This window comes from Pezoporus occidentalis, unplaced genomic scaffold (genome assembly GCF_034315485.1).
Source record: "Pezoporus occidentalis ecotype Australia unplaced genomic scaffold, CSIRO_AGI_Poc_V1 ctg385, whole genome shotgun sequence".
In the NCBI taxonomy this organism is placed as follows: Eukaryota; Metazoa; Chordata; class Aves; order Psittaciformes; family Psittacidae; genus Pezoporus; species Pezoporus occidentalis.
This window is the reverse complement of record NW_026915708.1, coordinates 38,229-104,768: the sequence shown is the minus strand read 5'-3', so window position 1 is coordinate 104,768 and position 66,540 is coordinate 38,229. Positions and strand designations below refer to the sequence as shown.

General features: G+C 60.5%; 5 protein-coding genes and 1 long non-coding RNA gene across 14 annotated transcripts in view; 4 read left to right on the top strand and 2 right to left on the bottom strand.

Moving 5' to 3' along the window:
- The window catches only part of MPP2 (MAGUK p55 scaffold protein 2), a 7,396-nt gene extending 7,316 nt beyond the window's left edge, over nt 1-80 (top strand). For all 6 annotated transcript variants that reach the window (XM_062632134.1, XM_062632135.1, XM_062632130.1 and 3 more), the window contains one exon: nt 1-80. This exon is cut by the window's left edge and continues 699 nt beyond it. The gene's annotated coding sequence lies outside the window, so the exon portion shown is untranslated.
- A 1,792-nt stretch (nt 81-1,872) lies between these two features.
- Nucleotides 1,873-7,241, top strand: LOC134170616 (all-trans-retinol 13,14-reductase-like). Of its 2 annotated transcripts, XM_062632153.1 has the most exons (11): nt 1,873-2,527; nt 2,642-2,824; nt 3,268-3,497; nt 3,909-4,104; nt 4,756-4,953; nt 5,028-5,156; nt 5,261-5,399; nt 5,953-6,062; nt 6,177-6,343; nt 6,752-6,911; nt 6,996-7,241. In XM_062632153.1, exons 1-11 carry the CDS (start codon nt 2,362-2,364, stop codon nt 7,139-7,141), a joined length of 1,824 nt encoding a protein of 607 aa, XP_062488137.1. In that variant the 5' UTR covers nt 1,873-2,361; the 3' UTR covers nt 7,142-7,241. The 2 variants fall into 2 exon arrangements, with proteins under 2 accessions (XP_062488137.1, XP_062488139.1); XM_062632155.1 differs by lacking the exon at nt 2,642-2,824 and having other exon boundaries at nt 1,875-2,527.
- A 13,569-nt stretch (nt 7,242-20,810) lies between these two features.
- On the top strand, nt 20,811-36,327 carry COL1A1 (collagen type I alpha 1 chain). 3 transcript variants are annotated; one of them, XM_062632127.1, is made up of 51 exons: nt 20,811-21,023; nt 23,101-23,295; nt 23,423-23,457; nt 23,548-23,583; nt 23,670-23,762; nt 23,845-23,913; nt 25,173-25,217; nt 25,494-25,547; nt 25,733-25,786; nt 25,896-25,949; nt 26,096-26,149; nt 26,257-26,310; nt 26,410-26,454; nt 26,679-26,732; nt 26,839-26,883; nt 27,044-27,097; nt 27,412-27,510; nt 27,603-27,647; nt 27,724-27,822; nt 28,036-28,089; nt 28,182-28,289; nt 28,526-28,579; nt 28,724-28,822; nt 28,953-29,006; nt 29,094-29,192; nt 29,403-29,456; nt 29,723-29,776; nt 29,859-29,912; nt 30,035-30,088; nt 30,343-30,387; nt 30,488-30,586; nt 30,718-30,825; nt 31,158-31,265; nt 31,362-31,415; nt 31,516-31,569; nt 31,668-31,775; nt 31,864-31,917; nt 32,312-32,365; nt 32,517-32,678; nt 32,817-32,924; nt 33,032-33,139; nt 33,316-33,369; nt 33,459-33,566; nt 33,810-33,863; nt 33,970-34,077; nt 34,182-34,235; nt 34,354-34,461; nt 34,542-34,824; nt 35,374-35,564; nt 35,644-35,886; nt 35,967-36,327. In XM_062632127.1, the coding sequence occupies exons 1-51, from the start codon at nt 20,942-20,944 to the stop codon at nt 36,111-36,113; spliced, it is 4,362 nt and encodes a 1,453-aa protein (XP_062488111.1). In that variant the 5' UTR covers nt 20,811-20,941; the 3' UTR covers nt 36,114-36,327. The 3 variants fall into 3 exon arrangements, with proteins under 3 accessions (XP_062488111.1, XP_062488113.1, XP_062488112.1); XM_062632129.1 differs by lacking the exons at nt 32,517-32,678; nt 32,817-32,924; XM_062632128.1 differs by lacking the exons at nt 25,173-25,217; nt 25,494-25,547 and having other exon boundaries at nt 23,845-23,914; nt 25,752-25,786.
- Nucleotides 36,328-39,079: 2,752 nt separating this feature from the next.
- SGCA (sarcoglycan alpha) lies at nt 39,080-46,654 on the bottom strand. Its single transcript, XM_062632151.1, has 10 exons — nt 46,436-46,654; nt 42,968-43,062; nt 42,372-42,574; nt 40,982-41,124; nt 40,833-40,905; nt 40,557-40,755; nt 40,312-40,474; nt 40,029-40,234; nt 39,886-39,912; nt 39,080-39,410 (listed from the first exon to the last, which is right to left on the bottom strand). The coding sequence occupies exons 1-10, from the start codon at nt 46,652-46,654 to the stop codon at nt 39,227-39,229; spliced, it is 1,512 nt and encodes a 503-aa protein (XP_062488135.1). The 3' UTR covers nt 39,080-39,226.
- On the top strand, nt 46,208-56,350 carry PPP1R9B (protein phosphatase 1 regulatory subunit 9B). Its single transcript, XM_062632126.1, has 10 exons — nt 46,208-47,921; nt 51,519-51,651; nt 51,774-51,894; nt 52,023-52,127; nt 52,547-52,682; nt 52,812-52,964; nt 53,290-53,343; nt 54,080-54,309; nt 54,878-54,974; nt 56,137-56,350. The coding sequence occupies exons 1-10, from the start codon at nt 46,653-46,655 to the stop codon at nt 56,188-56,190; spliced, it is 2,352 nt and encodes a 783-aa protein (XP_062488110.1). The 5' UTR covers nt 46,208-46,652; the 3' UTR covers nt 56,191-56,350.
- A 2,638-nt stretch (nt 56,351-58,988) lies between these two features.
- LOC134170603 (uncharacterized) lies at nt 58,989-61,712 on the bottom strand. Its single transcript, XR_009967326.1, has 2 exons — nt 60,941-61,712; nt 58,989-60,004 (listed from the first exon to the last, which is right to left on the bottom strand). It is a non-coding gene; the product is annotated as an uncharacterized LOC134170603 (long non-coding RNA).
- Nucleotides 61,713-66,540: the final 4,828 nt, after the last annotated feature.

The window sequence follows — 66,540 nt, the reverse complement described above, 5'->3', positions numbered from 1 at the left end:
GGATTAACCCTGGAGCTGCCATGGCGTGCCATGGGGAGCACAGGGCTCACACATGCAGGTGTGTGCACATATGTGTGCCCCCCCCCGGCCATCCCCATCCCTGTCCCATTCCCGGGGGCTCCTTTTGGGATTTGCTGTGACTTCTATTAAAGGAGGGTGAAGCTGCGGTTGTTCCCATCCGGCTGCATCCATGCGGGCCTTGGTCAGCGCAGGGAGCACACACAGTGTCACGCGTGTCACAGCTGTCACCTCTGCCCACCCTCACCCTCTCCCATGTCTGTACATGTCTCTACACATCTATACATGTCTGTACATGCGTGTACATGTGTCACTGCACACGTGGGCTCTTCCTTGGTGCTGCCGGAAGAGGTCAGCAGAGCTCAGACACCGCGCGGGGGGGTGGGAAGTGTCTATGGGTGTGCAGAGGGGGTATCTATGGGGGTGTGTGCACAATGGGTGTCTGTGGGGGTGTGTGCACAATGGGTGTCTATGGGGGTGTGTGCACAATGGGTGTCTGTGGGGGTGTGTGCACAATGGGTGTCTGTGGGGGTGTGTGCACAATGGGTGTCTGTGGGGGTGTGTGCACAATGGGTGCCTATGGGGGTGTGTGCACAATGGGTGCCTATGGGGGTGTGTGCACAATGGGTGTCTATGGGGGTGTGTGCACAATGGGTGTCTATGGGGGTGTGTGCACAATGGGTGCCTATGGGGGTGTGTGCACAATGGGTGTCTATGGGGGTGTGTGCACAATGGGTGTCTATGGGGGTGTGTGCACAATGGGTGTCTATGGGGGTGTGTGCACCATGGGTGTCTATGGGGGTGTGTGCACAATGGGTGTCTGTGGGGGTGTGTGCACAATGGGTGCCTGTGGGGGTGTGTGCACAATGGGTGTCTGTGGGGGTGTGTGCACAATGGGTGCCTGTGGGGGTGTGTGCACAATGGGTGTCTGTGGGCGTGTGTGCACAATGGGTGTCTGTGGGCGTGTGTGCACAATGGGTGCCTATAGGGGTGTGTGCACAATGGGTGCCTGTGGGGGTGTGTGCACAATGGGTGCCTATGGGGGTGTGTGCACAATGGGTGTCTATGGGGGTGTGTGCGCAATGGGTGCCTATGGGGGTGTGTGCACAATGGGTGTCTATGGGGGTGTGTGCGCAATGGGCGCCTATGGGGGTGTGTGCACAATGGGTGCCTACGGGGGTGTGTGCACAATGGGTGCCTACGGGGGTGTGTGCACAATGGGTGCCTATGGGGGTGTGTGCACAATGGGTGCCTGTGGGGGTGTGTGCGCAATGGGTGCCTATGGGGGTGTGTGCACCATGGGTGCCTATGGGGGTGTGTGCACCATGGGTGCCTATGGGGGTGTGTGCACAATGGGTGCCTATGGGGGTGTGTGCACCATGGGTGTCTATAGGGGTGTGTGCACAATGGATGCCTACGGGGGTGTGTGCACCATGGGTGCCTATGGGGGTGTGTGTGCAGTGGGTGCCTACAGGGGTGGGTGCACAATGGGTGCCTGTGGGGGTGTGTGTGCAGTGGGTGCCTACAGGGGTGGGTGCACAATGGGTGCATGTGGGGGTGTGTGTGCGGTGGGTGCCTACAGGGGTGGGTGCACAATGGCTGTCTATGGGCGTGTGTGCACAATGGGTGGCTATGGGTGTCTGTGCAGGGGGGGGCTATGGGGGTGTGTGCGCAGGGGATGTCTGTGGTTGTGTGTGCACAGGGGATGTCTATGTGTGTGTGTGCACAATGGCTGCCTATAGGTGTGTGTGTACGGATGTGTGTATGTCTGTGGGTGTGCATGTTTGCCTGCACAAGTGCCAGTGTACTCATGCTCCCTTGCACACGTGTGACTGTGCACAGGCGTGTCCACCACCACCACACGCCTCTCCACCTCTCACATGTGTGTGCAGCAGCACCACACACCCATGTGTGTGCATACATACATGTATGTGTATATACATACATGTGCCCACACTGTGCCCCCTTGGGGCCTGGCACCAACACCAAGGTATAAATGAGGGGCACGTGTCCATGGGACCCTGATCTGTGCATGAGAAATGCCGTAGCTGTAGACCACCATGGTGATAGGGTGTTGCACCCATGGGGTACCACAGCCGCAGGGTACCATGACCATAGGTGCAGTGGCCATAGACTGCACCGGCTGTAGGATGGTGTGGCTATAGGGTGCCATGACCATGGGTTCCCCTGCCCATAGGGAGCTACGTCCATAAGCTCCTGTGGCTTTAAGCCGCGGTGCTCTGAGGTCGCGTGTCGTAATCGTGTCTATAAACCTCCGTGCCCCCGCCACGCGCTGCCGGTGACTCGGTGTCACCTCGGGGCTGGTGCCGCGGTGGGTGCAGGATGTGGCTCACGCTGCTGCTGCTGCTGGCACTGGGTGCGCTGGGGCTGGTGCTGGTGGCCCATCGGCTGCTGGCCCCCTCTGGCAACCCCTTCTCACAGCCCCCCCTGGAACCCCCCCGGCCACTGGTGACGGACCAGGGCGCCCGGGACAAGGTGCTGAAGCAGGGTGAGTGCTGGGCACACGCTGCCTGTGTGTCCGTGTGTCCATCTGTCTGTGTGTTCATGTGTCCGTGTGTCTGTCCGTGTGTTCATGTGTGTTTCCGTGTGTCCATGTGTGCAGGGTTCAGCACCCAGCGGGTGCCACCGGTGCTGGATGCTGTGGTCATCGGCAGTGGCATCGGGGGCCTGGCAGCCGCGGGCACCTTGGCCAAGGTGGGCAAGAGGGTGCTGGTGCTGGAGCAGCATGACCAGGCCGGTGGGTGCTGCCACAGCTTCCAGGAGCGGGGCTGCGAGTTCGATGTAGGTGAGGATCCCCCCGGTGCCCCCAAACCCCATTATCAAAGACCCCAGTACCCCTGACCCCCGGGTGCCACCACCCAGCGCTCACTGCCAGCGTGTGCCCATCTGTGCAGTGTGTGTCGGTGCGTGCAGGCGGACTCAGTGTGCACAGGTAGCGTGTGTCTGCGTGCAGGCAGTGCGTGTCTGTGTGTAGATAGCGTGCGCGGGTGAGCAGGCAGTGTGTGCCCATGGCTTATTGGTGGCTTTGGCACTTTACCGGGGTAAAGGTTGGCCTTGATGATCTTAAAGGTCTTTTCCAGCCTGGTTGATGCTATCATTCTATGTGTTCAGGCAACATGTCTGTGTGTGCAGCATGTCTGCATGCAACACGCATGCACACACTCTGCATGCAGCACGGCGGCTCTGGCTGCATGTCCCCACATCCCCATGTCCCTGATGTCCCCACAGGCATCCACTATGTGGGGCAGATGCACGCAGGCAGCATGCTGCGCGTGGCGCTGGACCAGCTCACGGATGGGCAGCTCTGCTGGCAGCGCCTGCCCGACCCCTATGATGAGGTGACCCTGGGCCCACGGTGTTACCAGCTCCGTGCTGGCAAAACCGCCTTTGCCGCCGCGCTGGAGGAGCAGTTCCCAGAGGAGAAGGCGGCCATCAGGGAGTTCATGAGGCTCTCCAAGGTGGGGGGATCTGGGGTGTGGGGCTGGGAATGGTCAGCTTGGGATGTGGGTGTGGGGATGGTGATGGGGAGGATGTGGTAGAGAGGAGGGTGATGGGTGGGCATGGTGCGGAAGGGGCAGTGAGAGTGCTGGGGACAAGGATGATGGGCATGGAAGGGATGAAGTGATGGGGTGGTGGAGACATGGGTGATAGTGACGGTACGGGACAGAACCGACAGGAATGGTGGGGACACAGGTGTAGTCAAACTGGGGACAAAATGATGGTCGTGGTGGTGAAGCGGTATCAGCAACGCTGCGGACACTGGTGATGGTCACAGCGTGGAAGGGGCTTTGGGAGCGCTGCGGCCGCGGTGGCAGCACGGTGGTGACCCGGGTGGCGCTGGGTGCTGCGCGCGGGCTGTCCCGGTGCAGGTGGCCTCGCGGCACGTGGCGCTGCTGGCGGTGCTGAAGATGGTGCCGCGGTGCTTGGCCACGCTCCTGGTCCGCACTGGCCTCATCTACTGCATCTCACCCGTGTTCCGCATGGCGGCCACCAGCCACAGCGAGGCCGTGGCGCGGCTGACAGACAACCGTGACCTGCGCGCCCTGCTCTGCTACTTCTTCTATGGTCAGCGGCCATCACGATAGGGAGAGCATTGTCACGATAGGAGGGGCCATTGGGATAAGGGAGGGGCTGTTGCAATAGAGAGGAGGCCTCGTGATAGGGAGGAGGTTGTGATTGGGAGGAGGTCGTCAGGATAGGAAGGGCACTATGATGATGGAGCAGGGATGTATTGCAATAGGGGGTGTTGCATCGTTGATAGAGGAGGGCCAAGTCATAAGGGAGGGCCATGTCATGCCAGGGGATGGCACCAGCATGATGGGAAGGGCTCTGTTGCAATGGGGAGGGCTGTGTTGCAGTGGGGCAGGCTGTGTCATGATATGGGGAGGCCATATCATGATAGGGGAGGACTGTATCACGATAGGGAAGGGCTGTATCGCAGTAGGGAAGGGCTATGTCACTATAGGGGATGGCTGTATCACAATAGGGGAGGGCTGTATCATGATAAGGGATGGCTGTATTGTGACAGGGGAGGCCATGTCATGATAGGTGAGGACTGTATCATGATAGGGGAGAGCTATATCATGATAGGGGAGGGCTGTATCATGATAGGGGAGGGCTGTATCATGATGGGGGGCCTGCATCACAGTAGGTGGGGCTGTATCACAATGTAGGGGGCTGTATTGCAATGCGGGGGCTGTATCGTGATGTCTGCAGGCACGGCCCCGCAGGACTCCAGCTTCCTGATGAACGTGCTCATGGTTCACCACTACCAGCGCGGTGCCTGGTACCCACGGGGAGGGGCCAGCGAGGTCGCTTTTCACGCCGTGCCCCTCATCGAGCGTGCTGGGGGGGCCGTGCTCGTGCACGCCCCCGTCACCCGCATCCTCGTGTCCCCCGACGGCGCCGCCATGGGTGAGCCCCAACCCGCCCCCCCAACCATGAGGGCACGATGGGTCCTGCGCTCCCCTGACCCCTCCCGCCCCCAGGGGTGGCGGTGCAGAAGGGGCCCAGCGAGGAGGAGGAGGTGGAGATCTTCGCCCCCATCGTCATCTCTGACGCTGGCATCTTCAACACCTTCGGCAAGCTGCTGCCCCCCCTGCTCCGCAGCCACCCAGGTGCTGGATCCCCAGCATCCCCGTGTCCCTGCTCATCAACCCCCATGTCCCTGGCACTCCCGGCGTCCCCTCGCAGCCGGGGTGCCACCACTGTGTCCCCGCAGAGGTGAGCTCCCGCCTGGCCATGGTGCGGCACGGCATGGGCTCCTTCCTGGTGTTTGTGGGGCTGCGGGGCAGTGCGGCCGAGCTGCGCCTGCCCCCTACCAACTTCTGGATCTACCCCCACAATGAACTGGATACCATGTACGGGCCCCCCCAGCACCCTGGAGTGGGCATGGGGAGGGGGGGCAGCCAGGGGCTGGGTGGGATGTACAGTGGTTGGGTGCAGGGTGGTCGGGTATACAGTGGGTGGATCGGTTGTACAGTGATGGGGAGCATGGTGGACAGGTTGGAGGTACAGGGGTTGGGTGCGTGCTGGATGCACAGTAGTGGATTGGGTGCATGGTCATTGGGTGTATGTTGGTTGCGTTGGGTGCATGGTGGGTGCAGGGTGGTTGGGTTGGGTGCATTGTGGGTAGATTGGTTGTATGGTGGTGGGTGCACGGTGTTTGGGTTGGGTCTGCGGCAGGTTGGGTGCATACTGGGTGGATTGGTTGCACATTGGTGGGAGCAGCTGGGTTGGGTATATGGTGCGCTGGGTGCATGGTGGGTGGTTGGTTGTACGTTGGTGGGTGCAGGGTGGACAGGCCGGGTGTGTGGTGGTGTTTGGGTGGTTGGGTTGGGTGTATGGCAGGTTGGGTGCACGCTGGGTGCATGGGGGGCGGTGGGTGCACAGCGCTGCCCGCTCTGCCCACAGGATGACCCAGTACGCTGCTCTGAGTCGTGACGACGTCCCCGAGAACCTGGCCATGATGTTCATCACCTTCCCTGCTGCCAAGGACCCCACCTATGAACAGCGGCACCCAGGTACGGGGTGGGGGGGGTCCCTCAGCCAGGACTATGGGGCGGGCACCCCCACCAGTACCACATCCCAGGCTGACATGGGCACTGGTGGGGTTGTCACTGGTGTCCCCCCCTCAGGCCGGTCCTGCATGACCATCCTGACCATGGCACGGTACGAGTGGTTCGAGGAGTGGGCCGGAACCCGCACCAAGCACCGCGGCGCCCATTACCAGCAGTACAAGATGAGCATCGCCCAGCGGCTGCTGGAGCGGGCGCTGCAGCGCTTCCCTCACCTCCGCGACAAGGTGACAGCCCCGCTGCATCCCCTGGCACCCCCGTGGGGACCAAGGGGGGCTGCAGGGACGGGGCGTCCTGTAGGGCTGGGGTGCCTTGTGATGGGATGCCCCATGGGTGTGAGTGTAGAGTGGGGATTGTGTGCCGTATGGGATGCGGTGCCCTATGGTATGTGCTTGGTGGGGTTGGGGTACCCTTTGGGCTTGGGGTACCCAATGGGGATCCACCCAACAGAACGGGTGCCCAGTGGGGACCCCCCAGAGCCATGGTGCAGCCCAGCCCCCCCAGCAACTTTGCACCCACCAGGCAGGCTTGGAGCTGTTGTGGTGGGACCTGCTGTTTGGTGGGAAGGGTGGCCCTGCGTCCCCTGTGCCCTAAGCCCCCCGTTGTACCCTGAGCCCCACATTGTGCCCGTGCAGGTGGAGTTCGTGGAGGCAGCGTCCCCACTCACCAACCAGCACTACCTGGCGGCTCCCCGTGGGGAGATGTATGGGGCCGAGCATGACGTCGCCCGCTTCAGCCCGGCTGTGGTGGCCGCCATGAGAGCCAAGACACCCGTGAAGAACCTCTACCTGACGGGTAAGGGACCTGCATCCCCCCGTCCCCCCTGCATGGGGGGGGCCCTCCCGTGGTGGTGGCCGTGTCCTGTGACGCTGTCTCCAGGGCAGGACGTGTTCAGCTGTGGGCTGGCAGGGGCCCTGCACGGGGGGCTCATCTGTGCCTCTGCCGTCCTGGGCCGCCTGCTCTACGTGGACCTGCTGCTCCTCAAGAGGAGGATCAAGAGGCGCCAGGGCCGGCAAACGGCATGACAGGGACAGCGCCGGGCTCAGGGAGCCCCTGTGTCCTGCTGGGCTGGGCTTGGCTCCTGGGATGGGGACAGGGATGAGGTGGGATGGACGTGGAGATAGGGGTTGGGATGAGATGGGGTGGAGATGGATGTGGGGATGGGAATAGATACGGACATAGGAATAGGGGTGGGGATGAAGTAGAATGGGGATGGGGATGAGATGGGATGGAGGTAGAGATAGGGGTGAGGATGGGTTGGGATGGGGATGGGAATGGATAGGGACATAGGGATAGGGGTCAGGATGGGGGTGAAATAGATGGAATGGGGATGGGGATGAAGAAGGAGAAGGGAATGGGAACAGAGATAGGGACAGGGGCAGGGTGTCAGGGCCCCACTCGGCAATGTCCAGGCTGCACCCACAAGCACCACCCCCCCCAGAACCTTCTCCCTTGTACCCTGGTCCCCTCCGACCCTCCCATCCCAGGAACCAGCGCAGCAGAGAGTTTGGCACTTTAAACACAATAAATAGAGAACTCCATGGCCCCACATCCCCCCCTGGTCCTCAAGAACCCGGGGGGGGGGGGGGGGGATGGTGGTGTGGGCCCAGGAGTCTGGGGGGGCATTGACCTGAGCATCACAGGGGGGCATCCGAGTGATCAGGAGCCGGGGTCTGTGCCCCCCGGGAAGGGCAACGCTGTCCTCAGGGGGATGACCCCTAGAAGCGGGTCTGTGGGGGCTGAGCCCCAGGGCCACGGCCACACTCAGGGCACAGCCCCTGCAGTGGGGGGTACAGGAAGGGCTTCGCTGTCACCTGAGGGGGTCAGTGGGGGGGGGCATGTGGCATCCATAGTCCCTCATGCTCTGATGAGCCCCATCACCCCACACCCACAGCACCCATCACCCCATAGCTCCCAGCACCCATCACCCCACACCCACAGCACCCATCATCCCATAGCTCCCAGCACCCATCACCCCACACCCACAGCACCCATCACCCCATAGCTCCCAGCACCCATCACCCCGCACCCACAGCACCCATCATCCCATAGCTCCCAGCACCCGTCACCCCGCACCCATAGCACCCAGCACCCCATAGCCCCAGCACCCCATAGTCCCCAGCACCCATCACCCCACACCCACAGCACCCATCACCCCATAGCTCCCAGCACCCATCACCCCACACCCACAGCACCCATCACACCATAGCCCCCATCACCCCATAGTCCCCAGCACCCATCACACTGTGCCATCAGCACCCACCGCCCCATAACCCCATTGCCCCATAACCCTCAGTACCCGCTGCCCGCGGGCCCCACCTCGCTGTATGGGGGGGGGTCGATCCCCGCAGGCAGCGCGGGCAGCGCGGGCAGTGGAGCCAGCGGGGGGGGCGCGGGGCCGCGGCGGTCCCCGTGGGGCGGGGGGGGCGCGGGGGCTCGGCACAGCTTGCAGCAGACGTAGAAGAGCACGATGAGGAAGACGATGGCCATGAGGGTGATGACGATGATGATGAAGAACATGGTCCTGGGGACACCGAGAGGCATGTGCTGGGGAATGGAGGATCCCCCCCACCCAGGCACCATTATGGGGTGCCCCCGGCCCCCCCCTAAGGAACTCAGGCTGCCTGGCACCCTCATTACCAGAGCTGGACTCCGGACCCCGGTGCCCAGGGGCACCCCACTCCCTGTGCCCAGCACCCAACACCGGGTGCTCTTTGCACCCTTCATGCCCCGCTGTGCACTTTGCCCTGGGTGGGGGCTCGGGGGGGACCCTGTGCTGGAGCGCTCTGGAGCCATAGGGCTGGCACCCTGTGGTGGGAGGGGGACTCTGTCCTCCAGTGCTGCAAAGGTAGGGGGTGTCCCACACTGAGGGGGTGCAATGGGGTCCCCAGGGACTGGGTGCTTCTGGTGTCCTCCCCTGCGGATGGGGACCTGGCATCTGCCCCCAGGCCTGCTGCACCCATGGCCCTTCTCGGGGTGTCCTTCATCCCTCCCTCCTCCTTCCCCATCCCGGGAAGCTTGGGGGGGCCTGCTCAGCTCCGTGTCCCTGTGTGCCCCCCCCCTTCGCCCCGCCTGGGGACACCTTGGGTTCGCCCACACCTCTGTCTTTCCCCACCACATCTGGCTCCCAGCTGTGGGATGGGGCCCTTCCCCATGCTGCTGATGTGGCAGCCAGCATGACTTGTGTCCCTGTGTCCCCGTATCTCCAGTGTTCCCGTGTCCCCCTGTCCCCCCGACCCCATATCCCCCATGTCTGTGTATGTGCAGTATCCATGTGTGTGTGCACATGTATGTGCAGCACACACTCGGTGTGTGGGGAAGCAGCATAACAAGGGGTGCCTGGGGAGGTTCATGGGGTGCAGAGGCTGGCGCATGGGGTGCCCAGGCTGACACAAGGAGCCCATGGGGTTTATAGGGTGCAGGAGTGACATGGGGTGCTCAGGTGGCTCCCAGGCTGTAAAAGGTGGCACAGGGGCTGCCCGGCGCTGCGCATGGGGTGAGCATTGGGTGCGCATGGGGCATGTAAAGGATGCACAGGGGGTGCACAGGGGACACCCATCCTCACACAGGTTGTGCCAGAGCCGAGCCGGCGGCGAGACCGAAGGATCCGGCTCCTGCCGATCCCGCAGGTGTGAGGAGGAGCCGGCTCAGGACCATAAGCTCCCCAAAGCCGATCAGCGCCCTGAGCCCTGCGCAGGGGGGCGCCCGCACCGTGCCCCCAGTATCGCGGAGAGCACAGGAGCTGCACAGGGGCGGGCGGCAGTGGCAGAGGGGACCTTGGGTGGGGACACCCAAGGGGGCGGTTTGGGCGCAGGGTGCAGGGGGCTGCGGGTGCTTTGACCTGGGTCATCCCCCTGAGGGGTTCCTGCTTCCCGGGCACGGGCCACGAGAGGCTCCAGTGGCATAATTGGCTCAAGGGCTTAAGGAGGGATTTGCCTCCACACGACCTCCTGTGCCCCCGGCAGGTCCCGCATGGGGACACCCCCTCCTACATCCCATCCCTCCCTGCGCACTGAGTGTGCCGGGTGTCAGCCGCGGCTGTGGGCACAGAAGCCGCGGCCATGGGGCAGGACGGTGCCGGGGTTTTATTTTGGCTCCTAATTACAGGGTGGGATTAAATACGGGCTGGAGGCAGAAATAGCCCTGAAGGCAGGTGGGTGCCGCCGGCCAAACACGGCCGGACACGTGAGCACCCAACCCCAGGGTGCACATGCTGCACACACGTACACACACATGTACACACACATGTACACACACATGTACACACACGTACACACACATGTACACACACGTACACACACGTACACACACATATGTACACACACGCACACACACATGTACACACACGTACACACACGTACACCCACATGTACACACACACGTACACACACACGTACACACACGCACACACACACGTACACACACGTACACACACACGCACACACACATGTACACACACGTACACACACACGTACACACACGTACACACACACGCACACACACATGTACACACACGTACACACACACGTACACACACGCACACACACACGTACACACACGTACACACACACGTACACACACACGTACACACACACGTACACACATGCACATGCATCCCCCAGCACATGGAGCCTTCCCAGCCCCATGGCTGTCCCTGTGTGCTTGTATGGACAGGGCTACCACAGCGCCACCAGTTCCATCGGGCACTGTCCCCAAGTGACCCCATCCCATCACTGCCCGGTTCCCAGCCCAGGATGGCGCTGGGGGAGACACATGGGGCAGCCGGGCACTGGTGCCACCCCAGCACGGCCACGCCAGGGTGGGACACGCTCCTGTCCCCACCAAACCCCGGGGGTGGCACAAGCGGGGCACCTGCGGTGTGCCTCAGTTTCCCCGTCAGGGTGCGAGGCTGGGGGCTGAGATGCCTCTGTGCAGCCGGGTGTGCGCAGCCGGGTGTCCCTATCCCCTCCCGGCCGCTGCTCCCTGGGGACAGGGATGCCGCAGAGGGGACCGTGTGTGCCTACATCCCTTGCCCCGTGCCCTGCCCCACTCCTGCCCCTCTCTAGCCCCGCGCCTCCTGCCCCGCCGCGGCCCCTCTCCCTTCCCTCGGCCCGGCCGATCCCGCTCTGGCTCCCCTGCTTGGAGCCAGTTTTTCCACAGCTTCTTCCAAGAACCGCTAATGAGAAACAAACGGGATTCTCCGGCCGCTGCTGTCACCGCCCACACACCGCCGGCGGCGTTCCGGGGCATCCCCAACTTGCCCATCCTGCACCAACCCCAGGCATCCCCATCCTGATCATTCAGCACCATCCCCAGGCATCCCCATCCTGCCCATCCTGTACCATCCCCAGGCATCCCCATCCTGCCCATGCAGCACTATTCCTGGGCATCCCCATCCTGCCCTCCCAGCACCATCCTGGGCATCCCCATCCTGCACATCCAGCATCAAGCTGGGCATCCCCATCCTGCACATCCAGCATTATTCTTGGGCATCTCTATCCTGCCCACCCAGCACCATCCCTGGGCATCCCCATCCTGCTCATCCAGCACTATCCTGGGTACCCCCATTCTGCTTATGCACTGCTGCCCCTGGGCACCTCCATCCTTGCCACACGCCACAGTCCCCAGGCATATCCATCCTGTACATCCAGCCGTCATCCCTGGGAATCCTTGTCCTGTCCATCTAGCCACCATCTCAGGAAGTTCCATGCTGTCTTTGTTCCACTGCCCCAGGTCACCTTCATCCTGCTCACCCCAGGTCATCTTCATCCTTCCCATCCAGCACCATCCCAAGATGTCTTCATCCAGTTTATCCAGCACCAACCCTGGCCATTTCCATCCTGCCAATCCAGCACCATCCCCACATCTCCATCCTGCCCATGCACCACTGCTAATGAGAAACAAATGAATGGGCTTGTCCGGGCATCTTCACGCTGCCCATGGGCATCTCTCCTGGGCATCTCCATTCTTCTCATGCACCACCGCCCCAGGGCACCTCCATCCCATCACAGAGCAGGGCTAGGGCAGGGTCCCACCATTCCCTCAGCAGCCTCCTCCACTGTGTGTGTCCCAGCAGGGACGTGGCTGTGGCCAGGGCCAGGCACAGGAGGTGTGAGGGAGTCCCGAGCTGTCCCCCCGCCGCGTCCCCCCCGGCTGCCGTGGCTCAGCTGGGGCCGCAGCCAAGCCCAAGCTCTTCCAGTTGGCCTCAGTTATCTGCAGCTCCGGAGCCAGTCACATTTTCCACTGAGCCTGTTTGTGTTTGAAAGCAGCCGGGAGGAGGGGAGAGGAGGGAGTGCGGGAGAAGGGCAGAGACCCCCTGGGATCTGCGTTCACATCATGAAAAGTGGGACAGTGCCTTTGTGGAGGAAGGGATGGGAGCAGGATTGTCATCCAGCAGCAACTGAAGGTGGGAGTGGGATGAAGGAATGGGATCGGTAGCAGTGATGGGAGCAGTACCTGGGATGGGAGTGTGGCTCCAGATGGGAGCATCACCTCGAGATGGTATCCAAGAATGGAGCCATGACCCATGATGTGAGCATGGTCTGGGGGTGGGAGGGCAGTTTGGGTGTGGAAGCAGCACCCGTGGATGGAATAGCACCCAGGGAAGGCACAGTACCCATGGATGGAGCAGCACCCATGTGTGGATCAGCACCTGTGGACGGAGCAGCACCCAGGGATGGTGCAGTGCCGATGGATGGTGCAGTGCCCATGGATGGAGCAGTGCCCATGGAGGGAGTGGTGCACATAGACAGAGCAGCACCCATTGATGGAGCAGCACCCAAGGATGGAGCAGAGCCCACTGGTGGAGCAGCACCCAGGGATGAAGCAGCACCCAGGGATGGCACAGTGCCCATGGAGGCAGTGGTGCCCATAGATGGAGCAGCACCCATGGATGGAGCAGCACCCATGGATGGAGCAGCACCCAGGGATGGTGCAGTGCCCATGGACGGAGCAGTGCTTATGGAGGGGGTGGTGCTCATAGATGGAGCAGCACCCACGGATAGAGCAGCACCCGGAGATGGAGTGGTGCCCATGGCTGGCACAGTGCCCATGGAAGGAGCAGCGCAGAGCCGGCGCAGGTGGTGGATGAGCCGAACCCTTCTGCTCCCCATTGTCACAGGCTCGATGTTCGCAGCTCCCTCCTCATCCTCAGGCTGTGGGCCCTGGGCAGTGCAATCCCCGCCGGGGCTGCGGGGCCGGGCCGGTTCCTCGAGCGCAGGAGCAGGGGCCAGGAGCGGGCTCAGCCGGAGGGGACGTCACCGGGGCCGGATCCTCGCCTGCTTCCTCGAAGGAGCCGCCGCTGCGTGCCAGGGTGACGCTGGCGGCTCGGGCCTGACCTGGTTTCTTTTCTCCAGCCCTTCCCCGCTCCGGCTTCCCTCCGGCACGGCCTGGCCGCGGCCAGAGCGAGCGCCGAGCGCTCCGCCGGCTCCCTGTGGGCGGCAGGAGTTTGGCCCCGTCCGGCCGGGCTGGAGCCGGATGCGGTGCAGCTTGCACAGCCCCGGCACCAGCACCGGCACCGGCAGCACCAGCAGCGGCACCGGCAGCGGCACCAGCAGCGGCACCGGCACCGGCAGCACTGGTGTTCCATCGGGAGCCGGCCTGGCTGCGGGGACGTGGAAGAGTGGAGGGGGGTGGCAAAGGGGTGGCCCATGTGGGTCTTGTGTGTGTGCAGCCTTGAGCAGGCAATGCATGGCACAGGCATGGCACAGGCATGTGAACCCAGCTGGTGCTGCCCAGCACACACAAGAGCATGAACAGGGGTTGCACACGTGTTACACACCCATGGGTTATAGGTGCCTGCATTGCACTCACAGATGCACACATGCAGGGCTTGCATGCACAGGGTTGCATGTTGCACACACATGGGTTATAGGTGCATGTGTTGCACACACAAATGCATGTGTGCAGGGCTTGTACATGCAGCCTCACAGCCCACCTCCGTCCCACTCCTTTGGGGCGTGGCTCCAGCTGCTTGTCGCCTGTGCCTGGAAAAACACCGAGATTCCCAGTCTAACATGCTCTGTGGCCCACAGGAGACCAGGTTTAGGGTCATAGGGCTGGCGGCTGGCGGGTGCTCAAGCCTGTATTAGACATCAGAGAATCCCCAACGGCCTGGCTGTGCAGCCAGGGTAGGAATGCTCAGGGAGCTCAGACCAGCCAGCTCCTGGCAGCTCCCTGGGGCTGGGAGCTGGGAGCTGCTCCAGTGGGAAGCATCCCAGGGTGCTGCTGTGGGCACGGTGATGGGGTCCTGGGGGACCTGTGAGTGTGGGGGAGCTTGATGTGAGGAGGGGGGGTGGGCGGAGACGATGGAGGAGAGGGGATGAATGGAACAGGGAGAGGGAAGGAGGATTTGAGGGCATGGAAAAGGAGGGAGAGAGGAAGTGGTGGAGGCAATAAAGGAATGTAAAGTGGTAGAGTGGATGGGTGGATGGATGAGTGCATGGATGGATGGATGGATGGATAGATGGATGGACAGACGGATGGATGGATGGATGGATGGATGGATGGATGGATGGATGGGGGGGGCAGACAGGTGGCTGCAGTGAGGGGTAGCTGTGTCATGTCCAAGAGGGACACTTAGCGTGGCGTCATCACACCCTAAAGGCCAAAAGCCCCCCTTGGTGTCACCTCTTATTCCCTCTTTGCCTCAGGCCCTCTCCACCCCGTAGTGCAGCACCAACCCCCGGCTGCCCATGGTGTGTCCCCATTGCTGTTCACGGCACCGCATCCCACCCTTTCCCGTGCCCCCCCAGCGCTGCGCAGCTCCCGCAGCCCGCCCGGGCTGGGCAGGCTGGGGAAGACCACGCACATCGAGGGGGTCCTTCCCGCACCCCCACTCCCTCCGCGGCCCTGGCCCGGCACCGCTGCCGACGTGGAGGCTGCGCTGGGACGTGTCCGCGGCGCCGGGAGCCAAGGGCATCGCCTGGCCCGGGATGGGGGGGCCGCGCCCTCCCCCCGACGGGAGGCACCGCCCGCGGCCGCACCGGGCCCGGGCCCGCAGGGAGGGGGCTGCTCCCGGCAGGGGCGCATGGACGGGGCCGGGGGGACCCCGCTGCTGCCCCTCGCAGGGGGCTCTGTGAGCACAAGGGGGTGCCCATGGGGACCCCGTGCGTGCCTCAGTTTCCCCACGGCTCACGCTGTGCTGGGGCAGGGACCGGAATGGGGCTTTTCGCGGGGGGGGGGGGGGGGGGGGGGGGGGGGGGATGACTTTTTTTGGCTTTGCCCCAATTTCATCCCTTTTAAATCCTTTTGTTGAAGGGTCCCGCCCCCTCCGCACATGTCCCGCCCTTCCCCTCTCCCATCCCCCCCCCCCCCTTCTTTCCCAACCACCCCCCTCTATATTTCCACGATGGCTGGATCCTGCTGCCAAAGCGGCTGGGACGGGACGTGGCAGGGATGGATGGATGGATGGATGGATGGATGGATGGATGGATGGATGGGGGATGCCGTGGAGATGGGGGACATGGAAGGGATGGGGGAGACCCCCATGGGAATGGGGGACACCATGGTAATGCGGGGACACGGTGGGGATGTGGGACCCTATGGTAATGCAGATACACCATGGGGATGGGGAGGACATCCTCTGAGGATGGAGAACCCCATGGGTATGTAGGACATGGAAGAGATGGAGGGAACCCCATGGGGATGGGGGAGACCATGGGGGTGGTGGAGGAACATTGGGGAGATAGGGGACACGGAAGGGGTGATGAGTCCCCATGGGGTTGTGGGACACGGAAGGGATGAGGGGTCCCGGTGGAGAGCAGCAGGCTGCAAGGGAAGAGTTAACCCCCCCTTGTCCATGCTGATCCCCTGGGCAGGGAACTGGGATGAACTGGGGTGGGGGGAGCCGGGAGGAAGGTGCTGACGTGGGGCTGGGAAGTGGCTGGGGGAGGAGGAGGAGGAGGAAGAGCTGAGGCTGGGCTGGAGCATCGCTGCTGCTTGAGCCTGGTTCCAGCTGGAGGGACCCCTTATCGGGGGCGGTGGAGATGGAGGGGCCGGGCTGGGGGGGGCGGGGCTGGGGGGCACAGACCCAGCTCCCCTGCCCGGCCCCACCCAGCTCTGCCTTGTTTGGGGTGGATGAATCCTGCCCCACAAGTGAGCCACACCTCCTAGACCCACAGACCGTGGGACACCCAGCTTTGGGGATCCCCTTCCCCATGGACCCAGCAACTCTCTGGAGCAAGTGGTGGGCCTGGGTAGGCATGGAGGTTGGGGAACCCCCATGGACATGGGGCTTTGGAGCACTGGTGTCCCTGCACCTCCCAGGGGGCATCCACCTCATCCACACCTCATCTGCCCATCTGTCCATCCCACACCATCCACACCCCCACTGCTGCCTGTGTCTGGAGGACCCCAGCCCCCAAATCTGAACCAAATCATTCCCAATGTGATAAACTGCAGCCCAAGACCCCCCCAGCCCAACCATCCAACAACATCAACCCCAACACAACCACCACTAACCCAAACACCCCAACTACCCACCCAGCAGCCCCAACCCAAATACCCCAACCCAACATCAGCAAACCACCAACCTCAACCTGACAACACAGTGATGCCAACCACCCCCAACAACCCAACAACCCCAACCACCCCCAACAACCCAACAACCTCAATCACTACCCAACAACCCCAACCACCACCCAACAACCCAAGCCACCCCCAACAACCCAAGCCACCCCCAACAACCCAAGCCACCCCCAACAATCTCAACCTCCAACCTAACAACTCCAACCATCACCCAACAACCCCAACCCGACCGCCCCACCCAGCACCCAACTCCCTGACAGGGGAGACCTGGATCTCCAGGGTGCCCCCCACAGCCGGGGTCCCACTGGCCGGGGCAGTGGAGGGTGCGAGGCTGTGCTGGGAGCCCCATCCCTGGCCACGTGGCACCGGAGCCATGGTCCCCGCCAGGCCCTGGGCTCCCGGCCAGCCCGTGGCGGATGAGGTCACCCGGCGCTCTGCCGGGAGGAATCCCAGCCAGGCTGCAGCGCCGGCAACAGCCCGGGAGCCCCCATGTCCCCATCCCCATCACATCCCCATCCCCTTCCTCATTCTCATCCCACCCCCATCCCCTTTCTTATTCCCATCCCCATTCCAATCCCATCACATCCCCATCCTCATCCCCATCGTATCCTCATTCCCACTCTCATCCCCATCCAGTACCCCATCCCCATCCCCCAGAGATGCTTTTCCTGGGAGTGGAATGACGAGGGTGAGGGGATCCAAAGTCCTGGGGGCTGTGGAGAGACTGAGGGGAGCTCTGCATCCTTCCCCATCCCATGGTCCAACTGGGATGGCGCTGGGAGCATTGCCCCATCCCCAGGATGCCCCGGTGGACGGTGCTGGGGGGGAGCAGCAAATTCTTCAATGAAACTGAAAAGGAGGAAAAAAGGGAAGGGGGGGGGGGAGGAGGGAAAATAGGAGCGAGTCAGGAACTGCAACGGAAAATGTTCGGCGTGGACTCGGCCCTCAGAGTTTCCATCCCAGCTCCCTGAGCCCAGACAATGGGGCCTGGGCTGGGCTGGGGCTCCCGGCCCCCCCAAAAAAAACCCAGTGACGACCCCCGGGTTGCCCCTCAGCTCCCCTTCTTTGTGGGGTGCAGATGGGTGGGATGAGCCCCCCAGGAGGGACTCAGTCCCACGATGTGGGGTGCAGAGGGTTGGGATGAGGTTCCCAGCCCTGGGAAGGGGGCAAAGCCCAAACCCCTCCTCGCTGGTCCCATCGCAGCAGAGGGACCCCCTTGCTGCAGTTGTCACTTCCGTGTCCCCCGTTCAAGTCGGGGTCCCCGGCCACCCTGCTGGGGACAGGAGGTGGCCCCATTGCGCCCCCCCCGGCAGCGGTACCCGCGCCGGGCAGCGGCGTGGCGCTGGCAGCCCAATTGGAGCCGTTTGCCTGTCCCGGTTGGAGCGGCTGGAAATAGCCGGGAGTCGCGGCCCGTGATTACCGGGTTTTGCCCTGCCCGCCACAATTGAGGGTGCCGAGGGCAGGAATAGCCCGGGCGGAGCCGGGCTGCGGGCTGCGGGCGGGCTGGGACGGGGAAACTGAGGCACCGAGTCCCCCATCATGTCCCCATGGGGAGTGAGATGGGGATCAAGGCAGTGTGGGAGGAAATACCCCCCCCCCAAAGGGCTTCATAGGGCTGGTGCTGTGGGTCCTTTGGGAGCGTGTGTGGGTTCCTCAAGTGGGGACCTCAATGGTGTCAAATCTCCCTGATGGTGTCAAGCACCTGTGTGTCACCACCTCACTGTCACCCACTGCCATTGGGTGGGGACACGGTGGGGACCGATGGGATGGGTGCGGGACAAGGGGCGGGATGACGGGATGGGGGAGATGGACACGGTGCGGGGCCAGCTCCTGGGGCTGCCGAGTGGGGAAAGGAGGGGGGAGAAAAAAGTGAGTTAATGGGATCCATGTGTCTGCATTAACTCACACCAGATGCCGACGTCTGCTCCAGGCAAACCAACCCCAGACCCCCCCCCCCCCAACCCCGGCCCCATCGGCGCTGGGTGTCAGTACCCTACCCAAAGGGGGTGGGCAAACCCCCCCCACCCCACCGTCACCCCGCATCCATGGGGCAACTGCAGCCCTGCGTGCGCTCACCAGCTTTTTAGAGCATCCAAAACATTTTTGATGTGAGCACTGAATTTTTGCCATGGCAATGGACTTTTTGGGGTGACCACTGGCTTTTTGAGGTGTCCAACCCCACCAGCTGCAGGTCCAGTTTGCACCAGTAAAACCAGTTTGGGTTGTTTGGGAAAGAGTCTCGGATCCCTTCGAAGGCTGGGGGTGGCTGCGTGTGACAGCCCCTTGTCCCCGAGGTACCAGAGATGGCCCCAGAAGGTGGGTGCAGGTCCTAGCACCTCACAGCATCCCCATCCCACAACCCTGTGCACAGGAGCCGGAGCAGGCCTACGCTTGGCGTCTCCCATTCTGCTTCCTTGCATCCTAACGGCTTTTCCAGGCTCTTTGCATTTTATTATTACCCTCATTATTCTATTTTCCTTTTTTTTTGTTGAGCGGGATTTCTTCCCTTTTCCCTCCCAGCCCCCAAACCCTGCACAGAACCCTCCTGCATTCCTGGGGCGGGTGGCTGGGGGGCTGATGAGGTGGCATCGTCCCGTTCCATCCCATCCCATCCCGTCTCCCCCCCTTTTCCCTCTCTCCCTCCCTCTCCTTGCATATAAAAACTTAAAAAACATTATAAAAACCCCAATGACATTCTTTTCTTTTCTGTCATGCTGCAAAAATTAAAGACACATCTTCAGGCTGGAGCCCGGCCAAGGGCTTGCGAGTCGCCGAGGCAGGATTGGAGGAGGCTTCTCACTGCAACGTGTCTCGGATGCATGGATACAGGGCCAGCTGCTCCCGGCGCGCGCACGCGTGTCCCTGTCTGCATGCGTGTGCATGCGTGTCTGTGTGTGCTCACAGAACTGCTCCTTGGGTAGGTTTGCTGCTTCTCCTCTCTGCATTGAGTTGCAGCTGGAAGGAAAGAGCTGGGGAAGTCACTGGGGGTTGGGGGGGTTTGGAGCAAGTTTTGGGTGGATTTTTGCTATTTCAATGCAATTCCCCCCCCCCCCCCCCCCCGCCTTTATTTCATTGTTCAATTGCAGTGATTTATAACTATTAAAGATGATAAATAATAAATATATTAATGAAAAAACCCTGCTTGGGAGGGGTTTCCCCTCTGTGTTGAGCCCAGTGCTCCCAGTGCCCTGTGCACCACAGTGCTCGGGGGACAAACAGAGGTGCATGAGCCAGACCCAGCTCTTTGCTCCCTCTCGCATCAAGACCCCAGCCCCATTTCCCACTTTATTCCCCTAAAAATCACCCCTTATGTAGGTGTCCCCCCGTTGCCCAGGTGCCACATCCCCTTTGCAGGGCTCTTTCCTCTACCCCCATGCCCCAGCCCTGGTAAATACGTATATTTTTTGGCGTGTAATTACAGCCTCTCAAATTGCATGGTCGATTGTGGATTATTGTCAAGGAGCTTTTGCTTTTTCCAACCAACGTGGCTCCTTCAAATGTGGAAACGGCTGTGGAAGTGTGCCAGGAGGGGGGAGAGGGGAGCGGGATGGAGAGGAGGGAGAGGGCTGGGGACGAGAAAGGGGAAAAGATGGATAGAAAGAGAAAAGAGACTGAAAAAGAGTGTTCCTTTGGGGGTGTTTTGGGGTGTCTGAAGGTTGGGGGGTCCCACATGGGGATTGTGGCCCAAGAGGTACTCCAGGGTCCTGGTGCTCATGTCCTTGTCCTTTGCACTGTGCTAGGGTAGGAGGGTGAATGATGGGGAGCCCCGGGGGGGGGGAAGTGGGTGACGGATGGGGGGTGTTTGCAGTCCCCTGAGCCCCCAGTATCCCATGGCACTGAGGTGCCCCAGGTGCCACATGTCACATTGCCTGTCCCCTCCCTGCGTGGCCATATCCACCCCCCCAACACCTCAGGATGGGGATCCCCCCCCCAAACTCATCCTAGCACCCCCTTCCCACCCACCCCACAGCCACGCGTGTGCATAGTTGTGCATGCGTGTGCAAGGATGGACGGACGGACAGACAGACTGGGGGAGGGGGGGAAGGGCTGAGGGGTGCCCCCCGACTCGCTGGGTGCCGCTGATTGGCCGAGGGGCTGTCCAAAATTCCCTGGTTGCGATGGGTCCCACCTCTCCCCGCCGGCACATCGTATATAAGGGGAGACGAAGGAGTGGGCTAGGGCAGTAGGAAGTTTCTGCTGGGGTCTGGATTTGAAGCTCCAGAGTTGGATCGGCCCCGTATGACCCCAACCTAAGAACAAAAGAGACCCCAAAGAGTCTACATGTCTAATATTTAGACATGTTCAGCTTTGTGGATTCTCGGTTACTGCTGTTGATAGCAGCGACTGTACTACTCACCCGCGGGCAAGGAGAAGAAGACAGTAAGTAGTTCGGCATCAGCGACGGTCCTCAGCACTGTTGGGACGCGAGGTGGTGGTGGGATGAGGTTGGGTGGCATCGTCAACGCTTGGTCCGGCTGCCATGGCCTGGGGACGGGTCAAGGGGTGGTTGGCATCGAAGCAGAAAACGCACCCCAAACCAGGGAGGGGGAAAGACGAGAGGAAAAGGAGGATCGGGAGGACTCGGGGGTGAAGGGGTTCAGGGGGTGCCTGAGCTGACGCTGAGAGCCGGGGCGCCCTGCCAAGAGCGGGGCGGGAGGGAAGGGTGGAGAGGAGCCGGAGGGAAGGAGGGAGCTGGGGAAAAAGGGGAGGAGGAGGAGGAGGGAGGGAAAGGGGGGAAAGAGCGCGGGAGCTAGGGGGAAGAGGCGAGGGGGGGAGCAGGGGGGAGCGGGGGGTGGGCCCTGCCCCGGGAGCTGCAAAACCCATCAGGAAAGAATTAGACAAGTCCTGGATGATTCATACGTGAAACGTCCCGGGCTGGCCCGGCGGGACCGGACTGCCCCGCTGCGCCTCACCGCGGCTGCCCCCTGCACCATGGGCACGGGGCACAGGGACGAAGCCGGGCCGGGAGCACCCGCGGGTCCGACCCAGCTCGGCATCGCGGGGAGATTTTGTGCCTTTTTTGATTTTTTTTTTTTTTTTTTTTACTTTTTTGGGACATTTTGCACTTGAACATCTGCTGTCTGCAGTTTGCAGTGGCCACTCTGCAGTTTGCAGTTGCTATTCTGCAGTTTCCAGTTGCCATTTGCATTGGCCACTCTGCAGTTTGCAGTGGCCGTTTGCAGTTTGCAGTGGTCATTCTGCGGTTTCCAGTTGCCATTTACGGTTTCCAATGGCCATTCTGCAGTTTCCAATGGCCATTCTGCAGTTTCCACAGTCCTTTCTGCTGTTTGCAGAGGCCATTCTGCAGTTTGCAGTTACCATTTACAGTTTCCAGTGGCCATTCTGCAGGTTCCAGTGGCCGTTCTGCAGTTTGCAGTGGTCATTCTGCAGTTTGCAGTTACCATTTACAGTTTCCAGTGGCCATTCTGCAGGTTCCAGTGGCCGTTCTGCAGTGGTCATTCTGCAGTTTGCAGTTACCATTTACAGTTTCCAGTGGCCATTCTGCAGGTTCCAGTGGCCGTTCTGCAGTTTGCAGTTACCATTTACAGTTTCCAGTGGCCATTCTGCAGGTTCCAGTGGCCGTTCTGCAGTTTGCAGTTACCATTTACAGTTTCCAGTGGCCATTCTGCAGGTTCCAGAGGCCGTTCTGCAGTTTGCAGTTACCATTTACAGTTTCCAGTGGCCATTCTGCAGGTTCCAGTGGCCGTTCTGCAGTCTGCAGTGGTCATTCTGCAGTTTGCAGTTACCATTTACAGTTTCCAATGGCCGTTCTGCAGTTCCCCTCCTGCCTTTGGCCTCTTGCAGCGGGTGTTCAGCCTTTTCCCTTTCCCCTCTTTGCCAGAGCCGCTTTTCCCTTTGCCTTTTGCAACGGGTGTTTTGCAGTTCCCAGTTTGATTTTCGCCTCCTTTTGCTCTCACCAAGCCGGGGCCCACTGGCAGGGCCACCACCCCACCCCATCTCCAGGCCCCTTCTCCGCCATGGGGCAGCCCTATGGCTCTGGCTCGCTGCCCCAACGTCTGCTTCCAGTCTCTGCGCTCTTCTTCCCCAGCCCATCCGGCCTGAGCCAGCCCTATCCCGCAGCCGCCTGGATCTAATTTCAGCCCAGACATTGGGGCCAACCCACTCTATCCCTCTCATCCCGTCCCATTCCCATCCCATCCCTGTCCCCTGTGGACAAGGGGACCCCAGCGCTGACCCCCTGCCCGCCGTGGGGGTATTTGCCTTGGCGGGGTAAGGAAGCTGGAGCTGGCTGGAAGGGTTTGTTTAAATTCCAGCGTATGTGGGAAGAGTTTATTGTGGTGCTTTTCCTGTGTCACCGAGATGGGATGATGAGAACCAGATGAAGGGAGAGAAGCTGCAGGAGCGAGGCGAGGGGGATGGAGGGGAGGGTGAGGAAGAGCAGAGCTGTGTGTGGGGCCGTGCCCCCCTCCCTCACATCTCCCCCTGCTCTCTGCAGTCCAAACTGGAAACTGCATACAGGATGGTCTAACATACAACGACAAAGATGTGTGGAAACCAGAACCCTGCCAGATTTGCGTCTGCGACAGCGGCAACATCCTCTGCGACGAGGTGATCTGTGAGGACACCTCCGACTGCCCCAACGCTGAGATCCCCTTTGGAGAATGCTGCCCCATCTGTCCCGACACCGACGGTACCGCCCCGTTCCCCCCCGAACCCCCGGCGGCGTGGTCCCCTTGGCTCAGTGCCCATCCCCGTGGTGTCTGGGCTGCGGGGGGGTCACAGCGGGATCCTCCAAACCCCCCTCCTTTCTCCCACAGCCTCCCCTGTCTACCCAGAAAGCGCTGGAGTAGAGGTAAGGGCTCCTTGTCGCCCCCAAACCCCGCGACACCCCCGGTGGTTTGCGAGCCCCTTTGCTAACCAAGGCTTCATCTCTCCTCACCAGGGTCCTAAGGGAGACACCGGCCCCAAAGGAGACAGGGTGGGTACCACCCCACAGACCCCTCCGCGCTGCCAGGACCCCTGTCCTGCTGGGCTCACCCTTCTCTTCTCTTCTCCCCTGCACAGGGACTCCCCGGCCCCCCTGGCAGAGATGGCATCCCCGGACAGCCCGGCCTCCCGGGGCCCCCCGGCCCCCCCGGCCCTCCAGGCCTCGGCGGAGTGAGTATGGGGGGGGTCCCCCTGGGGTGAAGCCCCCGAGGGGGTGCCTGTGCCCTGCTCATCTCCCCCCTCCCGCCTGCAGAACTTCGCTCCTCAAATGTCTTATGGCTACGACGAGAAAGCCGGAGGCATGGCTGTGCCTGGCCCCATGGTGAGCACTCGGAGGTGCCTGGGGGGGCACAGGGGGGGCATAAGGGGGCTGTGAAAAGCGTGAGGTGCCTCAAGCGCTGCTTGTGCTGGTGGTGCTGAGGATACTGAGTGGTGGGAAGTGAGAGGCATGGGGAGGGATGTTGGTCCTGGAGGTGATGGGGACAGGGATAGGGACAGGGATGGGGACAGGGATGGGGTGGCAGTGGGAATAGTACACAGTTGGTGAAGGGGACAAGGATGGGGTGGTGATGGGTTGACAATAGGGATAGGGATGGGATGGCAATGAGAACAGGGAATGGTTGGTGATGGGGACAGGGGTGGGGTGGCAATGGGAACAGGAATGGGGTGGCAATGGGGTCAGGGATGGGGTTCACTGGGGACAGCAACGGGGTGGTGATGGGGACTGGGGATGGCTGATGATGGGTACAGGGCTGGCAACAGGGATGGATGGTAATGGGGTGTGTGGCAATGGGGACAGGAATGGGATGGCAATGGGGATACAGAATGGATAGTAAAGGGGAGAAGGAATGAGCGATGATGGAGACAAGGATAGGGCGGCAGTGAGGATAGGGATGGGATGACGATGGGAACAGGTATGGGGGTGGTGATGGGGACAGGGATGGGATGGTGGGGGGGATGATGGGGTTCAATGGGGACAGCAATAGAGTGGCAATGGGAACAGGGATGGGGGTGGTGATGGGGACAGGGGTGGGGTGGTGATGAGGTGGCAATAAGGATAGGGATGGGATGGCAATGGGAACAGGGATGGGGGTGGTGATGGGGACAGGGATGGGATGGGATGGTGGGGAGATGATGGGGTTCAATGGGGACAGCAATAGAGTGGCAATGGGAACAGGGATGGGGGTGGTGATGGGGACAGGGATGGGATGGAGGGGAGATGATGGGGTTCAATGGGGACAGCAATAGAGTGGCAATGGGAACAGGGATGGGGGTGGTGATGGGGACAGGGATGGGATGGAGGTGAGATGATGGGGTTCAATGGGGACAGCAATAGAGTGGCAATGGGAACAGGGATGGGGGTGGTGATGGGGACAGGGGTGGGGTGGTGATGAGGTGGCAATGAGGATAAGGATGGGATGGCAATGGAAACAGGGATGGGGGTGGTGACAGGGATGGGGATGGGATGGTGGTAGGGTGGTGGTGGGGTCAGTGGAGACACCAACAGAGTGGCAATGGGGACAGGAATGGGGCCAAGGTGACATGCAGCCACTTAGCACCACTTTCCATTCTCCTTCCCAGGGTCCTGCTGGCCCCCGCGGTCTCCCCGGCCCTCCTGGTGCTCCTGTGAGTATCTTCCTCTTCCTCCTCCTCCCCTCTTGTTTTGGGGATGAGTAGCCCCAGGGGCCCCTTTGGGTGGGATAGGATGGGACAAGGGTGGGACGGGGCATCTGACCATTCCCAATTGCTATGGAAACCTGTGGGGACATGCTGCAGGGACAACCACACATGCACACACACACACACAGTGCCATTGCCATTGGGGTCTTCAGGCCCAATCTTCTCATTTTCTAACCCATTTTTCCTTCCCCCCCCCCGCCTTTTTCTCCCACTGTCCCGCAGGGTCCTCAAGGTTTCCAAGGTCCCCCCGGTGAACCTGGAGAGCCCGGTGCTTCTGTGAGTCCTGCCACCTCCTCCTCCAACCTCATCCTGCAGGGATGGGGATGAGGCTTCCTATTCCCAGCCCTGGCCAAGGCCATGCTGTTCCTGCTCCAGGGCATCACAGCCTTGGGAATGGGACAGGGTGACAGGGGCCTGCCATCAAACTCAGCACCCTCACCCCTACCCCACGTCTCTCCTAGGGTCCCATGGGTCCCCGTGGTCCCGCTGGCCCTCCTGGCAAGAACGGAGATGATGTAAGTGGCCTGTGAATGGTGTCCCCCACCTCGTTTGGACCTGGTGGCCCTTCCAGCCCCCCTCAGGTGGGCAGGGGATGTGCCACCGACCCAGTGTCCTTGTGCTTAGGGTGAAGCTGGCAAGCCCGGGCGCCCCGGAGAGCGCGGTCCCCCCGGCCCACAGGTGAGATGCCCTCCCCATGGGGACACCCCACCATGGCGGGGTGCAAGGATGTGACACCAGCTGCCCGTTCCCCTTGGGGACACAGGTGGCAGGGTGCGGGACACCCCACCTTAGGTACCACCATCACAGTGTCCCCTTTCCTCTAGGGCGCACGTGGTCTCCCAGGAACTGCCGGTCTGCCGGGCATGAAGGGTCACAGAGTGAGTCCTTCCTCCCTCCCTTGTCTGCAGGGTTTGGGGGACGGGGAGCCCGACCTCACTGGGGTGCCCCTCCTGACCCCCCCACTCTTCTCTCTCCTGCTGCTCAGGGCTTCAGTGGTCTGGATGGTGCTAAGGGTGAGCCTGGTCCTGCTGGCCCCAAGGTAAGGAGCGGTGGCAGCATCACCCTTGTCATCCCGGTACAAAGCCATTGCTGCTCCCTCCCTCTGGAGCAGGTCCTTCAATGTTGTCCTTTCTCCTAGGGCGAGCCTGGCAGTCCAGGAGAGAACGGAGCCCCTGGGCAGATGGTGAGTGCTGCGGACCATGGGGGCTGTGGTGGGGAGGGGATTGAGGGCAAGATGTGATGGGGATCCAGCTCATCCACAGGGATGCTTCCCCAGGGATACCCAGAGAATGGGGTGGGAGGGGGTTTAACCCTGCAGGCAGGACCAGGAGATGCAGGGATGGGAGGAGGCCTGCAAAGGGGAAAGCATCTCCCCTGGTCACCAAATGTGTCCTCTCCCCTCCGCAGGGTCCTCGTGGTCTTCCCGGTGAGAGAGGCCGTCCTGGTCCCTCTGGCCCTGCTGTGAGTATCCTGGGGCAGGGCTGAGCTCCCCCCATGCATGGGGTGGGGGGGGCGTGGGCACTGCTCCTGCCACTGGGCATCACTAACAGGGCCTCCTCTGCCACAGGGTGCTCGTGGTAACGATGGTGCTCCCGGTGCTGCCGGTCCTCCCGTAAGTAACCCCCTGAGCCCAGCAGCGGAAGTGGCTCTGGCTGCTCCAGAGGGAGATCCCATTCCAGCTCTGCCGTGGCTAGAGCCAGACCTCTCCTGCCTGGAAAACCAGATGTGGAGGTGGAATCCCTGCTCTGACTCCTGCCTTCTCTTCTGTCTAGGGTCCAACTGGCCCTGCTGGTCCCCCTGGCTTCCCCGGTGCTGCTGGTGCTAAGGTAGGACCTGCCTGAGCATCTCCTCCCAAGTGGCATCTCCTGGGCTGGGAAGAACTGGTGGAAACTGGGAGTGAAGGGATGGGGAAAAGGATCAAGCACCACATGAGTTCCTCATGTGGCCCAAAACCAAGAAAGCCCAAAGTGCTGCGGGCTGCCTGGGCCACTGGATGGAGATGTCCCCAGCCAAGCCCCATGGACACCTCTCCTGGCTTTGCCTCTATTGGAAAGGAGACGATGAGGGGGAACTCAGCCATGTCAGGATCTCATGGTAGCCCTTGTGCTCATGCTTCTTCCTCCCTTCTCTTCCTCCCCAGGGTGAAACTGGTCCCCAGGGTGCTCGTGGCAGTGAAGGTCCCCAAGGTGTCCGTGGTGAGCCCGGTCCTCCCGGCCCTGCTGGCGCTGCTGGTCCTGCTGTGAGTCACATCCAACAGCTCCCTGTCCTTTGCCTCATGTCCTGCCAACCCCAGTGTAACCCTCCTTCTCCTCCTCCTCCTTCTCTCCACAGGGCAACCCTGGTGCTGATGGTCAACCTGGTGCCAAGGGCGCAATTGTGAGTGTCCATTGCCCCGATCCGGCTGCCAGCTGAGGGGCTGAGCTGCTCCCTCACCACCATCTGCCTCTTCCAGGGTGCTCCGGGCATTGCGGGCGCTCCCGGCTTCCCTGGTGCACGCGGCCCCTCTGGACCCCAGGGTCCCAGCGGTGCCCCCGGCCCCAAGGGTAACAGCGTGAGTATCCCCGGACACCTCCATCCGCTTCCTGCCGTGGGCTGATCCCTGCTCCACCGAGCTGCTGCCCAACCCGGAGGTGCCTGCTTTGGTGCAGGATGCTTGAGTGCAGGATGGCGCTGGGGCGGACAGATGCAGAGTAGAATGTGGCTCAGGGCTCCCTTTGCTCTTCAATCTGGGGTTAAATGGCTTTTCCCTCTTCTCCTCCTCCAGGGTGAACCAGGTGCTCCAGGCAGCAAGGGAGACACTGGTGCCAAAGGCGAACCCGTAAGTGACAGCCCCCCCCCCCCATCCCCTGGGGGTTTCAGCCCCTCCTGGCTCCCTGCACTGGGTGCTCATCCGTTCCCCTTCTTCCCCAGGGCCCTGCTGGTGTCCAAGGTCCCCCTGGCCCAGCTGGTGAGGAAGGCAAGAGAGGAGCTCGTGGTGAGCCCGGCCCCGCTGGGCTTCCCGGCCCCGCCGGTGAACGTGTGAGTAGGGACAGCCCTGTCCCATCGCCACCAGGTCCCTGTCCCCATCCCCATCCTCCTCCCATCTCCTGATGTCCAGCAGCTGAGCCTTGTCGGTGCTTTGGGACAGACACACACGTGGGGACATCCCCAGCCTCTTCCAGCACAGGACATCTGATCCCACATCCCTGCATCCCTCCCCTGCACCCCCGAGGTCACCCCCTGTCTCCACACTGACCCCTCTGTGTCCCTCGCAGGGTGCTCCTGGCAGCCGTGGTTTCCCTGGTGGTGATGGCATCGCTGGCCCCAAGGTAGGTGCCCACATCTCCCTCCTGTCTGGGTGAGAACATCCTCAGTGGGGACACTGGGTACCTCTCACCTGTCCCCATGCAGTGGCCTAATGCCGCTCCCACCCCTGATGGGGTAACCCTGTCCCCTCTCCCACCTGTCCCCAGGGTCCCCCCGGCGAGCGCGGCTCCCCCGGCCCCGTTGGCCCCAAAGGATCTCCCGGTGAAGCTGGACGCCCTGGGGAGCCCGGCCTGCCCGGTGCCAAGGTGAGTGCTGCCGGGCACCGCTGTCTGTGCTCTCCATGCCGGCAGAGAAGCCGATTTCCGGGATGCTCGCATCCGCTGAAGCATCCCTTGCAATTCCTGAGCTCCTCATGAAGCTCGCACTGTCCTGCAGGGTCTGACTGGAAGCCCTGGGAGCCCCGGTCCTGATGGCAAGACTGGACCCCCTGTAAGTTGTTCCCCTTGTGCCCTGCTCCTGCCTTGGCTCACCCTGGACTCTGCTAACAGGGGGCTCGCTCACTCCCCCCCATAACAGGGTCCCGCTGGTCAAGATGGGCGCCCTGGTCCCCCTGGCCCCCCTGGAGCCAGAGGTCAAGCTGGTGTGATGGGTTTCCCTGGTCCCAAAGGTGCTGCGGTGAGTGAATGGGAGCTGCTGGAGGTGATGCGTCCTCATGGATGCAGGAGCTCTGGTCCATGATGGATCCCACTGCCATCACCTGGTGGTGGGGTGGCTCTGGGGATGTGTCCCCCTCGGGGATGGCCTTCATCCTGCCCGAGCCCGCAGGCTCCTGTCCTTTGCCATGGTGGCTCCATCATGGATTTCCTCCTGCTCTTTTCCTTCCAGGGTGAGCCTGGCAAACCCGGTGAGAGGGGTGCTCCCGGCCCCCCCGGCGCTGTGGTACGTATGCACCAGAGCTCAGCCCAGTGAGAGCTTGCCTGGGCGCTTCCCCCTGATGTGTGGGGGGGGGGGGGGTCGGGATGGGTCTGGGAAGGCTCCAGGGATGAAGGAGGCCATGAGTCAGGGTGGGAGGTGATGTGGCTCAGCAGGGCTGTTCCTGGCCCTCAGGGGGTACAATGGCCACATCCAGCCCCATGCCCGGCTCCTGGGGGTGCAGAGTCCCATTGGGGTCATGCTCTGATCTCCCTCCTCTTCCTCTTCCACAGGGCGCTGCTGGCAAAGACGGTGAAGCTGGTGCCCAAGGTCCTCCTGGCCCTACCGTGAGTATCAATGAGCCCTTGGTCACCCTTGGCCACTGGAGCTGACCGAGCATCTCCCTTATGCTTGTCCTGTCCACCATAGGGTCCTGCTGGAGAAAGAGGTGAACAAGGTCCTGCTGGTGCTCCTGGCTTCCAGGTGAGAGGTGTTCCCATCCCTTGTGCAGGCACCAGCCATCCATGGTGGGAGTGATGCCCCTTTCCTTGTCCCCTGTGGTCACCACCTCTGTAGTACCTCATTGCTCCTCTTCTTCCCCCCAGGGTCTGCCGGGCCCCGCTGGTCCCCCTGGTGAGGCTGGCAAGCCTGGTGAGCAGGTGAGTGTGGCTGAGCATGGCCATGGCACGGGACCGCCCCTGTGCCCTCCCCACCACAGAGCTGGGGGCTGCTGAGGGGTGCCCCCAGGGCACCCTGAAGCCATGTGCTCCATGCAGCCTCTGGAGGTCCCTGGGAGCAGCGGGGACCTCAGCCCCATGCTATGCCCCCAGGACTGCAGGACCCTCCCCACCCCTGGGGGCATCCGGGGGTCCCCAGTTCCCATCCTGACCCTGACCCTGTCCCTCCCTCACAGGGTGTCCCCGGAGATGCTGGTGCCCCCGGTCCCGCCGGTGCCAGGGTAGGTTGAACCCCACTCACTGCCCAGCCGGGTCGTGGCACCCTCCAGCACCCACCACGCCCCTCATGGCCTTGGCCCCTCTCCTGCTTCCCCCCTCCAGGGCGAGAGAGGATTCCCTGGAGAACGTGGTGTCCAAGGCCCCCCTGGTCCCCAAGGTCCTCGTGGTGCTAACGGTGCTCCCGGTAACGATGGTGCTAAGGTAGGAGCGAGGTCCTGGCTCTCAGGGTGCAGATGTAAAGGGGGGGTGGGGGTTTGGCTTTGCCCCCTTTGCTGGGGCTGGTGTTGAGGCCAGGCTGTCGCTAACACCCATTTCCTATCTCTCAATCCCAGGGTGATGCTGGTGCTCCTGGTGCCCCCGGGAACCAAGGGCCCCCCGGTCTGCAGGGTATGCCCGGAGAGCGTGGTGCTGCTGGTCTGCCAGGCGCCAAGGGTGACAGAGTACGTTTTGCCCCCAAATCCTGCTGTCTCCCACTTCCATGCCTTGCTCCTGACCAGCTCTGCTTCCCCCTCATCGTGTGTGTGTGTGTGTGTGTGTGTGTGTGTGTGTGTTACACTCCCCAAAGCCAGGGCTCTTGGGATTAGCACCCTGCAGAGAGGATGCTCAGTGCTACCAATGTCCCCACCAAAGCGTGGTCCTTGGGGACAGCCCCCTGCTGATCCCAGCTCTTCCCTGGGAGGAGGGGGATGCTCCCAGCCTCCTGCAGGGAGGATGAAGGTCCAGGGTGCCACAGTGCTGCTGTGCTTAACCTGCCATCATCTTCCTCTACCAGGGTGACCCCGGTCCCAAAGGTGCTGATGGCGCTCCTGGTAAAGACGGTCTCCGAGGTCTGACCGGTCCCATCGGCCCTCCCGGCCCTGCTGGTGCTCCCGGTGACAAGGTAGGGCCACTGCACAGGGACGGACGTGTCCTGGTCCCTGCCACCTCCTTGACACAGCCCTGACATCCTTGTTCTGGTTTTCCTCCCCTTTTCCAGGGTGAAGCCGGTCCCCCGGGTCCTGCTGGTCCCACTGGTGCCCGTGGTGCTCCCGTAAGTGTCCCCCTGCCCCAGCCGTGGTGCCCACCCGTTGGTGGCCGTAGGTGCCTGTCTCTTTCTCGGTGTCACGCCTCTGACTCGCTGTCCCTTGCAGGGTGACCGTGGCGAGCCCGGCCCTCCCGGTCCTGCTGGATTTGCTGGCCCCCCTGTAAGTGATGTCCTCATTCCCCTCTTCCCCGGGGGCCTGATCCTGCCCCACCGGGGTGATGCTGAGCTCCCCTGGCTCACCCTTCTCTGCTCCCACAGGGTGCCGATGGCCAGCCTGGTGCTAAAGGTGAAACTGGTGATGCTGGAGCCAAGGGTGATGCCGGTCCCCCCGGCCCTGCTGGCCCCACTGGTGCTCCTGGCCCTGCCGTAAGTAACTCCCCCCACCCCAAACCCCATAGGGGTGCAGCCCCACAGCACATCTCACCCCTCTCCTCCTCTTCCTCCTCCTCCACAGGGTGCTGTTGGTGCTCCTGGTCCCAAAGGTGCTCGCGGTAGCGCTGGACCCCCTGTAAGTATCAGTCTTGGGGGATGGGCTGTTTTGGGGAGCTCCTCCAGGCACAAACACCCCTGAGGTGGTTTAACCCCCCCCCCCGTGCCTTGCTCCACACCCCCAACGTGTGAGGCAGAGGGGAACTTCAGCACTTCCCTGCACCCCAAACCCCTATGGGGGGACAGCATTGACCTAGGGTGGCTTCATCCCCGGAGGGATGGAGCAGAGGGGAAGGCGGGAGCTTCCCTTTATACCCCCCGCACCAAATCAGCCCAAGGCCCCCCTGGATGGATGCTTCCCTCCTGGCCACCAGCTCCAGGGCTTCCTGTGGTGTCCCCTGGCACTGCTCTCCTGGTGGGTCAGGCGATGCCTGGACCAGGACCCTCCTAACTCCATCTTTTCCCCCTTCCAGGGTGCTACTGGTTTTCCTGGTGCTGCTGGAAGAGTTGGTCCCCCCGGCCCCTCTGTGAGTACCCCGGTGGGGTGAGAAGTGGGTGCTGGGAGGGTGCTGGTGCTGGGCACCCATCGCTGCCATGTCACAGTTGGTGCTGGGACACCCCTGGCTGTGCTTCAGCTGGATCTGACGGCATCGCTTCTGTGTCCCTGCCTCTGCCCAGGGGAACATCGGCCTCCCCGGCCCCCCCGGCCCCAGCGGGAAGGAAGGTGGCAAAGGACCCCGCGGTGAAACCGGCCCCGCTGGCCGCCCCGGTGAGCCTGGCCCTGCCGGCCCCCCCGGCCCCCCTGGCGAGAAGGGCTCCCCCGGTGCTGATGGACCCATCGTAAGTCACCCCTGACGCAGAGCCAGGGATGCGGGCATCACCCATCCCATGAGGGCATCAACCCCTTGGCAATGGCCTTCCATCGGGAGGATGCCCCCTGCAGCTGCAGCACCCTGAGGTGCTGTTTGCCCTCCCCAGGGCGCTCCTGGCACCCCCGGACCCCAAGGTATCGCTGGTCAGCGTGGTGTCGTTGGTCTACCTGGACAGAGAGGCGAGAGAGGCTTCCCCGGGCTGCCTGGCCCCTCAGTGAGTAGCTGGGGTGCTCCCTGATGCTGGAAGCTCCCCAGGATCATACCAACCCATGGAAGATGCTTGACGGTGTCTGACCCTGGCCCCTCCTCTCCCCTCTGCAGGGTGAACCTGGCAAACAAGGTCCCTCTGGCTCTCCTGGTGAGCGCGGTCCTCCTGGCCCCATGGGCCCCCCCGGCCTGGCTGGGCCCCCCGGTGAAGCTGGACGTGAGGTGAGAGACTGTGGGCAACCATCGGTGTTGGGGGGGCATGGACACGCCCCCCCATCAGCATTGGGCTTGCTGCGCTCACTGAGGACTTGCCAGCTCATGGCACTCGTGAGCATAGTGACACTCAGGCCCCTGTTAGCCCTGTCCTGCCCTCATGAGGGATCTCTGCTCCTCTGTAGGGTGCTCCCGGTGCTGAAGGTGCCCCTGGTCGTGATGGTGCTGCTGGTCCCAAGGTGAGTGGGCAGCCATAGGAATGGGTGATGGGGCTGTGCTGGCTTACACTGACCTCTCTTCTTCTTCCTCCTCATCCTCCTCCTCACAGGGTGACCGTGGTGAGACTGGCCCTGCTGGCCCCCCTGGTGCTCCCGGTGCCCCCGGTGCCCCTGGCCCCGTCGGTCCTGCTGGGAAGAGCGGAGATCGCGGTGAGACCGTAAGTGATGCTCTGCCCTGCGCCCCCCTCGCCCGCTCCCAGCCCAGGGGTCACCCCAGGCTCGGGCTCTAGAGCAAGGGCTGACTCTGCAGACCCACTGCGGGCTCAGGTCTGGCCCTGGGATCTGCTCCCGGTGCTGGAGGGAACTTCCTGGGAATGCAGTGTAACACCACCCTGCCTGGGGTGGTGCTGGCAGCAGAAGGTGGAGGGTGCTCTAACCTGCCCCCTTCTCTCCTGTTCCAGGGTCCTCAAGGTCCTGCTGGGCCCCCTGGTCCTGCTGGTGCTCGTGGTCCTGCTGTAAGTTGGTGTTTGCCTCCATCCTCCTTGGTGCTTCTGTGTCCCTGTGTGCACAGGGGCAGTAGGTGTCCTGGACCTTGCTCAACACATCTTCCTCCTCCTCCAGGGTCCACAAGGTCCCCGTGGTGACAAAGGTGAAACTGGTGAACAGGGTGACAGAGGCATGAAAGGTCATAGAGGCTTCTCTGGTCTCCAGGGCCCACCTGGTCCTCCTGTAAGTGCTCTGGAGTGGGTGACGGTGGCACTGGGTGCTGCCACACATCCTGGAACCAAAGCAAGATTCTCACGACATCCCTTCTTGTTCCTTGCTTTGCACAGGGCTCTCCTGGTGAACAAGGTCCTTCTGGTGCTTCTGGTCCCGCTGGTCCAAGAGTAAGTCCTCAGCTGAGTCAGTCTCCAGTCTCTACTGGAGCATCCCAGGGAGAAGGTCCCCCCTGTTACCAGGATCCTGATGGGGATGATGGCCATGCTCACCCCTTTTCTCCCACAGGGTCCTCCTGGCTCTGCTGGTGCTGCAGGCAAAGACGGTCTCAACGGGCTGCCCGGTCCCATCGGTCCCCCTGGCCCCCGTGGTCGCACTGGCGACGTTGGCCCTGTCGTATGTATTGCCACCTGTGCTACTGCCTGCCCGAAGCTGCCAGCCTTCATCTCCTGCTCACCATTATCCTCCTCTTGTAGGGTCCCCCTGGCCCTCCTGGCCCCCCTGGTCCTCCCGGCCCCCCCAGCGGCGGCTTTGACTTCAGCTTCCTGCCCCAGCCGCCCCAGGAGAAGGCTCATGATGGTGGGCGCTACTACAGAGCTGATGATGCCAACGTGATGCGTGACCGGGACCTGGAGGTCGACACCACCCTCAAGAGCCTGAGCCAACAGATCGAGAACATCCGCAGCCCTGAGGGCACCCGCAAGAACCCTGCCCGTACCTGCCGCGATCTCAAGATGTGCCACGGTGACTGGAAGAGCGGTCAGTGTCCCTGCTGGTGCCCTCTGAGGTGCTCACACTTCCATCCCTCTGTCCTGTCTGCGTACTCCTCACTTCCATCCTTATTCCATCACCTCTGGTTGAGCCTCAGCTTCATTCCTCTATCCTATCTCTCATGGCTGCTCTCACCTCCATCCTCTACCTCTTGTGGCTGCTTCTCACCTCCATCCTCCATCCCTTCACTCTCCATTGCTTATGGCTGCTCCCCACCTCCTTCCTCTTCCTCATGGGTGTTGCTCAACCTCATGCTCCACCCCCAGATCCCTCCTACCTGCTCCTCACCTCCCTCCTCCGTCTCTCATGATTGCTCCTCACCTCCACCTGCCATCCCTTCATCCTCCATCTCTCACAACTACCCCTCACCTATCCCTCCATCCTCTGACCCTCCCCCTGCTCCTCACCTCTATCCTCCATGGCTACTCCTCATCTCTATCCTCCATCCCTTATGGCTGGCCTTCATCTCCATCCTCTATCCATCCTCGCCACCTGCCTCGCTTCCCACTCCTTCACCGTCCTCCCTCTACCCCACAGGCGAATACTGGATTGACCCCAACCAAGGTTGCAACCTGGATGCCATCAAGGTCTACTGTAACATGGAGACAGGCGAGACGTGCGTCTACCCAACCCAGGCCACCATTGCCCAGAAGAACTGGTATCTCAGCAAGAACCCCAAGGAGAAGAAGCACATCTGGTTTGGCGAGACAATGAGTGACGGCTTCCAGGTTAGCATGGGGATGATGAGGGGGGGACAACCGGGATGGACAACCAGCTCTGTGGTGCCTAATGCCTCTTCTCCGGCAGTTTGAGTATGGTGGTGAGGGCTCCAACCCCGCCGACGTCGCCATTCAGCTGACCTTCCTCCGCCTGATGGCCACCGAGGCCTCCCAGAACATCACCTACCACTGCAAAAACAGCGTTGCCTACATGGACCAGGACACCGGCAACCTGAAGAAGGCTCTTCTCCTCCAAGGCGCCAACGAGATTGAGATCAGGGCTGAAGGCAACAGCCGCTTCACCTATGGTGTCACTGAGGACGGCTGCACGGTGAGTGGGGCCGGGGATGGTCCCGGTGGTGGTGGTGGCGACGTGTGGTGGGCACAGGGCTGATCTTGAGCTCCCCACAGAGTCACACTGGCGCCTGGGGAAAGACAGTCATCGAATACAAGACAACAAAGACCTCTCGCCTGCCCATCATTGATTTGGCTCCCATGGACGTTGGCGCTCCAGACCAGGAATTCGGCATCGACATTGGCCCAGTCTGCTTCTTGTAAACCGGACGCCCCACATGTGACAGGAGAGAGTAATAATAATGATAATAATAATAAAAACAGACAAAAAAAAAAACAGCCAAAAAAAGGAGAAAATTTCACATGGACTCGAATTTGTGTCGGTTTCTATCCAGCGTCTCTAAAACTATACCAGAAAAACCTAAAAAAAAAAACCCCTAAAAAGCATTAAACCCCTCAAAAAAGAATAAAAAATAAATGACTTTTCAAACCAAATCACCAGGACGTGGGTTCGCTTTGCTTGCCCCCTCCCCGGAGTTGGGTTCAACTCACCCAGCCGAGCCTCACCTGGAGCACTGGGATCTCCGAACCCCTCATTCCCCCCCAAACCCTCTTTGCTTCTCGCATCTCATCAGCCTGTTCATGTTTTCGCTGCAACGAAGATGCTCAACCCTTGGTTCTGATTCGCTGCTTGGGTTTGGGGGTTGCCCCTCTCCCCCTTCCCTTTGGTTCGGTTCTTTTGTTTTTGGGTCCTTTTCTTTCTGTTTGCTTTCTTTTCTTCCCATTCAGGCAGCCACAACAGCCCATTCCCAAGCACTCCAGGGGAGCAGCCGCTGCCCCAGCGCCGCAGACCCGAAACCTCGCTCTGCACCCTCCTTTTCCGGAAGGCTACCTCACCGGGGTTAAAGATTTGTCGCATTTTGGGGGTATTTTTGTTTCATATTCATGTAGTTTTAGCTACGTTTGGTTTTTTTCTTTCAGCTGTGCCGGGACTTTCCTGCCAGGTTCAGAGCAAAGGTGCTAAATTTTCCGTCTAATGTTCCCACTTTTCCCCTTGTTTTGTTGCTCTATTGCTCATTGATGTTCATTTCCCCCCATTCAAGGTCTCTCAGGAGTCATTGAGGTTTCTTACCCCCAGGATTTTTAGCCTGGTTTTTGGTTAATTCTCTTTCATTCCAGTCCCGAGCCTGGGGCCGCCTGGTGCTACCGCCTCCAAAGACTCACCTTGATTTATCTTCATTTCCCTCTGTTTGATTCTTTCCCCCCTTTCTTTGCTGTCCAGCTCCACTGGTGAGTTTTCTAAAGGTGCTATTCAACCCCCATCCCATCCCATCCCACAAGCAAATCCCGGAGCAAACGCAAAGTAGAGCCAGCGCAGTTCAAAGCCTTGAAAGGGAATAAGGAAAACTGCACTTTCCAGGTTAAGCATCTGGACCTTCAGCTCTGCTCTCATCTTCCAGCAGCTTTTTCCCCATCCCTTCATCCATCCATCCATCCATCCCTGCATCCATCCACACACCCATCCATCTCTGCATCCCCTATGGGGCACGAACCCAACCCATTTGCCGGCTTATTTCCCGGCGGATGCTCGGGGATCTCCCGGCTCTGTACCGTGTTTGTATAATGTATAATAATTTGAAATTGTTCTCTTTTTTTTTTTTTTTAATTATCTATTATTTTTCTCTTTTTGACTGCTGAAATAAAGCAAGTGAAATGATCCGACCAACCTGCTCTGCTCTTCGCTCTCGGGGGTCGCCGTGGGGATCCTGGGGGGGGGTGCATGGGCTTGGGAGCCCCTTGTTCTCCGTCCCGGCTGCTCCCGCTCTGCTCCTGCGCTCCTGCGCTTCTGTGCTCCCGCCCCACCGTCCTCCCACCTCACCACGGCCCCCGGCCTCCTCCTCCTCCTCGCTCAGCCCCCGCTGCCCTGGGGCGGGGGAGAGGAAGGAAGGGGGAATCCACCCCCCCCCCCCATTCCCCCCCCGAAAGGACGGTTGGGCTGGATCTGGGGGGGAGGGAACTTTGGGGTTGTCCCCTCCCCGAATGGGGGGAGACATGGGGGAACAAAGGGGGACATGGAGGGTGGCTGGAGGTGCCACAGTGCATGAATGCCATAGTACATGGGTGCTACAGTGTATGGGTGCTACAGTGAATGGGTGCCATGGTGCATGGCTGCCATGGTATACGGGTACCATGGTGCATGGGTGCCATGGTGCATGGGTGCCATGGTATACGGGTGCCACGGTGCATGGGCACCATGGTGCATGGATGCCATGGTATACGGGTGCCATGGTGCATGGGTGCCATGGCATGGGTGCTACAGTGAATGGGTGCCATGGTGCACGGGTGCCACAGTGCAAGCCCCTTGCACCCACTGCAGGTCCCCCCCATGCCAGCACCATCCACCCCAGCTCACGCTGCGCACACTCCCTGGTGCAAGGGCAGCCGGGCAGCACCAGCAGCTCATTCTTGTGCCCCCAGGTGCCACCCTCGGCTCCCCCAGGTTACCCCCACGGGGGGCATGGGGCTGCGCAGGCAGCAGGACAAGACCTCAATGGCTCCTTTCTCCTCGCCTGCCCCAGCCCATCAATGGCTCCTCTTGTTCCTCCCTGGGCCCACCCCCTGTTTTCTTAACTCCCACCCTGGCGCCTGCCCCGTGTTGGGGGGGGGGGGCCTCTCTGAAAGATGCTCTTTCTTTGGAGGTGAGGGGCTGGGCTGGGGGGAACGCCGGGGGGCCGGGGAGGGGTTTGGAGGTGCTGAGTGGGATGTCTGGGTCTGCGCGGTGGAAGAGGGCAAGCTCCAGGCACTATCCTGCAGGGAACAAGGACCCAGGTGAGCCGGGAGACACTGGGGTGCTGTGGGTGCCATTGTGTGTCCCTGGGACTGCGTTCCCCCTCTTGTCCCTGTCCCTATCCCCATAACTACTTTCCACGAGCCCTTTTCCCTCCGCACGGCTTGGGGGGTCATGAATGAAGCAGGGTGGGAGGAGGGCACCCGGATAGAGTGAAGCAGCTGGAAACGGCGGCAGAGGAGTGCAGAACCTGCACCAACAGGGAGGGTAGACCAGGGCCCCAGCCCCACATCACCTGGGGCTGGCTGGGGTAAAGAACTGGCCAACTCAATGCTGGTTGCAACCAGCGGAGCCCAGCAGCAGGCTGCACCCCAAAACCTCCCTCTTCACCCTCCCCCCCCCCCCCAGCAAACAGCCAAAAATAAAGCAGAAAAGCCACATCCATCTCTCAATGGCCACTTTATCAGCTGAAACCCACCCCACAGCGGGGACACCCCCAGGGAGATGACAACTGCGAGGTCCCCACAAAAGTACCCTGACACCCCTTCATCCATCCCTGTCCCTGAGGTGGTGTCTCCTCACCCCAGCATCACTGCGGGAGGAGCGGGACACGGGCTCCATCCGCACCTCTAGGCAGGGGGTTGATGCGCTGTCCCGTGCGGACATTGAACATGGGAAGGGTGGAAAGGGGCCGTGGGACGTCCCTGCTGCCGGCCATGTGCCTCAGCTCCTGCGTGTCACCGTGGATTGTGGCGTGGTGGAAGAGCTGGACTCTGTGGGGGAAGGACAAGTGGTGCTGTGCCCCCTCCTTCCCACCCACAGCCTTCTGGGGAAGGGGCTTGGTGGGGTCGGTCACCCCATTACGAGCTGTTTGCTCCCCATCAGTGGCGTATGGCCACCCAGCCTTGGGGTCTGCACTCTATCACTGGGATTGATCCCTCATCATCAAGGTCTGCCCCTCCATCTGTGGGGTCCCCCTCAGTGCTGTTGAGTCCTGCAAGGCTACTGGAGAAGTAAAACAGCTCTTGTGCTCCAGCCCGTGTCTGTGGGGGGTTATTGGGGACACCGACATTGGGGAGGCGAGGAGGGGGCCTCGGGGGTACCCTTTGGAATGGGGACACCTTTATGCTCCACCAGAGAGATAACTGTTCCCATCCCTGTTCCTAGTCCTGCTGGCCTTCCTCATGCTTGGCCATGACAAAGCCCCCCAAGCTCCCCCAGCCCCTCATCTTGGGTGCAGGGACTTACTCAGATGTCTCCAAATCCCGTTTTTGCCTACAAAACAGAGGAAAATGTAACAGTGGTGAGAAGGGCTCTCAGCCCCCCAGGCTGTCCTGGTGCCACCATGGCCGAGGGGGGGGCACCTGGGTGTGGGGACCCCCCTGACTCACACTCCCTCCCTGCGGCAGCACATGAGGTGTCCCAGGAGCAGGCAGAGCAGCGCAGCCACTGCCAGTGGCACCAGCAGCGTCACCAGGAACCCGGGCAGCAAGTCCTGGGGGGGCACCTCGGTGGGGGGCTGGAAATCCCCACCCTCCTCCAGCACCCCGGAACCCCACATGGGCACTGGCTCTGTGGGGCTGGGCCAGACCTGCAGCTGCAGTGGGGTGATGGTTACTGGTGGGGTCAACATGGGTGCTGTCGTGAGGGGCGGGGGGGGCACATGGGTCTCACCAGGGTGAGGTTGCACCAGCAGATGGAGAAGTGGGGGACGAAGGTGTCATAGCAGGAGGCGAGGGGCTGCTGGCCCAGGCTGCAGAGGAAGTGGCTCTGTGCCGAGGCAGCCGATGTCAGGCACCCTGAGAAGGGTCCGTGGGACCCCACTGACACATAGACCCTGTGGGGCGGCTGCAGGTCACCCCCAGATCCACACATGGAGGCTGGGGTCTGCTGGGGAGCACCCTCAGTGCTGCTCATACCCCTCTTTGCGCCCCTCGATGGGCAGTGGGACGCGGCTGCCACGGTCCAGGGCCGAGGTGATGTTGATGATTTGGAGATCATCCTGCTCCCAGACGCCTGCCGTGGCCTGCAGGAACATGTCCCGCGCGGCCTTGGGCAGCAGCTCCTCCACGTTCCTGTTACCCACCAGGAACTCACCTTGGAACGGCAGCTCCCCACCTGCGGGGACAAGTGGCACCCATGGGGACACTGCATGCAGGGGCATCCCAGTGAGGTTTGGGGTGCGCAGCCCTTACGTGAAGCGCGGATGACGGTGATGAGGAGGCGCTGAGCCACCGTCTCGTAGGTGAGCCGGTTGTACGCCAGGACCTGCCAACACAGGGAACACCCCCAAAGATGCCAACCCCGCTCTCTCCAGCATAGGGCCAGGAGGGGGGACACCTACCTCAATGGTGTGGGTGCCGACCTCCGTGGCCGTGGGGCAACCATAGAGGTATCCTGGCTGGCGGGGGTTGCGCTGGATGTACCGCAGCCACCGCGGAAGGTCCGGGTGGTCCCGGAGGTGAGCATGGAAGGTGATGGGGATGGCTGTGGGTACCAGGACACAGACACTGGGATTCATGCGCCACACAAGGGCTGTGTGACAGCCCTACAAGCCCTTCCCCATCCAACTGGTCCCCACAAGGAAGCAGGAGTGGTCCCTGCACCAGCTGGGCCCTGGGGAGGTTCCGCTCCCTTTTTGGGGGTGAATGACTCCAATGGAGATGACCCTCAGAGCCTAAATGGGGGGATAAAGGTGTGCTTCTCCTGGTTGACTTCAACAGTGTGATGGGGCAATGCTTGGGAGGCCCCAAATGGGTGGAGGGGTGGGGTGGGATGAAGGGATGGACAGAGGATAGCATGGATGCAGGGTGAGATGGATGTGGGGTGGGATGGACGAAGGGTGGGGGTGGGATGAATGGGGGATGGGGTGCATGAGGGGTGGGATGGATGGGGGGTGGGATGGATGGAGGGTAGGATGGATGACGGGTGGGATGGTTGGGGGATGTGGTACATGGGGGATGGGATGGATATGGCTGGGGCGGATGGAGGGTAGGATGGATGGGGGGTGGGATGGATAGGGGATGGGATGGATAGAGGATAGCATGGACGCAGGGTGGGATGGATGGAGGGTAAGATGGATGGGGGTGGGATGGATGGAGTATAGGATGGATGGGGGATGGGATGGATAGGGGATGGGATGGATAGAGGATAGCATGGACGCAGGGTGGGATGGATGGAGGATAAGATGGATGGGGTGGGATGGATGGAGGATAGGATGGATGGGGGGTGGGATGGATGGGGGATGTGGTACATGGGGGATGGGATGGATATGGCTGGGGTGGATGGGGTAGGACGGATGAGGGGTGGGATGGATGGGGGGTGGGATGGATAGGGGATGGGATGGATAGAGGATAGCATGGGCGCAGGGTGGGATGGATAGGGGATGGGATGGATAGAGGATAGCATGGACGCAGGGTGGGACGGATGGAGGATAAGATGGATGGGGGTGGGATGGATGGAGTATAGGATGGATGGGGGGTGGAATGGATGGGGGTTGGGATGAATGAGGTGTGGTATGCATGGAGGATAGCATGGATGCAGGGTGGGATGGATGGGGTGTGGGATGGGTAGAGGTTTACAGGACTGTGTAGAAGGAGGGACAGATGGAGATGGCCCAGCTGGTGTCATGGCTGGTGGGGAGCAGGCTTAGCCAGGGCTCCCCATTAATGGTCCCAGCCCCACAGGCTCTGCAGGACCCCTCCTGATCCCCACTACACTCTCCTGGCCCTCACCACCATCATCCTCGCTCCTGGTGAGGAAGGCATCCAGGAACAGCTCCCGCTTCAGATCATGGACAAAGACAGCTCCGGTCTCGGCGGAGAGGCGGTGGTCAGAGAGGACGTGGTGGTCAGGGAGGGTGCCCTGCGACTCCCCTGGGACCACGGCTGTGCCCAGGGACAGGGCTAGAGTCAGGGCTGAGCACCGTGGCTCCTCCCTGCCTCAGTTTCCCCATTGCCCAGAGCCCCCCGGGAACACAGGACAGGGCCAGGAATGTTCCCTGCAGCCAAGTGCCTTGGGATGGCGGGTGGGCTATATTTAGGAAGGGGTGGGAATGGGGCCAGGGGCAGGGAAAGGGACAAGGACAAGGACAGGGATGGGGACAGCAGCCCCCACTTGCCCCGGACCCCCGGAGAAGTCCCACTCACCCCCCTCCCCCTGCCTTGTCCCAAAGCCATCTGGCAGCAGGGCCACGATGGCTCCACTGAGCTCTGTCCCATCTGAGCAGCACCCCCAGCCCCACCCCTCTTTGGGAGGCCCCCATCCGGTCCCCACTGGGGTCTCCCCAGCCCGGCCGTGTCCCCCCGTGGGTGACGGGGCCGCCACTTGCCTGCCAGCACCCAGACCAGGAGCAGCTCCGGGGCCTCCATGTTCCAGCGCTTGGGCATGGAGCCAGGGCTGACTGACAGAGGCAGCAGGGCTGGCCTGGAAGGGGGGAGCCCATGGGGGGATCCCACCGGAGAACGGAGGGGGACATCGCACCACGGCCACCAATGTCCCGCGGGGCTCCCGTGTTGCCTTGGTGGGGTGTCCTCTGGGGGGGGTGTCCTGGAACCCCCACTCGAGGGCAATGGGGTGGCAGCGGGGGCACAGGATGGGGCAGAGTGGGGTGTGGGACACCGGAAGCACGTGTGTGCCCCTGTGTGGCAGCAAGGCAGGAGCACGTGCGCACACACGTCTGTGAGCTCACATGTGTCTGTGCGCACATGTATATGTGTGTGCACATACATGTGTGTGCACGTGTATGTGTGACTGTGCACATGTATGTGTGTGTGCACATGAATGTGTATGTGCACATGTGTGTATGTGCACATGTATGTGTGTGCGCATGTATATGCATGTGCACATGTGTGTATGTGCACGTGTATGTGTGTGCGTGCACACGTATGTGTGTGCGCATGTATATGCATGTGCACATGTGTGTGCACATGTATGTGTATTTGCACATGTGTGTGTACATGTATGTGTGCGCATGCGTGTGTGTACATGTATGTGTGTGTGCACATGTATGTGCGTGTGCGCACCTGTATGTGTGTGTGAACGTGTATCTCTGTGTGCACATGTATGTGTGTGTGCACATGTATGTGTGTGTGCACATTCATGTGTGTGTGCACGTGTGTGTACATGTATGTGTGTGTGCACATGTATGTGTGTGTGCACATTCATGTGTGTGTGCACGTGTGTGTACATGTATGTGTGTGTGCACATGTATGTGTGTGTGCACATGCATGTGTGTGTGCACGTGTGTGTACATGTATGTGTGTGTGCACATGTATGTGTGTGTGCACATGCATGTGTGTGTGCACGTGTGTGCACATGTATGTGTGTGCACATGTATGTGTGTGTGCGTGTATGTGTGTGTACGTGTATGTGTGTGCACATGTATGTATGTGTGTGCACATGTGTGTGCACATGTATGTGTGCGTGCACATGTATGTGTGTGCACATGTATGTATGTGTGTGCACATGTATGTGTGTGTGCACATGTATGTGTGTGCACATGTATGTATGTGTGTGCACATGTATGTGTGTGCACATGTATGTGTTTGTGTGCACATGTATGTATGTGTGTGCACATGTATGTATGTGTGTGTACATTTATGTGTGTGCACATGTATGTATGTGTGTGCACATGTATGTGTGTGTGTACATGTATGTGTCTGTGCACATGTATGTATGTGTGTGTGCACATGTATGTGTGTGTGTGCACATGTATGTGTGTGTGTGCACATGTATGTGTGTGCACATGTATGTGTGTGTGTGCACATGTATGTGTGTGTGCACATGTATGTGTGTGTGTACATGTATGTGTCTGTGCACATGTATGTATGTGTCTGTGCACATGTATGTGTGTGCACATGTATGTGTGTGCACATGTATGTGTGTGTGTGCACATGTATGTGTGTGTGTGCACATGTATGTGTGTGTGCACATGTATGTGTGTGTGTACATGTATGTGTCTGTGCACATGTATGTATATGTGTGTGTACATGTATGTGTGTGCACATGTATGTGTGTGTGCACATGTATGTGTGTGTGTGCACATGTATGTGTGTGCACATGTATGTGTGTGTGTGCACATGTATGTGTGTGTGCACATGTATGTGTGTGTGTGCACATGTATGTGGGTGTGCACATGTATGTGTGTGTACATGTATGTGTCTGTGCACATGTATGTATGTGTGTGTGCACATGTATGTGTGTGTGCACATGTATGTGTGTGTGTGCACATGTGTGTGTGTGTGCACATGTATGTGTGTGTGTGCACATGTGTGTGTGTGTGCACATGTATGTGTGTGTGTGCACATGTATGTGTGTGTGCACGTGTGTGTGTGCACATGTATGTGTGTGTGTGCACATGTATGTGTGTGTATGCACATGTATGTGTGTGTGCACGTGTGTGTGTGCACATGTATGTGTGTGTGTGCACATGTATGTGTGTGTGTGCACATGTGTGTGTGTGTGCACATGTGTGTGTGTGTATGCACACGTGTGTGCGGGTGTAGCGCGGGCCCTGCGCGGGGGCCCAGGCTGGGGGGCGGTGGCAGGAGCAGCGGGTGGTCGAAGGGGGGGTGTGGCACTAGTGACGTCACGCCGCGTCACGTCAGAGGCTGTGAGGCTGCGCCGGGTGCCGTGGGGCGGGTGCAGGGTCCTGGTGCCTGGGCGTTCCCGTCTTGGGGGTGCCCCCCACATCTCCCCCGTACATCCTGGCCCCCAGCACGGCCCCACTCTGCCCCCTCCCCCCCGTGCCTGCTGGAAAGCAGCGAACAGCCCCGGACACCCCATCAAAGGTGCAGGGATGCTGGGGGGTCAGCACCGCGCCCCCCGGCCCAGAGCCCTCCCCTTCCCCGCTGCAGTTTCCCCTCCTGCCCCCCCTGCGTGGAGGTGCCTGGGGGGGACGTGTTGCACCCCAGGGATGGGTTTATGGGGCCAGGAAGTGAATGGGGGCCCTGTGGGGACACCACAAGGCACCCTTTGGGTGTGGGGTGGGAGCAAGCGGATGTGCCGAAAGATGGGGGGACACGGGAGGGGAACAGGGTGGGTGAACTGTGGGTACAGGGATAGAATGGGGGTGGAAGTAGTTACAAACATGGGGGGCATATAGGGACAGGACGGGGGGATATGGGGACAGATTGGGGGGATGTGGGTACAAACACGGGGCGAGACAGGGATAGGAGGGAGGGACACGGGGACAAAATGATGAGGATATGGGGGAGATGCGGGTACAAAAGTGAGTAGAGAGGTGCGACTGAGGGGACACAGGGACCAGCCTGGGGGCCACAGGGACAAAACTGGCAGGGTGCAAGGGCAGACAGGCATGGTGGGGGACAGAGATAGGGGGACTTGGGGACAGACCTGCGGGGAAGACATGAGGACAGAGACGGGGAGACATGGGGAAGACTTGGGAACAGAGATGGGAGAACGTGGGGACAGAGCGGGGGGGACGTGGGGACAGAGCTGGGGGTGTCAGCACCGGATGAGCAGGGCTGCTGGGGGTGTTGGGGACACGCCACGGGGCGGGCACCCCATTGCGGGAGCGGGAGGGGCCCGCAGGGCATGCGGAGACGAGGGGGGTGTTGCGGGGGGGGGGTCCCCGTGCCCGCGCCGAGGCGGCGGCGGTGAGGAAGAGGAAGAGCGAGCGCCGCTAAGACCCAGCGGGCTCTGCGGGCAGCGGGGCGGGCGGATCGCAGGCAGCGGCTCCATCACCAGCACAGAGAAAGGGGAAGAGGAGGCGGAGAAGGGAGGGAGGAAGGAAGCAGGGCCGGGCCCCCCCTCCCCGGAATGGACATGGCCTGACCGGGCCCCGCAGCCCCCCGCGGCCCGGTGCAGGTTTGCGGGCGGCGCCTGCCCCCCCCTCTCCCCGGGCCGCATCCCCCTCCCCATGGCGCTGTAACCGGCGAGGGGCCGCGGCGAGCGGCGGCGGTGCTGGTGCCGGTGGCGCCGGCGGTGCTGGTGGCAGCGGTGGTTCCCGTGGTGCCGCGGCGGGCGATGTGCGGCACAGCCCCGGTGCCGGCATGCTGAGGACAGAGGCAGGCGGCGGGGGGTCCCCGTCCGGGGCAGCGCCGGGCGGCGGGGGTCTCCGGAGCGCATCCCCGCACCGGAATGCCTACGAGGCCACCATCCAGGCCGTGGCGCCCACAAAGGAGGCCGATGGTGAAGATGGCAAGAAAAGCCGGGGTAAGAAGTACGGCTCCAACGTTCATCGCATCAAGAACATGTTCCTGCAGATGGGGACAGCGCCTGGCCCCGAGGGCGCCTGCGACCTGGCCAAGGCCAAGGAGAAGCCGGTCTGTCTGTCCTTGCCCCGGGCTGGCAGCCTCAGTGAGAGCATGGACCAGGGCAACCTCCTCAAGCTGGGCACCAGCGTCTCCGAGAGGGTCAGCCGCTTCGACTCCAAACCTGACAAACCCTTCTCCAAGCTGCAGGAGACCCGCAAGATCTTTGAGAGGAGCCCGCAGGAGAAAGCTACCACCACCAAGCTCTTGCTACGTAAGGAACGAGCTGGTTTCCAGGACCGTAAGCTGGACGTGGTGGTGCGGTTCAATGGCAGCACCGAGTCCCTGGACAAGCTGGACACCGAAGCCGTCTCGCCCACCGTCAGCCAGCTCAGTGCTGTCTTTGAGAAGGCCGACCTCCGGAACAACCTGCACAAGGCGCAGGGGCGAGTGATTGGACCACTCGGCACCAAGGTGATGGGCAAGCGGCCCCGGGTCTTTCCGCCGGGCGCCGAGGCTGCTCGGGTGGGTGATGGCCACGCTGCCCAGCCCCGCACCCGGCTGCAGGAGGAGGAGAAGGCAGTGGGGAAGAGTGCCCGGCCGGTGGAGAAGGAGCTGCCCACCCCGCGGGTGCAGGAGGTCTGCAAGATCAAGCCGGTGGAGGTGGAGGAGAGCGGTGAGGCCGAGGAGGAGGAGGCACCAACGGTGCTGGAGCCGGTGCCCGTGCCCCAGCTGGCCAAAGGGTCCGAGGACCTGGCGCCCACCCCATCCTGGCTGGACAGGGGCTCCGGTGTGGCCGTGGGTGAGGAGGGTGTCAAGGGAGAGCAGGCGGATGAAGGCGATGTCTACGAGGAGGCCAAGAAGGAGGACTTCTCCGAGGCGGACCTGGTGGACATAAGTGCCTACAGCGGGCTCGGGGAGGACTCGGGGGGCAGCGGGCTGGAGGAGGAGGAGGAGGCCGAAGGGCTCTATGAGCCCGAGTCGGGTTGTGTGGAGATCCCAGGGCTGTCTGAGGAAGAGGAGCCTGTCCCCAACCGCAAGATCCAGTTCAGCACGGCCCCCATCCAGGTGAGACCGCCTGGAGATGAGGGGGCAGCAGCTGGGGATAAGGGGGTACCCCATGGTCAGGGTACCCCAGGGTGAGGGGCACCCAAGGATAAGGAGCACCCAAGGTTGGGGGTACCCTAGGATGAGGGTACTCCAGACTGGGATGTATGACCCCCATCCCTTTGGGGGAGGTGGTGCTGGGGATAGGGAGGTGTGGGGATGTCTGTGTGCCCCAGCCCCCTGCCATGGGGCACAGCATCCTACTTGGTGCTGGGGGAAGGAAGGTCACCACCCAGGCCTGGCTAACAGGCCACCTAACCAAGAGCCCTGGTGTGACCTGAGGACCCCCGCCCAGCCATAGAGGGGCCACCCTGGGGCTGGTGTGACAGGGGTGGGGGTGGCCCTGGGCCCCCCGGGGTGGTCGATGCAGAGCACCCAGAGCCAGCCCACTGCTATGTCCAAGCCCCACCACGTGTTTTGGGTGGGATGCCTGATGTGTCTGGGTGCGGGTGCTGGCTCCTCTGCCGTTGGTCCCCAGTGGTCCCTTGGTGCTGGGGTTCCCCCCATACTGGGGGTCCCAGGGATGGGGCAAGGGGTTGGGGGTTCTTTTCCCCACCATAGGCCCAGCCAGCACCCAGCAGCGTTCCGGGAAGTGGAGGAAGGGGAAGTGGCAGCACGGCCGGGTGGGACGCAGCATTTCCCGTCCCCCCCATCCTTCCCTAGCTTGGTTTGGTCGCTCCATCAGGGATGCTCCCCCAGCAGCAGGGCTGTTGGGGAGGGGGGGAGAAGAGGCTGTGCCGCTATTTGGGGTGTTCTCTCCCACTGGAATCCCCCCAGGCCGGAGGAGCTGCGGTCGCTTTGTGCTGGAGCTGGGTTATTTTTAGAGCCCGGCCTATATTCTGGCTCTGAGTCAGAGCGGGTGGGTGGCCCCACTGGGGACAGGGGGGCAGGGACCACCATGCCCAGGGCAGGACACAGTGGTGTCCATGTGCTGTGTGGTTGCACACTGTGGGGCGGGGGGGTAATTGTTCCTGTGGGAACCAGCCAGGCAGGCCTTGAGAAGATGCCCCCTGCCATGGATGGGCAGGCAGGGTTTTTGGGGTGCTCTGCTCTCCCCAGCACAGCCTTTAACCTCTTGCTTTTACCCATCTCGGACCCCAGGGTGATGGTGGGGGTCCCATGTGTACTGATGGGGAGGAGACCCGCATGTCTGAGCTCCCGAGTGCACGGGTGATGCTGAGCCACCCAAACAGGAGGGGTTGGAGCCAGGAGCACTGGCTCCCCGCAGCACCAGCATGGGATGGGGGCAGTCACCGCCAGCCTCTTCCCCTGGGCATTTGCTGGCTCTGGCTGCTTCTCCCTTGGAACCCACTCCAGGCCCCTGGTGCATCCCAAGATCCCCAGGACCTGGTCACAAGGGTGGGGGCACTTCAGGGTGAGCCCTGCAGCACCATGTGTAGAGAGGGGGGATAGAGGCATGTCCCATGGCACCCCTGGGTGCCACCTGGGTGGGTCCTACCCACCGGTGGGTCTCAATACCTTTGTCCCTTGACACTTATTCCTAATGCCCTTGTTTCAAGCCTTTAGTCTGTGATGTGATCCCTAATCTGTTCCCCCCTCCGGGGACATCTGCCAGGCTCAGCTCCAGGAGAGGGGTGCTGGCCCTCCTGGGGTGCAGGGATATGGCATCCCACTGCCTCTGGCTCCTGGTGGCACGTCTGACCTCAGCCAGGAGCACCCCAGTGCCCAGCATGAGGGCACCCAGCGTGGGATGAACCAGGGCCTGGCCCCAGCCCCATGTGAGCTGCCAGGTGGAGACCCAGGGGATGAGGCAACCCCCAGCTTAGGGTGGGTTTCACCTCTTCGGGCAGGATGGTAGGTTTGGGTTTCTGGGCTCCGGGCTTGCATGGAGGTGCCCAGGAAGGCTGAGGGGCAGGGAAGACATGAAGCTGCCCCAATGGGTCCTTCCCTGTCCCATGGGGCAGTTGGAGCCATGAGAAGGTGGGGACAGGTGAGGGGAGAAGGGGGCAACAGGCCCAGTGTGCCTGCCCCAAACTGTGTGACTGAGAGCAGCCAGTCCTTGCACATCCCGTCCATCCATCCATCCATCCATCCATCCATCCATCCATCCATCCCTCTCTCCATCTGTCCCTCCCTCCCTCCCTCCCTCCCTCCCTCCCTCCCTCCCTCCCTCCCTCCCTCCCTCCCTCCCTCCCTCCCTTCCTCCCTCCCTCCATCCATCCATTTATCCATCCATCCCTCTCTCCATCTGTCCCTCCCTCCCTCCCTCCCTCCCTCCCTCCCTCCCTCCCTCCCTCCCTCCCTCCATTTATCCATCCATCCATCCATCCATCCATCCATCCATCCATCCATCCATCCATCCATCCACCCATCCCTCTGTCCATCCGTCCATCCATCCATCCATCCATCCATCCATCCAGCCAGCCAGCCATCCAGCCAGCCAGCCAGCCAGCCAGCCAGCCAGCCAGCCATCCATCCAGCCAGCCAGCCATCCCTCCCTCCCTCTCTCCATCTGTCCCTCCCTCCCTCCATCCCTCCATCCATCCATTTATCCATCCATTTATCCATCCATCCATCCATCCATCCATCCATCCATCCATCCATCCATCCATCCATCCACCCCTCTCTCCATCTGTCCCTCCCTCCCTCCCTCCCTCCCTCCCTCCCTCCCTCCCTCCCTCCCTCCCTCCCTCCCTCCCTCCATTTATCCATTTATCCATCCATCCATCCATTTATCCATCCATCCATCCATCCATCCATCCATCCATCCATCCATCCACCCATCCCTCTGTCTGTCCGTCCATCCATCCATCCATCCGTCCGTCCGTCCGTCCATCCGTCCGTCCGTCCACCCATCCATCCGTCCATCCGTCCATCCGTCCATCCGTCCATCCGTCCATCCGTCCACCCGTCCATCCATCCATCCATCCATCCATCCATCCATCCATCCATCCATCCATCCATCCATCCCTCCATCCCTCCATCTGTCCATCCATCTCTCCATCCATCCATCCATCCATCCATCCATCCATCCATCCATCCATCCATCCATCCGCCCATCCCTCCATCTGTCCATCCATCCATCCATCCATCCATCCATCCATCCATCCATCCATCCATCCATCCGCCCATCCCTCCATCCATCCATCCATCCATCCATCCATCCATCCATCCATCCATCCATCCATCCATCTCTCCATCCCTCCATCCGTCCATCTATCCATCCATCCACCTATCCCTCCATCTGTCCATCCATCCATCCATCCATCCATGCACCCATCCCTCCATCTGTCCATCCATGCACCCATCCCTCCATCTGTCCATCCATCCATGCATGCACCCATCCCTCCCTCCGTCCATCCATCCATCCATCCATCCATCCATCCATCCATCCATCCATCCATCCGTCCCCCCCAACTCCCCGACATGACTTGGGGAGGGGAGGGATTCTCCAGTGTCTCATAGGCTCAGTAACATCCCCATACCCCTGCCCTGGGCTCCCCTGCCCCAGGATGCCCTCTTGGCCATGAGTAGATGGCTGCCGTGTTGTCCCATCCCATTCTGCCTCCTCACTGAACAGCTCCGTGCACCCCTCAGGTCTTCAGCACTTACTCCAATGAAGACTACGACCGCCGCAATGAAGATGTTGACCCCATGGCTGCATCGGCTGAGTATGAGCTGGAGAAGAGGGTGGAGCGACTTGACCTCTTCCCTGTGGAGCTGGAGAAAGGTGGGTCCTCATCCCATCCTGCGCCCCAGGGCCCTGCGGCAGCTTGGGGATGGGCTGGGGGTGGCTCCACTGGCGTTGGGTGGCCGATGCCACCCTGCCAGGACACGGCTCTGTCTCTGCAGACTCAGAAGGGCTGGGGATCAGCATCATCGGCATGGGCGCAGGGGCCGACATGGGCCTGGAGAAGCTGGGCATCTTCGTCAAGACGGTGACGGAGGGGGGGGCTGCCCACCGGGACGGCAGGTAAAGGACTCCCCAGCCCAAAGCCACCCCAGGCCCTTATGGGCTTGGGTGGTGATGGAGGAGCTGGTGTGGGAGCAGGCAGAGGTGGCCAGGGGTTGGGCCTGCTGTGACAATCTCCATGTCCCCAGGATCCAGGTAAACGATCTCATCGTGGAGGTGGATGGCACCAGCCTGGTTGGGGTGACACAGAGCTTCGCTGCCTCTGTCCTTAGGAACACCAAGGGCCGTGTCCGGTAGGGCCTGGGACTGGGGACCTGGGCGGGGGGGGGCAGGAAACCCCCACAGCCCATGCTGGGCCCCCTGCAGCACCCTGCCCCATAGCCTGTACCCAGAGCACCTCAAAACCCAGGCTGGGTTGTTGCCCTGCCCCAAAATAACCTCCATCCCCTCCAGTCCCATGCCTACTACCTGCCCTGTGCCACCCTAGTGCCCCCCAAAATCTTCTCACATCAGTCTAGGATCTCCCCCAGGCCCCAACTCATCCACCCATAGCATCTCCGCAAGGAGCACTGCCTGTCCCTCAGGGACATTCCAGGCTGCGCCACTGGCATGTCCCCCACTACAGACCCCCATGGTGGCAGCCCCCCACCCTCACTGAACCCTCCATCCCCACTGAGCCCCCCATCTCCATTGAGCCCCACATTCTGCGCAGGTTCCTCATCGGACGGGAGAAGCCGGGGGAGCAGAGCGAGGTGGCGCAGCTGATCCAGCAGACGCTGGAGCAGGAGCGATGGCAGAGGGAGATGATTGAGCAGCGCTACACCCAGTACACTGAGGATGACGAGGAGGTGAGGGGGACAGCAGCCACCCAGGGGGGGACGGACCTGGTTCCCCACCCGGTGCCTCAGTTTCCCAGGCTGAGGGTGCCAGGCTAGGGACCACCACCATGAGCAAACACTGGCCCATGCCTTCCGCAGACGGGTGAGTACGCGACGGATGAGGAGGAGGAGATGAGCCCCATGTTCCCCAGCGGCGAGATGGCCATTGAGGTGTTCGAGCTGGCCGAGAATGAGGACACGCTCTCGCCTGTGGAGATGGACCCCGAAAAGTTGGTGCACAAGTTCAAGGAGGTGCAGAGGAGCTGCAGTGTGCCGGGGGGTGCTGGGGGGTACAGGGGTACCAGGGGGTGCCAGGGGGTGCTGGGGGTGCCCAGGGGTACAGAGGTACCAGGGGGTGCTGGAGCTACCGGGGGATGCTGGGAGTGCCAGGGGTACAGGGGTACCAGGGGGTGCCAGGGGGTGCTGGGGGTGCCCAGGGGTACAGGGGTACCAGTGGGTGCTGTTGGTACTGGGGGATGCTGGGAGTGCCAGGGGTACAGGGGTACCAGGGACTGCTGGGGGTGCCGGGGCATTGTGCCCACTGTGGGGACGTGTGAAGGGCCGGTTCCTTTCGCAGCTCCAGATCAAACACGCCGTCACTGAGGCTGAGATCCAGCAGCTGAAGAGGAAGGTGAGTGGGTGCCCTGGCTCTCCTTGGGCAGGAAGGATCCCCTCTCATTCTGCCCTGACCCCGCTCCTCCATCTCTATCTCCCCCATCCACTCCTAGCTCCCCCACATCTACCCCCAGACCCCTCACCATGCTGTGCCATGCTGTGCCTATTCCTGGCCATGCCATGCTGTGCTGTGCCGTGCCATGCTGTGTCATCTCATGTCATGTCATGTCACATGTCACATTTTAGACCTCATATCATCCTTCCAGTATCTGAAGGGGATCTGCAAAGATGCTGGAGAGGGGGATGCTTCATCAGGGACTGTAGTGATAGGGCAAGGGATGATGGGTTCAGACTGAAACAGGGGATATTTAGGTTGGATATAAGAAAGTTCTTCCCCGTGAGGGTGCTGAAGCACTGGCACAGGGTGCCCAGGGAAGCTGTGACTGCCCCATCCCTGGCAGTGTTCAAGCCCAGTTGGATGGGGCTTGGAGCAAGCTGCTCTAGTGGAGGGTGTCTCTGCTCATGGCAGGGTTTGGAACTGGATGAGCTTTATGGTTCCTTCCAACCCAAACCATTCTATGATTCTATGATTCTATGATTCTATGATTCTGTCGTGTCATGCCTGCTCCTCGCCTGTGTTGTACCATGCCATGGTGTGCGGTGTCATGCCCATTCCCTGACTCTGCAATGCTGTTCCATGCCACGTCATGCCTGTCCCTGGCTGTGCCATGTCCTGACCCTGCTGTCCTCAGCTGCAGAGCCTGGAGCAGGAGAAGGCACGCTGGAGGGCCGAGAAGGCCCAGCTGGAGCAGAGTGTGGAGGAGAACAAGGAGCGGATGGAGAAGCTGGAGGGGTACTGGATGGAAGCACAGAACCTCTGCCAGGCCGTGGACGAGCACCTCAAGGAGACTCAGGCGCAGTACCAGACCCTGGAGCGCAAGTACAGCAAGGCCAAGAGGCTCATCAAGGAGTACCAGCAAAAGTGAGGGCAGCGTCAGGCTCTGGGCACCCATTCGTCTCCCTGGGCACCCCTCCATCCCCATGGGCATGATCCATCCTGAGAGCAGACATCCATCCCCATGGGCACTGAGATCCCTGTGGCACCATCCTCTTCCCGGGTACCCCTTGCCCTTGGGCAGACCATTGGGTATGAGCCATCCCATGGGCATGGATCATGCTGTTGGCACGGACCCACCTGTGGGGCGCTGACCCCTTCATGGGCACCCATTGTCCTTGGGCATAGACCATCTGTTGGGCATGAAACTTTTGCCAGGGCACCAGCTTCTTCCTGGACATCGCCTGCCCCCTGGGCAGGGACCTCCCCCTCTGGCCAGAAACCCATCTATGTGGCACCAAATCCCTCCTGGGTACCCTTCAACCCCCCCGAGCAGGGACGTTCCCTTGGGCAGGGGCCTTCCCCTTGATGTGGAAGCATCTCTTGGGCACCAACTCCTTCCCGCTCCCTCCCAACCCTGCCCCCAGCTCCATGGGGTGTCCCCAGTGCTGGGAGGGGATGGGGGGACACATGCACCCACACACTGGTCCTGCAGGGAGATCGAGTTCCTCAAGAAGGAGACAGCGCAGCGGCGGGTGCTGGAGGAGTCAGAGCTGGCGCACAAGGAGGAGATGGAGAAACTGCAGGAGAAGGTGGGCACCGGGCGCCGGGACGCGGGCTGCCCCTGAGCCCTGCTGCCGTCACGCCGCTCCCGCCACGGCCCATGGCTTCCCATGGCTTCCCGTCGCCGCTGGATCCCAGGATGGGTTGCAGCAGATCTGCTCGGGCGCCGGCTCGCGCCAAGCTGCTGGATCCCGCCGCCGGGTGGTAGCGGAGCTGTGTGAGGCGCTGGCTCCCCTCCGGACTGAGCTCCGGCCGCGGGATCCCAACGCCGGATCGCAGTGGATCTGCTTTGGGCACCGGGATCCCACCGGATTTGTGCTCTGGATCACAGTGGATCTGCTCAGGCGCTGGCGCACGCCCGATTCTCCTCCTGGCACTGGATCCCACACTGGATTGCAGTGGATCTGCTGAGGGTTTGGGTCTCAGTGGATCCTGCCTCAGGGTCTGACATCCCATAATGGATCAAAAGGGATTTTCTTGGCACTGGATCCCAGGCTGCTTGCGTGGGATCCTGCAGTGGTTTCCTATTGATGGGCATGAGGCATGGGGCCACACTGGATCATCTGTTGCGAGCTGGATCCCATGCTGGTCATGCTGGATCCCACAACAGATTGCCCTGGATTCCGTGCCAGCTGCTCCCCTGCAGCAGGCAGGGATCACTGGATCCCCCGGGATCCTGCAGCGCTGCCGTGGGTTGCGGTGGGGGGCTCATGGGCACCAGGGTGCAGGGGAGCACGGGGAGGTCCCCCGGTTCCCACCAGAGCCCCCACATGTACCCCCCTCCTGTCACCTCCAAAATGTCCCCCTGACACCCCCCAGAGACTCACACCTTGCTGCCTGCAGCCCCCATGGCCCAGCCCTGTGTCCCCTATCCCTGTCCCCCACCACCTCAACCCTTGTCCCTGTGCCCCTATCCTGGTGCCCCCATCCCTGTGTCTCCCACCACCCCAGCACCCTCATGTTTTGCCCCCCTTGACCTGCCCTTCCCATCCCTGTATCCCCATCCCTATGTCCTCTCACCTTGTGCCCCACAGCCTTGTCCCCCCCACTACAGGTTTGCATCCCTGTCCCTGTGTCCCCGTGTCCCCTGTCCCTGTGTATCCCCGTTTGTCCCCGTGTCCCCTGTCCCTGTGTGCCCCTCCCGTGCTCCCCCCCCCCCCAGCTGAGACCTGTCCCTTTGCTGTTTTTCAGATCTCCGAACTGGAGGCCAAGCTGCAGACTTTGAAAAATTCCAACCCGACTTAAGTCACCCTCAAACCGCAGCGATACTGGGGGGGGTCCCTCCCCCCCCAAGGCCTGTCCCTCCCCCCAGCCCCAAAACCTCTTCCCCACCCGGGAGGAGGTGAGACCCTGCCAAAGCCTCCTGGTGCCCCTACCTCCCCCTGGGGGCACAGACATGAGGGGGGGGGGGGGGGAACTGGGGGGGGCACACCCCACCTTAGTGTCTGTGTCCAGTGTGAGTCTCGTGGTAACGTGATGGACCAACTGGGGGGGGGAACGGCCCCCCCCTCCGGCGCCCCCCCTCCCCTCGACGTGACTCCCCTCCCCCTCCCCCCAGACACAGAGCTGGCACCTGGTTGGACACTGGTGGGGGGGTGGAAGAAATGCGTCCCCCCCCAAATGTGAGCTATATTGGAGAGCAAAGGGGGGCTATGCTGGAAGCCCCCCATCCCCAGCTCCTCTTGAGACTCACCTGAAGCACTTGGGGGGAGCGGTTGCCTTTGGGTCCCTCTCGTGTCCTCGATCCCGGCCCCACAGTGGGATGCCCCCCCCCCATGTTTGGGTGCAGAGGGGGGGCTTCAAGCGCCCCCCCCCCCCCCCCCGACAGGAGGGACCCTCTCAGCCTTTGCCAACCCCTGCAGTGGGCATGGGGGGGGCCCAAACTCCCACTTGTAGGGGGGCATGGCTGGGGGGACTGCCCCCCAGCACCTGCTTCCCCCCCCCCCCCAAGCCCAGGGCTTTCGCCTTCCTTGGGCGGGGGGGGCACACACACGGGGGTCCCCCTCCAGGGTGGGGGCGATGCTCTCACCCCCCCCCAACTGTAAATACCCCCCTGTCCCCCAATAAATCACAGTATTTCTCGGGGCTGGGATGCCCTCGCCACCCGTCACCTCCAGCCGGGTCGGGGGATCCCGGACCCTCGGCCCGGGGGGGGGGAACTCCTTTATTTTTTATTTCTATTTTGACCCCCTCCCTGTTGTCCTCCCCCCCCCCCCCCCCCAAGTCTCCGACAGTAACTGGATGTGGGGGTAACTGGGAGCCAGAGCTGGTTATACTGGGAAGGGGAGGAGGGAGGCACGCGGGGGGTGAGGGGGGGTCCCACTGGATTGGAGCCGCTTGGAGGGGGGGGGGAAGTATTTAAGGAGGGAGAAGAGCCCCGGAGGGGTGCTGGGTTATTTAAGCTCACAGTGTACCGTGTATATACTATATATATATCTGTACAATGGAGGCACTGGCCCTCGTTTGGTACGGCCCCGGGCACCGGTCTGCGGGTACTGGGAGCACTGGGGAGGATGGGGGGCACTGCGGGGAATGGGAAGAACTCGAAGACCACAGGGGGAGCTGGGGAGACTGGGCAAGTGAAGGGATTGGGGGGCCTGGGGGCTGGGAGCGCTGGGAACACCGGAAAGGATGTGGGACACTGGGGAGGACTGGGTGCATGGGGAGCACTGGGAGGGGTGGGGAGAGCACGGTAAAAACTGGGAGGTCACTGGGAAGATCTGGGAGACCGCTGGAAGGACCGGCAGTACGGGGAAGGACGGGTTGAGTGGGAGCAGTGGGGGGGTCTGGGAACAATGGGAAGGATGAGGGTGACTCGGGGCGCTGGGGGCACTGGGAAGCATGGGGGGCACTGAGTGGACTGGGAAGGACTGGAGGGGCTGCGGACATTGGCAGTGACGGCGCGCCCCGCCCGCTCCCCCGTGCCGAGCTCAGGGCACCCGCAGGCGCTGTCCGTTCAGTACCGCCGGGCAGGGCCGGGAGCAGAGCTCATCCCGGCCCCTTCGGCGATCCTGCTCCAGGCGGCAGGAGGGGATCAGGACGCCCAAGGAGAGCAAATGAATAGGAGGCGGGGGGGCAGAACACGGATGCGCAAAGACCGGGATGGGACATCCACCAGGGAGCGGCAGGGCACAGCCCCAGCCCCAGCTCGTCCGCCCTAAATTCCCTCCTTCCTTCGCGAGCGTCCTGGAGCACAGTGAGTAGAGCACGAACGTCCGGCCCTGCTCCCACAGCCGAAGAGCCAGGAGGGAAAGCTGGTGCTGGGCCTATCCTGCACACGGTGAGCTCCGCAGCGGTGCCACCATCGCTCTCGCTCCTCGCTTTCCCACCTAAAACCCAATTCCGTGCAACCTCTCTGGCGCCCTCTCCCGGCCATTCTGCAGCACAGCGGCAAGGCAAGGGGGTCCGGTCCCTGCTCCCGCAGCCAAAGAGCCAGCACAGGACAGTAAAGCTGCTGCTGAGCCTTGCCTGCACTCGATGAGCTTCGCAACGCTGCCAGTGAACGCTGCCATACAGGACATGCTGGAACTTCAATGTGAACCGCAGACCAGGGCAGCCAAGTGGGATGGCACAATTGATACCGGCAATGCATTGTCTCAATCCCGGCTGGCAGCATGAACCAGAAGCTGGATCCCGCAGTGCCAGCATCCAGCTGGTGGCAGTCCCTGGACCCAACCCTGCCCAGGCCTGGGGGACCCTTCACTCTCCACTCTGCAGTGGCTGCCCGAGGCACACCTCGGCTGGCTCCAGCACAGAGCTCCTCTCCTGGGGAGCTCCCATGTCCTCCCAGGCCACCCTGGGACAGCTGTGGGGTCTCTCTGCCCCCCTGCCTCATCTGCCATGGCCCTCAGTGGGGAACGGGGGCACTTGCTGGATCTGCTGCTGCACACCTGAAGGGAAATGGACTGGGAGCTGTGACTCATTGTGCTTCACAGGGGAATGGTTCAGAGAAGTCATCCTTGTGCGGATAACTGAAAGGGCCTTATTAATGACCAATGGTAGTTAATCAGGGACTGAATTAAAATCAAATGGGAATGCAATAGTGATTTAGCAATAACTGAATTTTAATTCAACTGTTAATTCCCAATGATTTGAAGATGATGTAAATGATAATTTAGATGATGACTTAGACAATGAGTTTGCCTTCCAGTATCTGATTGATTTTTACAAGAAAGGTGGAGGCGAATTCTTTACAAAGGCATGTAGTGATCAGACAACTGGGAACGGCTTTAAGTTGACAGAGGGGGGTGAATGAGATGAGACCTTAGGAGGAAGTTCTTCCCTGTGAGGGTGGTGGGACACTGTCACAGGTTGCTCAGAATGATAGCCGTCTGGCAGCGGGTGTATTGCTGATTCAAGGCATGCAGAGAGGCAGCTCTCCCTGGATTTACCAGAGATTTAATATAGATTTGATAAGAAGGAGGGAAATTCTATTTAGTGAGTGTCAGGACTGAGTAAATGCTCCCTGCTCTTGGCAAGATTGGAGTAAAAAAAAAACAAACAATAAAACCCCAGTTTGCCATATTTGGGTGGGATTTGGGCTGCTTTGACCCCTAAAGCACCTCCAGTGCATCCTCAACACCCACAGAGCATCCCAGGGATACCCCTAGAGAATCCCAGAGAATGCCTGGAGCACCTCCAGAGCATCCCATGGACCCAACCATCACAGTGAACATGGGGACATGGGGACCAGAGGGGTGGCTGATTCTGGAACTCCCTGTGTTCACGTGTGTAAGGCCATGGAACTCCACGGAACCCATCACCAGAGTCACTGGTAGATGACAGCTGCCCCATGTAACACAAGCTACCGGTGGAGGAGGCAACAGCAGCTCCTCTGGTGGTTCCTGTCCTGGTGTCTTGGTGCCAGCGATGCCTGTGGACACAGGAGCATGGAACGAGATGGGTGGCAATGGTGATCTTGGGGTACTTTAGGAGTTGCCAAGAACACCTCAAGTGACTTCCCCAGAGTGGCTGCTTTGGACTTGGTGTGTGAGTTGTTCTGGCTGAGCTGGCAGCAGAGCGCTGTGGCTGCCTTAAATCCTGAGATCTCCCCTCACTTCTTGTGGGGAGAACAAGGGCGTGTGGGGATGGGACAAGGGGAAACGGCTTTAACCTGACAGAGAGGGGAGACTGAGATGAGATCTCAGGAAGAAGCTCTTCCCTGTGAGGTTGGTGGGACACTGGGAAAGGGTGCCCAGAGAAGCTGTGGCTGCCCCATCCCTGGCAGTGTTCAAGGCTAGGTTGGACACAGGGGCTTGGAGCAAGCTGCTCTAGTGGAAGGTGTCCCTGCCCGTGGCAGGGGTTGGAGCTGGAGGAGCTTTAAGGTTCCTCCTAACCCAAACCATTCCATGCTTCTGTGACATCCTCAACACCCAATTTGTGGCAGTGTCTATAATTTAACAACTGTGGACATGCAGTATCAGTTCGCTCCTTCTCACAGCCTTTTTCCCTGACCAGAGGGGTTGAGGACGGCCCCTACTTGGGTCCCCATACCCTTGGGTAGGGCACATTCTGGAGGGTAGATTTTGTCTAGTTAAGCCCACCAGCACTTTTGGATCACTGACTAATGTTGCACTTGGGCATTTTGGGCATCTCCCCACTGCCCAAGTCCTGCCAGCCCATCTGTGCTAAGCACTTACAATCAACTGAGGGAAGCAGAGTAATGAGGACATACATAATAAACTTAAAATGCTCAGTAATACTAAGACCATAAATGAAAGAATCACAGAGTATCTCCCTACCAAGCACAAGTGCATGTGTTCCTGTCTTTCACACTACTATCTCCTAAGCTCGTCAAGATGCCTTCCTGAGCTTAGGTGGTTTACTTTTAATGCTTTTTCTATTGAAGGTGGTTTTTATCCTGCTAACCCTTAAAGCTGTCAGAATGTAATTAGAGAAACCCAAGCTGGATCAACCTATTTTTAATTAAGTCACCTGTTAGAAACATGCATGCCAGGAGGTAAACTGCTCTTTTGTTAGATTTATTCTCAAATACCTGTACGCAGATGCTGGTTTGGGGCTGCAGCTGTGGAGCTATTGGTGACTCATGTCCAGTGCAAGTGGGTGTATTCACTGGCAGCAGATGCTGACGTTCAAGACATGGTGCCATCTGAAGAAAAAGCCACATCACATCATGCCATTAAGTTTATCAAGAGGTTTTCAGTATTTCCCCGGTTACAGTCTGCAGCAGCAAAGTCACTAGAAACATAGCAGCTGATAGCCACAGCTGCTGGCACGGATCCTTACATAGCTAAGGCTATTGAGAAAATAGGAAGACAACTGCAAAGAATGACTTTACTGACAACTAAAACTAGGCCAGAAAGGTACTAAGTCAGTTTACAGTAAAACTAAAAGCTGCTGTCAACTGTGGGAGTCAAAATCCTCCCAATTATGAACCTAATCTAAAGAGGTGGTGAATATTCTTAGTCATCACTTGAAGCTACAACATTGCCCCAGACAACACATCTTTCTGATGATACAGGGGAAAAATTACACCACTGACTTGTTAGATCAGGTTATTATATCTTGGGAAGAGTTGAGACAAGACAGTTACAGACATGGCTGTAAAAACTCAGTGCTCTTACATATATGTCCACATCTGCCACCATTCAAAGTTTCAGGCATGAAGGATCTTTTACAGCTATGACACAAGCAGTAGTTACTAACTGCACTACTTAGCACTGAAACAAGATGCATATGCAGGTCCTGAAGATGTGGTGGTTGTTATTGCAGCATGAAGAGGAAACTGAATTTGGTGACGTTTCCTGACACTGCGTCCCTGCTCCCGACCCGTTCCCCCCGGCTCCATCTCGACCTTTCCCACTCACTCCCTGCCACAGCCCCGCTCCTGCCCGGCTCCATCTCGCCCTCCCCTCAGTGGCACCGCCTCTGACATCACCCCCCCCGCGCCGCCCGCTGTCTTGGCGAGGGGAAGCCGGAGCCGAAGGTTCCTGCCCAGAAACACCAAGGGCTGGAGCTCACCCGCGTCTGCCCCGGGAGCAGGGTCAGGCCCCACAGCTCTGCTCCTGCCAGCGCTGCCGAGCCCTGCACTCACTCGATGGTGCCATCGGAGCGCCCCACACAGCGCAGCACGGGCTGGGCCGTTGCTCTGGCTCCGGCAGAGGCACAACTGCCTCGGGAAGCTGCCAGCGAGCAACGAGAGCTGAGAAGCGGCTGAAAGCCAAGGGTGCTGCAGGGGAAAGGAGAGCCTCAGCCCTTGGGCTTCCTTCGGGGGAGGTGGAGCCACACTTAGCATGATTCTTAAAGCCAGATCACATCTGGCCTGAGGCGGGGGGTTTGTTTTTGTTTTTTTTTTTCCTAATACACGTATTTCTGGATGTGTTTCAGAGCAGAACCTGGATTTTAGCGTGCTGGGAATAAATCCCTGGAAAGCTTGCCAATTATTGCTGCACAGTTGCCCTGGGTTCAGCTGTAACAGTTCTTTTTCTCCTTCTTAGCCACCAACTTAAAATGAGTTCAGATTTTTTTTGTAAAGGATGCACAAAAGCTTTGTTTATTTCTTCATTGTCTTACATTTTGGTGTCTGGGATTTTGTTGGTTTGTTTTGTTGTTTTTCTTTATTTCCTTCTTTCTTTGTTTCCCAATACTTGTGCAGTTTTATCTCAGGGTTGTATGAAACCTTCATGAAGACCCTACTGGCCTGATATCCAGAGGTGAACTCACCCCGCAGCCTGCAGTGAGGATCACTGGGGCCCAGGTTCTGGGGAGACGCTGGCTTAGGCAGTCAGCTGTGTCCCATCTGCCTTGAGAAACTGCCACCACAACATGCAAATGGCCCATGCCCACTGTGAAATGCGAACTCACTCTTCTAAACGAGATAACAAGGTTTTATTGAGGGACAAAGTCAATACAGCAAAAGCAACAACGCTGGGCACACGACCATAGCCAGAGGTGCGAGTGATTACTATTTGTTACAGGTTTATATACTTTCACTTACATTAGTTACATTCATATTCATAATTCCCGCATATGGGCGGGGGAGATTATAACTAGCTTCAAGAATTTATTATCATAAGTCTCCTCCTCTTGGTGTCTGCGCACTGCTCTGTGGTGATTGTGGGCAGGGGTCTTGAGGATGAAGTAACCAGTCTTCCTCTTGTGAGTAGGGGTCTTCAAGATGAAGTAAGCAGTCTTCCTCACGGTGTACTTTTCACCTCTGGCACAGTTGGACCCCCCAGCAATCACACAACCAGCTATATCTGTAATTATTCTGAGAACTAGCAAAGATTTAAAACAGTGTGACCTGCCTGCAAAATTTATTGCAGGATGGGCAGACAAGGAGTATCCCAAGCTAGCAGAGCCTTGGGAGGCTCTGTCTCCAAACTAACTGATAAGTAGAAGGATGGTGTGAAATAACTCATTCATGTTTAGTGGGGCCACTAAATCCTGTTATCTCGCCACAGACTTACAACACAAACATCGCTCTTTAAAACTACTTTGGAAGACTGGTGTGAAACAATTAACTCATGCTTAGTGGGGCCACTACATTCCACAGACTTACAATGTAAACATTGTTCTCTTTCTACAACCAAAGTTAAGCTAAAAAGTACTTTATGTTTTCCAGGCACCAGCTTACCTTATATCAAGCTTCACCCCCCTCCCCCCCTTTCTTTTACCTTTACAAATTCTTTTGCTATGTGACTCCGTTTTGATCAAGAGAGCTGAACCTTTTTAACTTATTGTCTAGTCTTGTGTCCTTAGAGAGTTTTGTTTCTGTTACTGTAAACTTGCACAGTTATATGCACATAACCACACCTATGATTTGTGAAAGCAAACATAAACATTTATGTGTTTATCACACACACACATCAGCATCCCAGGGCCAGCGGTGCCGGCCCCATCTCTTCCCCTTGGACCTGAAATTCACCTCCTCAAAAACCACAGCTGGGGTGGGAAACCCTCATGGGCGTGGGAAACCCTCGTTTAGGACAGCGGGGCAGGAAAGCCTTGCGAGGGACAGCTGCTGTGTCTGACAAAGCAGAGCCCCACGAGGCTGCTGAAGCAGACAGGACTGGTGGAACTGGGGCAGAACCCAAGGGAGGGGGCAGTTGGCCCCTACCCAACCGGCACTGACCAACTGCCGTGGCAGGTACAGCAGCAGCTCCCGCTCCTCCTGGTGCTCCTGCCCTACAGGTAAACCCCAGCCTGCCAAGCTCTCCCCCCAGCACCTCTCTGCTTCTCCCAATAGAGAGGCTCCCTCTCCAGCTGTCCATGGCATCAGAGGTGCCCAGAGTGAGCTTCACCGCTCCGGCCGCGCCGCCTCCTGTGCATGCCTGTGTGCTCCCCTCTGTCCCGGGGCTGCCAGTCTCTGCTGAGCCTGCCCAAGTCCAGCAGCTCCCCAGGGAGCCAGCAGCAGCAGCGGCGATGGAGAACAGCAAGGACAATGTCCCTGATGTTTACGATTTCACTGACTTACTCAATGCGCTCCCTGACCTGGTTGAGAACACGCTGGAAGGTGGCTCCCGCAAGGAGCCAGCAGCGGTGGCAGGGCTGGGGAACAATGAGAACAGCGTCCCAAACACCCATGATACGAATGCCTTGCTCAGTGCTCTCCCTGATGTGTCTGAGAACGTGGTGGAAGGCAGCTGCTCCAAGGAGCCAGCAGTGATGTCAGGGCTGTGGAACAGTGACACCATCCACAACACCCATGATATGAATGCCTTGCTCTGTGTGCTCCCTGTTGTGTCTGAGAATGTGGTGGAAGGCAGCTGCCACAAGGAGCCAGCAGTGATGTCAGGGCTGTGGAACAGTGACACCATCCACAACACCCATGATATGAATGCCTTGCTCTATGTGCTCCCTGATGTGTCTGAGAATGTGGTGGAAGGCAGCTGCCACAAGGAGCCAACAGTGGTGGCAGGGCATGCAGACAATGAGAACACCGTCACTGGGGTCTGTGATTTGTCTGCCTTGCTCAGTGCTCTCCCTGACCTGACTGAGAACATGGTGGAGGGTAGCTACCGCAGGAGCCAGCAGCCGTGGCAGTGCTGAAGAACAGTCAGAACAGCATCCCCAACTGTTGCAGAATGACTTTAAGAGCAGAACCATAGAGTTCTGGAGGACTGTGCAAGCAAGGCAGGGGGTGGCCCCCACAGGTGGCCAGAGACCGGACCTGGGAGGAGAATGTGGAGGAAGCTGTGGGGGCTAACCAATACTGTTATGCCAAGAAGGAGTGGCTGAATACCACTCCTATATATGTGTGAACTGCGTCACAAATAAACTGGAAGTTGCTTATCACCCATATTGGGTTGGCCTGTCTGCTTCTCCTCGCCGCTTACAAATGGCGCCCGAACAGGGACGCGGATTACAGGGCCCTGGTCGCTGGGGACCCGGATTATAGGGCTCCGACTAGCGGGGACCCAGGATATAGGGCCCCGACTAGCGGGGACCCGGGATACAGGGCCCCGGTCGACGGGGACCTGGATAAAGGGCCCCGGCCGACGGGGACCCGGATAAAGGGACCCGACTAGCGGGGACCCGGGATACAGGGCCCCGACTAGCGGGGACCCGGGATACAGGGCCCCGGTCGACGGGGACCCGGGATACAGGGACCCGGTTTAACGGGGACCCAGGATACAGGGACCCAGTTTAACGGGGACCCAGGATACAGGGACCCGGTTTAACGGGGACCCAGGATACAGGGACCCGGTTTAACGGGGACCCAGGATACAGGGCCCCGGTCGACGGGGACCCGGGATACAGGGCCCCGACTAGCGGGGACCCGGGATACAGGGCCCCGGTCGACGGGGACCCGGAACGGCGAGAGAGCGGCGCCGGCGGCAGCGGCCGGGCAGCGCGGGCAATGCTGCTGCGGTGGCGTGACGGACCCGGGTGCTGCGACTTTCCGAAAAAGTCCGCCGCTGGGGTATACCAGACACTGCTGCGTCGGGAGGCCGATCCGGAGACCGAGGTTACATGACGACCCAGAAGAAGACGATCCAGAAAAGGCTGGCCATGAAAATGGACCGAGAGGTAGCCCTGGACTTATTACAGTGCTTTTTATAAAAGCGGGGAACTGAGCCTTGAACTTTTACAGTGCTTTTTATAAAAGCGGGGAACTGAGCCCTGAACTTTTTACAGTGCTTTTTATAAAAGCGGGGAATTGAGCCTGAGACTCTAAAGCAGCTAGCAGGTCTACTGCCTGTAGGGAAGGCTAAGAGATTTTTTTTGCAGATCCTAATACAATATTTGAGAAGAGTGAGTGGCAAAAGTTTGGTGATGAACTATTTGACTCTGTGCTTAATGATTACAAGAAGGCAAAGAAACTCGGTAAACCACGGAGGGAAGTAATGAACTGTATAAAAAGATACAAGGCAGAAAAGAAAACTGCCGCGGTAGCAACGGAGAAACTAGGAACAGACGTCCCCGGTCGGTTGAAACCGGGGGAAGATTACAACTCGTTCCCCCCTCCCCCCCCCCACTCGCGGGAGCACAGGGTTTCCCACCCCGCACCCCCCCCTTCCTTTTCTCCCCCTCCTCCATCAGAAGGTGCCGCGGAGGAGGTGCTCCCCCACCACCCCAGTTCCGAAAGTAGGGACTTTGAAAAGGACAGAGAAAGTATATTAGAAGGTACAC

Coding starts and splice junctions, on each gene's coding strand:
- COL1A1 (XM_062632127.1), top strand. CDS start 20,942: ATGTTCAGCTTTGTGGATTCTCGGTTACTGCTGTTGATAGCAGCGACT. Junction 32,679..32,816: donor CCGGTGCTGATGGACCCATC/GTAAGTCACCCC, acceptor TGCCCTCCCCAG/GGCGCTCCTGGCACCCCCGG. Junction 34,236..34,353: donor CTGGTCCCGCTGGTCCAAGA/GTAAGTCCTCAG, acceptor TTTCTCCCACAG/GGTCCTCCTGGCTCTGCTGG.
- PPP1R9B (XM_062632126.1), top strand. CDS start 46,653: ATGCTGAGGACAGAGGCAGGCGGCGGGGGGTCCCCGTCCGGGGCAGCG. Junction 51,895..52,022: donor GCTGCCCACCGGGACGGCAG/GTAAAGGACTCC, acceptor CCATGTCCCCAG/GATCCAGGTAAACGATCTCA. Junction 52,965..53,289: donor TGGTGCACAAGTTCAAGGAG/GTGCAGAGGAGC, acceptor TTCCTTTCGCAG/CTCCAGATCAAACACGCCGT.
- SGCA (XM_062632151.1), bottom strand. CDS start 46,654: ATGCCGGCACCGGGGCTGTGCCGCACATCGCCCGCCGCGGCACCACGG. Junction 40,756..40,832: donor CACCGTCATCCGCGCTTCAC/GTAAGGGCTGCG, acceptor TTGTCCCCGCAG/GTGGGGAGCTGCCGTTCCAA. Junction 39,411..39,885: donor CGGGATTTGGAGACATCTGA/GTAAGTCCCTGC, acceptor CTTCCCCCACAG/AGTCCAGCTCTTCCACCACG.
- LOC134170616 (XM_062632153.1), top strand. CDS start 2,362: ATGTGGCTCACGCTGCTGCTGCTGCTGGCACTGGGTGCGCTGGGGCTG. Junction 4,105..4,755: donor GCTCTGCTACTTCTTCTATG/GTCAGCGGCCAT, acceptor TGATGTCTGCAG/GCACGGCCCCGCAGGACTCC. Junction 6,912..6,995: donor GAAGAACCTCTACCTGACGG/GTAAGGGACCTG, acceptor CGCTGTCTCCAG/GGCAGGACGTGTTCAGCTGT.